Source organism: Nicotiana tomentosiformis, chromosome 7 (assembly GCF_000390325.3).
Source record: "Nicotiana tomentosiformis chromosome 7, ASM39032v3, whole genome shotgun sequence".
In the NCBI taxonomy this organism is placed as follows: Eukaryota; Viridiplantae; Streptophyta; class Magnoliopsida; order Solanales; family Solanaceae; genus Nicotiana; species Nicotiana tomentosiformis.
The window spans coordinates 88,312,025-88,384,113 of NC_090818.1; the positions used below are offsets into that span (position 1 = coordinate 88,312,025).

At 39.4% G+C, this 72,089-nt stretch overlaps 3 protein-coding genes across 4 annotated transcripts; 1 reads left to right on the top strand and 2 right to left on the bottom strand.

The window, feature by feature from the left end:
- Positions 1-22,434: 22,434 nt before the first annotated feature.
- On the bottom strand, positions 22,435-22,848 carry LOC138895955 (uncharacterized). Its single transcript, XM_070180722.1, has one exon. It carries the CDS (start codon positions 22,846-22,848, stop codon positions 22,435-22,437), a length of 414 nt encoding a protein of 137 aa, XP_070036823.1.
- A 5,623-nt stretch (positions 22,849-28,471) lies between these two features.
- Positions 28,472-31,790, bottom strand: LOC104102795 (CBL-interacting protein kinase 2). Of its 2 annotated transcripts, none has more exons than XM_009610629.4 (2): positions 31,553-31,790; positions 28,472-30,500 (listed from the first exon to the last, which is right to left on the bottom strand). In XM_009610629.4, the coding sequence occupies exon 2, from the start codon at positions 30,078-30,080 to the stop codon at positions 28,629-28,631; it is 1,452 nt and encodes a 483-aa protein (XP_009608924.1). In that variant the 5' UTR covers positions 30,081-30,500; positions 31,553-31,790; the 3' UTR covers positions 28,472-28,628. The 2 variants fall into 2 exon arrangements, with proteins under 2 accessions (XP_009608924.1, XP_009608931.1); XM_009610636.4 differs by lacking the exon at positions 31,553-31,790 and adding an exon at positions 30,844-31,538.
- An 18,984-nt stretch (positions 31,791-50,774) lies between these two features.
- Positions 50,775-51,835, top strand: LOC138895956 (uncharacterized). The gene is made up of 2 exons (XM_070180723.1): positions 50,775-51,199; positions 51,256-51,835. Exons 1-2 carry the CDS (start codon positions 50,775-50,777, stop codon positions 51,833-51,835), a joined length of 1,005 nt encoding a protein of 334 aa, XP_070036824.1.
- Positions 51,836-72,089: the final 20,254 nt, after the last annotated feature.

Consider the following 72,089-nt stretch of genomic DNA (forward strand, 5'->3'; position numbering starts at 1 on the left):
GTATAACAATATTCATAAGTTCAACAAAGCACCGAGCAAAGAACTTCAGTATACATATAGATGCCCTGAGGGACATCTTGTCAAGCTCTGTATATATTTACAAAGTGAGGCCTAGAGATTGGCCAAATGTTGGGGGAAAAAGGGGAGAAGAGTCGCATAGGAGCACTTACAAGGTCAAAGTCATACAGGCTGCATGATAGAAGGTAACAACAGTTACAAGATTGGAAGGATTCCGACCATAAGTCATGGTGTGAGAAAGAAGCCTAAAGGGGGGAATGCCCTGACTTTTGGAATTATTCACAGAACAGTTGCCTAGATGACAAAGAGAGTACTAAATTATTCGGAAGTCATAAGTCATAAAAATGATAAATGCATCAGTCAACATTCGAGGACGAATGTTCAAAGGGGGGAATTATGTTACATCCCGCATTTTTGTACGTTAAAGTTTCGTCGTAAGTTAATCGACGTAAGCTCGGGAATGAGATTATTTTGAAATTATAAGTATTATGTTATTTCAAACAAGAAACAAGTAAATTCATGAAGGTAAGGGGGCAAGCAAATCGAAGAAAATGAGTTTCGTCGAGTTTGTCAATTTAGGATAAAATACGGCCCGAGCTATAATACCCCGTATTCATGGACTAGTGCCATACAAGGTACCACATGACCATGATAGTAAGATGTATGAAGTGTATTAAAAGTAAGTAGTATTTTAAGTAATTTGAGATCATTCTTAAGTATGTAGATAATTGGATAATTATAAATTTTTAGTGGGACATTAACTAAATAACCAAGCTAATTAAGTAATTAAGATTTGGATAAGTCTAAAGAACCTAAATGTAGCAGCCATGAAAGCCAACAAATTTTGACTCATTAGTCACAAAGCAAAGTGGCATAAATTGGGCATTCTTTAGCCAAGTCACCACACAAGTGGGGCCCACCACCAAAGACATAAAGACCTCTCATAATTCAAACTTCATCTCTATAAGATAATAGATAAAATTCAGCAAGTATCCAATAAAGATTTACACCATTCTTTAGCTTTCTTAATATGATTTACATAGTAATATTCACTTCCATCAGAAGATGCAAGCTAATGTTTGCTACAAGACAAGTTTCAAAGATGTTTATTTGGTTTATGAGTTAATGGATACAGATTTAGATCAGATCATCAAATTCCCTCAAGCACTCACAAACGACCATTGTCAGTATTTCCTATTCCAGCACCATACTTCCCGTTCTTTTGCTAACGGATGGAGCTCCGAAACTCATTTGAAACTTCACAACATAATATAGCGTGAGTTTTTGCAAATTTTAAGGAGTACGGTGTAATCTTTCTCAAGAGAATCGGTTCAGGTATGTTAAGGCTGTCCCTTCTTTCTTTTTGGCATAACCCAAATGATACTGAAAGACACGAGCAAACGCACAATTTTCATAAATGACTCTATTCATAGAAATATTAGGGGTGTCTATATTCTTGATTTTCCATGTGAATTATTATTATATCTTCTGTTTATGGGTCTCAGAAAAATGCGTATTTGATAAAATTTATCTAACAGGCATATTATTTTTATGACATTCCGAGAAAATCTTATTAACGTATTTCTTAAGGCATATTATTTTTATGACATTCCGAGAAAATATTATTAACATATTTCTTATGCATTTCATTCATTTATACATGTACATTGACCCATGACCAGATGGCGTTATATACACGTATATTATATGTATATGGGATATGAAAAAAGGTTATGGCGTTATATACGCACCACCACCTAATCAGCTGGTATACGTTGATGATTTGCCCACAGTGGCTAAAATGATATGATGGGATGCCCTCAGAGGCTTGATGATGCTATGAATGCATATACCTGTGCATGGTATGATATTTATACGCATATGCATGACATTATAAAAATGAAATGACTCACAGAGCAATGCACACGTACATGTCGAGTCTTTTACTCTATGTTTCTCTCATGTCTATTATTTACTGATTTTCATTCCTTACATACTCGGTAAATTATTTGTACTGATGTCCCTTTTGCCTGGGGACGTTGCGTTTCATGCCCGCAGGTCTTGATAGACAGGTCGAGAGTCCTCCAAGTAGGCGATCAGCTCAGCGGAAGATGTTGGTGCACTCCATTTGTTCCGGAGTTGCTTATGTGGTCAGTATGATTAGAACATGTACTGATTAGTATGGTGGGGCCCTGTCCCGACCTTTATGATATTTATGTACTCTTAGAGGCTTGTAGATATATGTCATGTACGTAAAAGATTGTACGGCCTTGTCGGCCTATGTTTTGAGTTTATAAATGATCATGTTGGCCTATTAGGCCCGTATGTCACGTGTATATGATGAAGTAATAAGAAAGATACGTTACGTGGGTACTCGATTGAGTAAGGTACTGTGTGCCCGTCACGGCCTATCGGTTTGGGTCCTGATATGATCCTTTTTTAACTATTATTTAAAAAAATAGCATCATTTATTGTTTATTGCATAAATGACACTTTTTTATTATTAGCATATTATAAAAATTAAGCTCAATATTTAATAAGTTAACTGACTCATTAATCACATGAAATACCTTTTTTGTCCATCTCCATTCTCTCTTTCCAACATTCATCTTCTTCACTCTATTTTTGAAAATCTGATGCATATGTGATTGCTACCTAAATTCAAGATGTATTGATTTATATGTCTTTTATACTTTGTATATCAAGTATCACTTTAATTCAAAATGTATTTTTATATATATATAATTTTTGTATATTTATTTGTGAAGCACCATCTTATTTTAAGATGTATTTTTAATGTATATTTCAAATATATTTTATATGTCAAGTGCCATTTTAATTCGGGATTTATTTTTTATGTATATTTATATGCCATCTTAATTAAATTTAAGATATATATTTTTATGTATATTTCACATGTCTAATTGTCATCTTAATTGAAGATGTATTTTTTATGTATATGTTTTGTATATTTTATATGTGTTAATTCAATGTATATTTTTTTATATATACGTTTTGTATATATTAACATATATTATTATCGAAGTAAGATCTTTATATTAAGAAAGGAAGAAAGAAGGAAGAGAAAAACTTAAGAAAGATAATTAAAAAGAAAACGAATGGAATAAATTTAGAAAATATATTGGATTCGGCAGATAACAAAATTAAGAAGATGAAGAAAAAGAAGGCAAGCTAATAGATAAAGAGAAAAAAAGGCATGATTTTTTTACAAAGAATTATTGACTTTCCATTCAAATTGCTTATGTTTACGGATTAATAATTAATATTCCTATTTTAATGAAACTGTGTGCTACAAATATAAATATTTTCCTGTCACAACTGTAATATTGGGTTTCATGTTAAGAATTTGTTATATTTCTTTTAAATTGTGACAGTTATGTAAAGTTCCCTAAATTTTAAAGCTAGTAAATCAAAGGGTGTTGTGGTAGAAGCTCGAACTAGACCCATAAAGCTTAAATTTCAAATCTGCATTGGCCTTATTACTCTTGGCCTATGTATAGCGCCTCCTGATTTTGCAGCAGGTGGAATCAACCCTCCGCACTCTCATCGTACTGCTAATCTTGGAAGGTACTGTTGATGTGGGGTTCGTCACTTCGAGTCCAGAACATCGTTTATTTCAAAGTCCCTTCAAAAGGGAGATACTTTTCATTTCCATATGGTTTTGTCCATTTTGAGAAGAATGTAGGAGATGGAAATGCAGCTGCACTTGTATTTCGTTGTTACTATTGCAAGTTCTGTTTTTCAATCAAATCCTGATATTCCTGCTCATCTTCTTGCCAAGGCTTTCCAAGTTGACCACAACACAATAAATCACATGATTCAGTAGCTGTTCTAGACCTTCTTTTTAACGCCACTAAGGATGATGTGTCTGATTTGTATAAGCGATCTTCTGTTTTTAGTGGGTTTTGGTGGAAAAAGTTGCAATATCCCCTCATTCTGTGAAATATTTTACTAATTTCTTATTATTGTTTACATGTTAAATTGAGTGAGACGCGAAAGTAACGCATATTCTTTTTCCTTCTCAATTTCTACTTTGAATATTATTGTTTGCATATTTTTTTTCCCTTGTCCTTTAATATAAAGTATAAACATGGAAATATTTAGTCTAAGCTTAGTTAAAGCAAAGTTGTTCTTTTTTAATAGAATCCTTCACAAACAAGAACTTCCCTCGGGTATTATTTACATGAAGAGACCTACCAATACGGAGTGAGATCAAGAATTTCCATACTAGCTTCCCAACCGAAGTTCCAACCATTTACTCTGTAGCTTTTTATTTTTTGTTATTTTAACAATTTTGGTGTTCCTCTTTCCCCCGTTAGTTAAAGCAAGCAAGAAACTTCCTAGTCTCTATACAAAGCAAAAGTTGCTTGACCTGTAATTTACTAGATACGTGTATGTACAGAAAAAAACCCTGTACAACAAAAGGACATTCCGGAGATCTTTTATTGTTACTTAAGGCAGTCACTTGTCCACGTGGCCTGGAGATTTCGTTTTTGGCAATAATTTGCTGCCGACTTTCAAGACAAACACGGAAAGAGGAAGGTTCAATGGGGCAATCATACACAACTCGAACATTTATATTCCCACCAAAAGCGAATAGGGGCAAGAGCAACAAAAAAGTTGGAAAACGTTTGTACAACATTGATTATTTTCACGTTCTTGTGATCAGAGGGTTACTCGTGTTCTTTCTCACTTTATGAACAGTCACAGGGCTCGAAGTCACGAGTATTTATCCGTAAAACAGTACACTTGAATTTATACATGATTTCTAGATAAGTGAACTAATTTGATCCTGAAATAATGCAATAATTGAGGAAATGTACAATACTTAGCCTCAAAATGTAGATGAAACAGCAGAAATAACAGTTCTGAAAACAAGTATTTCGGGCACAGCAATGATGAGATCAAAAAACGAAAAAGTAAGATTGTATTAAGTTTTGTATAGAATGTAGTGTAAGTTTTGCCAGAAAATTTGTGTCCTCTACAATGATAACTGGGCTTCCTATTTATAGCTATGTCTAGGGAAAGAGGTCCTAGGATCGTGCCCTCTTTTAATGTCAATTATGAGGGTCATTGATGAAGATATAACGGTGAATATAAATATCAAAATCTCTGTAACGGGTCGCCGCTCTTAATGCTGCAGAATATTCCTTATTAAATACGACCGGGCGCAAAGCATTTAATACACCTTTATGAACGTTATCCCTTCCGGTGACAAGCGGAATGACTGCGTTCGGTCTTCGGCCATCCCCGTCTAGGGTTCCACGTGTCTTTCCTTTAGATGACCACGTGTCATATCATATTTCACCCTATAAAAATAGTCCCCCTACTTTTTGGTGACATAACTTTGTGTTACCGGAAAATTGGCAGAAACACTCTTTTGGCGGGAATTACTATAACTCCCTCTGAAGGCTTCTGACGGTTGATTAGACGCACGCCTCTCCGCATTTAATGTCCTGAACATGCGTCATCTCACGATTCAGCACAACTTTTGCCGATTATCGAGGTAATCATGGCCATGAATTAGCTGCCAAAATTTTACTTATACGCATCATTCTTTTCCTTTGCACTTCATAATTTTTCGAACTTCTGATTTGTATCTTTATTCTCCATCCTTTCTCTAATTCTCTTCAAACAAAAATATTTTCCTTCTTCTTATTCAATGGCTTCTTCCTCCAACCGTGCCGGTTCTTCAAAGAACAAGAACAAAGTCGAGGACTCTGCTCCTCCAATGGTGGGTTCCATCATCCCAAGGAGACTCAGTTGCACAAAGAACTTAGAAGAGAAATTCCCTACTACTAACTCTCGTACATGGGCTGTTAGTAGGTACCCTTCTTCCATTCGTCCTTCCAGTATTTCTTCTATGAAGGAAGACTGCCGCTGCCATAAGTTGGATATCATTGCTCCTGATCTATCGGAGCGAGTGACCCTTCCCAAGGAAGGTTTTACATACTTTTACACGTATCCCTTTACTTTGGGTGCGTTTTCTTTGAGTGGAGAGCTTGATTCCGTGATTGCGTAGTTTTGCCTTCGCTACCCAGTGTGTTTGGCACAAGTAAGTCCTTCAGCGTAGAGGACGGTTGCCTGCCTTTGACGCTTGTGCCAGGAGACTAGAGAGGAGCTAACCTTAGCTCATATGATGAATCTCTATTCTCCCAAAATCTTCCGCGGGGGAATGATAAACCTATGCAAGCGTGGCTACCATGCTTTGTTGTCTAGCATGGGTGATGACAATGACCATGGGTGGATGGAACGGTTTATTACAATCGCCACCAATGACATCATTCCGGCAACGACTTCATCCTTTTCGGCCACTTGGAACCGCACTCGTAAGCTCTTTGTTTAGTATTTCCTTTTACTAAATATTTTGCTATAGATGTATTGATCCTCCATCCTTCGTTTGTTTCAGCAACTCGATGGATCTCACCGGTGATGGAAGGCTTGGACCGGTAGGTTCAAAAGATCTTGGGCGTCATGACGCCCGAAACTCATTTGTGGAAAGAAATGGCCCTTAAATACGGGTGGAAGGCCAAAAATCGTGGTGATTTTAACTTACCTTGCTTCCATCATTTTTTGTATATGGAGAACTTGGTTGAACCCTTCTGACTTGTTCACAAAAATAGGTCTACCTACGAGCTCTGTTGCTATCCCCGAGGAGGACGTCTTGGCTGATACTGCTGATGCAGCGAGGCTGCTTCAGGAGGTACTTACTCGAACAGGTATCTCCGGGCCTATTTCGGGCGCAAACACTTTTTTACGGAGTCCCTGGCCAAAGGATAAACAACCTAAGAGAAGACGTTCCTCCGCAGCCGGGGAAAAGAATAAGAGGGCAAAGACTTTTGCTTCTGCGGGCCTTCAGAGGTTGATTCGTGAGAAGGAGGAACTTACTTTTGAACAGAATTAACTTTTGGTGGAACGAGATCGAGCTGTTCTCCGCCTCTCGGAACTAGAAACCAAAGCTACTGAGATTGTTGTTTTGGAGGATCGTTTGCAGCAAAGCGAGCAAGAAGTGGTAACCCTTAGCTAAGAAATTGGCCCATTGAGGGTTAGATTTGATGAAGCCAAGGCCAAATGGGCTGAAGTCTAGGACGTCGTTCTTGCTACAACCGAGCGCGAGGTTGCCTCCGCTGAAAGAGTGATTAACTTAGAGGCAGCCTTGAACTCTAAAATTGAAGAGCTTGCTGCTGTGGGGCGAAAGACACTCAGCTAGAAGAGAAGTACAGGAAAACTATCGAGCATAATAGGCTCTTTAGTTCAACTGTCCACGATCTTGATGTCAGCCTCAAATCTGCTAGGTCTGCCCGAGAAAACCTTTCTGTCGAGGTAACCCAACTCAAAGAAGAACTCAAGCACCGACAGGCTTCCCTCGTTGTTAAAAAAACTTACGCTATATACAACATGAGGAGAAAAACTTTGGAAGAGGCCAAAGCTGGTGTCACTGACTTTGATGCCAAAATTGCTAAGGTACGCAAGCTTGAGTTAGCTGCTAAAAGTGGACTCCCATCGAGGTCTGATGTACCTGGTCCTTCTGGTTCAGATTTTGAGTTTTCGAGAACTGAAGAAGAATCAGAAGATGATGATGCCGAAGGCCGAACTGATGAAAATATTGAGCCACCGATGGACCCACCTACTTCTCCCGGGGATGCTGACACTTCTCTTCCTCCTGGTTCTGGAGGCACTGCAGTTTAGATTTTCTTTTCTTTTTCCCATTTTGTACTTTTACTGTTTTGGCACGTTCTTGTAAATAAAGACATATTTTTGCTCAAGTATTGTTTGAGTCTTACTTTCGTTTGAATATCCATGCAAGTCTTTGACCTTTACATTTGCTTAAGAATTCTGTGCACGTTTTTCTGTTCACACTTTACTATGTGTAGTCTCGGATGTATTTTCCTCGAAGCACTTTGGTTCCGAGCATTATCCCTATTACATGAGGGTTTCTATAAGTATTTGCCCAAGTTTACTTTTTGCGTTTGTTCGTGTATGTCTTCGGGTGCATTTTTCCTCGAAGACATTTTGATTTCGGTCATAAATTCTTCCGAAACCAACCCTTTAACGTCAGAGTTTTCATAAAAGAGGACCCTCTTATATTTACAGTGCTCTTTAAAAGGATGTCTCCTGTTCATTACGGCACTAACATTTGAAATACTTGTTTAACTTTCAAATGACGAAGTTAGTTCATCGTTCAGACAAGAAACAAGATAAAAATAAAAGGATTTATTTTCATATAATTCCTTCTATTTTTAAAAGTACACAAGCATTTATTATGCTAAGAAATTGTCATTACTTGTGGCTAGCATGTACAACTTGTTTCTACGGGGCTGGTTGCGCAGTCCCCAGTCTCGATGATGCATTTGGTTTCTAGATTTTTGTTTCCCGGTTGACATGGCAGTCAATGTTGTCGTATCCTCATATCATCCCCCCAGTGTTCGAATGCGAATTGGAACACTGGAAGTCTTGTGTCTTCAAAGATCCTACTAATGAATTTCTAGATAATCCTTAACTTGGCAACATACCTTACTTCCCCTTAGGAATCCATGCTTTCGAGCGAAAGAATATCTAACAATCCTCTAGAAGTTTGTGCTCGTGAACAGTCGAGTAACCTCTGTTCGGTAGCAAACTTAACTTGGCAGTGGGAATTTGCTATCGAATCAAAGATTATCTGAACGTCCCCGAGTGGAAGCTTGTTTGTTTGCCTTGCTATCAAAGGTCTTATTGCTGCTGTCTTCGTAGTATGCTTTTTATCGCTGCCTCATTAAAAACCTTGCCAGAAAAACCCAATTGGGACAAAAACTGAACGAAGGGAAAAAGAGTGCAGCACATACTTTCTGCTTGAGTAATGTTCATCAGCAATAATATCTTTTGAGGTGTGCCACGTTCCAGTTGCTAGGCAACTTGTCTCCATTCTGGTTCTCCAACTCGTATGAACCTTTCCCAGTGATAGCTGAAATCCGGTAGGGACCTTCCCACGTTGGACCTAGCTTCCCCGCGTTGAGCTTTCGGGTATTTTGGGTTACTTTTCTCATAACCAAATCTCCTACTTTGAAATAATGGAAGTTGGCTCTTTACTTGTAATATCTCTCCATTCTCTGCTTTTGAGATGCCATTCTTACACGTGCCAAGTCCCTGCGTTCCTCGAGCAGTTCCAAGTTGATTAACATTGCTTCGTTGTTCGATGCTTCATCTACCCGAAAATATCTCAAAGTGGGTTCGCCCACTTCCACCGGGATTAGGGCTTCAGCACCGTCACAAGGGAAAAAGGAGTTTCTCATGTGCTCGATTTGGCCGTTGTTCTGTAGGCCCATAGAACTCCGGGAAATTCTTCGGGCCATTTTTCTTTTGCTGCTTCCAACTTTTTCTTGAGGTTTTGAATAATCACTTTGTTTGTTGACTTCGCTTGACTGTTTGCGCTTGGATGATAAGGAGAAGAAGTGATCCTCTTTATCTTCAAATCTTCGAGGAACTTTGTAACTTTTGCACCGATAAACTGTGGCCCATTGTCGCATGCTATCTCTTTTGGTATTCCGAACCTGCAAATTATATTTTCCCATAGTAAATCCACCACTTCACATTCTCCGATATTCTGATAAAGACCTGCTTCCACCCATTTAGAAAAATAGTCATTCAAAATTAAAAGAAACCTTACCTTTCCGGGAGCCGGTGGCAGCCGTCCGACGATGTCCATCCCCCATTTCATGAATGGCCATGGGGACAGAACTGAATGTAAGGGTTCTACCGGTTGGTGTACTAGTGGTGCATAGCGTTGGCACTTATCACATTTTCGTATGAAGTCTTTGGCGTCTTGTTCCATGCGAGGCCAGTAATATCCTGCCCGTACCAACTTCAGCACCAAAGAATCTGCACCCGAGTGATTGTTGTATATCCCTTCGTTGACTTCTCTCATGACATAATTAGCTTCTGACGCTCCTAATCACCGGGCCAACAGGCCTTGGAAGGATTTTACTATACAATTGGCCTCTCTTGAAGCTATAACGTGCAGCTTTGGCGCGTAATGCCCGTGATGCTTTGAGGTGTTCGGGCAACTTCCCGTGCTTGAGATAGTCGATTATTTCATTTCTCCAGTCCCAGACCAGACTAGTCAAATTTACCTCATAGTAAGCATCTGTATCCAGGAAAGAGTTCATCAGTTGCACTACCGTTCCGGACTCCGATCTCTTTATTTTTGTCGACGATCCTAAATTTGCTAATGCATCCACTTTTGCGTTATCCTCCCTCAGGACATGAGTAATTGACCATTCCCGAAATCCTGCCAAAAGAGCCTAGACCTTCACCACGTATTGCTGCATACGTTCTTCTTTGGTATCAAAGATCTTGTAGACCTGATTTACCACCAACTGCGAGTCATATTTGATTTCGATGACCTCGGAATCAAGTCCCCGAGCTAATTCGATCTCTGCAATCAAAGCTTCATACTCTGTTTCATTACTAGTTAAAGAGATTGTATGGATGGCTTGCCTTAAGGTTTCCCCCGAAGGCATGATTAAGACTATTCCGAGTCTGAACCCTTTTATGTTGGAAGCTCTATCCGTAAATAAGGTCCAAACCCCCGATGTTGATTCTGATCTCATTACTGCCTCCTTGGTTGCCAGAGGCAGTAGTGTCGGACTGAAATCGGCCACGAAGTCAGCCAGGACTTGTGACTTAATTGCAGTCCTTGGTTTATATTCTATATCGAACTCACTCATTTCGACGGCCCATTTGGCCAATCTGTCTGAGAGATCGGGTTTATAGAGGATGTTCCGCAAAGGGAAAGTAGTCACCACAACTATCGGGTGGCATTGGAAGTAGGGCCTCAGCTTCTGAGCGGCGACTACGAGAGCTAAGGCCAGTTTTTCCAAATGTGGGTAGCGAGTTTCTGCTCCCGTTAAAATTTTGCTAATGTAATAAATGAGAAACTGCGTACCTTCATCCTCCCGGACTAAAACTGCACTTACCGCAACTTCTGAAACTGCGAGGTAGACTAGCAACGTTTCACCTTCTTTTGGTTTTGAGAGCAATGGAGGGCTTGATAAGTACTTCTTCAGGTCCCTTAGAGCCTGCTGGCACTCCGGTGTCCATTCGAAATTATTTTTCTTTTTGAGCAGCGTGAAAAAGTGATGACATTTTTCCGATGACTGGGAAATGAACCTGCTCAAAGCTGCTAATCTTCCTGTGAGCCTTTGGACTTATTTTACGTTCGACAATTGATCCGGGATATCCTTTACGGCCTTAATTTTGTCGAGGTTTACCTCAATTCCACTTTGTCAGACCAGAAATCCCAGAAACTTACCAGAACTGACCCCAAACGCGCACTTCTCGGGATTAAGTTTCATGTTATGCTTCCTCAAGATGTCGAATGTTTCTTGCAAATGCTTAAGGTGGTCACCTACATTCAAACACCTAACGAGCATATCGTCTATATAAACTTTCATAGTCTTTTTTTTTCAAACATCTTATTTACGAGCTGTTGATAAGTGGCTCTGACGTTTTTCAACCCGAAGGGCATCACATCGTAACAATATGTACCGAAATTCGTAATAAACGAAATCTTTTCCTGATCTTCCAGGTTCATCTTGATTTGGTTGTACCCGGAATAAGTACCGAGGAAACTCATAAACTCGTGACCGGTCATGGCATCAATTATTTGATCGATATTTGGCAGTGGGAACGAGTCTTTCGGGCACACCTTATTAAGGTCTTTATAGTCTACACACATAAGAAATTTATTGTTCTTCTTAGGAACTACTACTACATTGGCTAGCCAGTCCAGATATCTTACCTCTCGGATCGAAGCTATATTAAGCAAGTGGGTTACCTCTTCTTTGATGAATTTATTCCTGGCCTTGACAATAAGGTATTTCTTTTGTCTTAGAGGTACGTTGGGATCCAAACTCAGCTTGTGCACGGCTACTTCCGTCGGGATATTGTCATATCCTCATGCGACCATGCAAAATAATCGGCATTAAATTTAAGGAATTCAATAAAACCATACCTGAGCTCCAGGTGCAGTCCTGTCCCCAAATGGAATTTCCTTTCTAGGAATTCTTCGAACAAGGCAACTTGCTCCAATTCATTTGCCGTGGACTTCGTTGCGTCCGTCTCTTCTGGAACATAGAAATATCTCGGCACCTGATAATGTTCTGACGATTCTGCTCCTGCGCTAACTTCTTCTAGCTTGGGAATAGGTGTCAGTTCATGTAATTGCTATGCCGTGTGCTCCTTCCCTTTGCTATTGGAAACCGAAATTGCATTCATCCCTTTTGTTACCGGTTGATCACCTCTTATATGCTTGATTCCTTCGGGCATTGGAAACTTCAGCAATTGGTGATATGTTGAGGGTACAACTTTCATCTCGTGTAACCATGGCCTTCCCAGGATAATATTGTATCCCATGTCACCATCTACTACTTCGAAGAGAGTTGTTTTCATTACTCTTTCAGCATTTGTGAGCAGCAAAATCTCTCCTCGGGTCATCACGCTCGCAAGGTTGAATCCAGCGAGGAGCTTTGTTGCCAGAATAGTGCTTTTGGTGAGTTTAGCCTTCTCCAATACTCTCCATTGTATGATATTAGCCGAACTTTCTGGATCCATTAAACACACTTAATCTTAAAATCCAACACATTTAAAGAAATTACCAGTGCATCGTTATGTGGTAACAACAATCCGTCTGCGTCCTCCTCCGTGAAAGTGATATCGTCTTCCCGGAGTCTTTTACTATGATTTATTGATACTTTCGTCTTCTTCGCTGCCGAAAAGGTGACCCCGTTAATCTCATTCCCTCCGAAGATCATATTGATCGTTTGGCATGGGGGTTCTTCTCCTGCTTTTAAAGGTTCCGCGTTGTCTCTGTTACGACCATAATTGTTCTTAGTTTGGTCACTCAAGAATTCCCTGAGGTGACCATTCTTCAATAGTGTTGCCACCTCTTCCCAGAGGTGTCAGTAGTCCCATGTTCGGTGGTCGTTCATCCCATGGTATTCACACCATAATTTGGGATCCCTCTGGTTGGAATCGGATCTCGTAGGTCTCGGGAATCGTGCTTCTTTAATGTTTCTCATGGCTAACACTAACTCCACTATACTGACGTTGAAGTTATATTCCGATAACTTGGGGTAAGAAGGATTCCGAGACCCCGACGTCTCTTTATCCTGAAGTGATCTATTATTTCGACCACGATCGCTCCCTCTGTCAAAGGTGAACTTGTTTGCTTTTCGGGAGTTTCTGCCATGGCCTTCGGTCCGCTCGTAAGGTAAAAACTGGCCCCTCGAAGTCTGTATGTCCGCGTCGTAGTCATCCGTTGATTTTTCTCTGCTCTTCTCCCATCCCTTGGCCGATGATGTAGAATCGGCCTGGTCATCTTCGATCCTTATCTTTGACTCGTACCGGTTGTGGACATCTGCCCAAGTTATTGCTTGAAACTCAAGCAAACTCTCATTCAGCTTCTGGGAAGCGTCTGAGCTTCTCGGATTCAATCCTTTGGTGAATGCTTCAGCTGCCCATTCATCCAGGATAGCGAGGAGCAACATTCTTTCTTTCTGGAATCGGGTAACGAACGCTCGTAATAATTTGGATTATCCCTGTGTGATCCTGAATATGTCGGCCTTCCGGGCTTGTACTTTTATGGCCCCGGCATAAGCCTTAATGAAAGAATCCGCGAGCATCTCAAAGGAATCTATGGAATACTAGGGTAATAATGAATGCCATATTAGAGCTCCCCTCGTGAGAGTTTCTCAAAATTTCTTTAACAACACAGATTCAATTTCCTGAGGAGCTAAATCATTTTCTTTTACAGCCGTTGTGTAGGTGGTAATATGCTCCTATGGGTCTGAAGTCCCATCATACTTTGGCATTTCAGGCATTTTGAACCGCTTTGGGATTAGTTCTGGTGCCGCACTTGGCTTGTACGGCAATTGAGTATACTTCTTCGAGTCTGGGCCTTTCAATACTGGTTGCGCGCCCGGGATCTGGTCCATGCGGGCGTTTACTTCCCTCATAAACCGTAAAAGTTCATTCTTGAATGGGTCCATTCCCCACAGCCCCATCGGAGCCAACTTCACCCCTGGGAGTGTTGTTGTCGACTCTCTGCGTTGTTTGGTTTGTGGGAACACCAGGAGGAATTGAATCTCGTCTTTTTGCATTTTTCGAAGCCCCCGATAGCGCCTGCTTCAGCTCCATCATAACCTTATCCTACCATGTGAGATGGCCTAGAATGATCGCTTGTTTCTCTTGTAGGACCCTCACCGCATCCACGACATGCTCCTCATCAGCATCATCGGAGTTGTCTCTCAAATCTGTCGAGGGTTCTGCCTGTCATGCACTGGCGTGGCATCATTTCCCTCATTGCGGGTGTCACTTATTGAATCCTCGAAATGAGGCCGATCCCCTCGAATTCCAAGGTTGTACGTGTTGTTAGCACTGTTATCTGCCATTTTTTGTGATTTTTTCTAAGACAAAATAATAAAATCACATTAGTAAAAAAGGCAATTATCAATTTAATTGCACGGCTGTCTAGGCCCCACGGTGGGCGCCAAACTGTTTACCCGTAAAACGGTACAGTTGAATTTATACGTGGTTTATAGACAAGTGAACTAATTTTATCTTAAAATAATGCAATAATTAAGAAAATGTACAATACTTAGCCTTATAATTTAGATTAAACAACAGAAATAACAGTTCCGGGAACAAGGTTTCCGGGCACAGCAATGATGAGATCAAAAAGCGGAAAAGTAAGATTGTATTAAGCTTTGTATAGAATGTACTGTAAGTTTTTCCAGAAAATTCGTGTCCTCCACAATGATAACTAGGCTCACTATTTATATTTGTGTCTAGGGAAGGAGGTCCTAGGATCGTGCCCTCGTTTAATGTCAATTATGAGGGTCATTGATGAAGATGTAACGGTGAATATAACTGCCAAATTCTCTATAATGGGTCATCGCTCTTAATGCTGCAGAATATTCCTTATTAAATGCTACCGGGCGTAGTACATTTAATACACCTTTATGAACGTTATCCCTTCTGGTGACAAGCAGAATGGCTGCGTTCAGTCTTCGGCCATCCCCGTCTAGGGTTCCACGTGTCTTTTCTTTAGATGACCACGTGTCATATCATATTTCATCCTATACAACAAGCTAGACTATCAGAATCAATGATGGATTTCAACTTAATGTTACAGTCTTAGAGCCTGTTTGGCCAAGTGTCACAACCCAAAATTCCTAACCTGTCGTAATGGCGCCTACCTCAATGCTAGGCAAGCCGAAAACCTCAATAAACCACAATTTCTTTTAAGTTTGAAACATTAATATTTGAATTTCAAAGAAAATCTCACAAATCACTGACATAAAATATATTCCCAAAACTCGGTGTCACTGAGTACATGAGCATCTAAATGATAACCAGTCTGACTGATAAAAATACTGTCTGAAAAATATAGAACAGTACAACAACTGAAAGAAGGGATTTAAGGTCTGCGGATGCCAAGCAGCTACATCGATAGACTCCACAGATAAAGCTCTGAATAACTAGCAATCGCCGTGTCCGGAGGTACCTGGATCTGCACACGAGGTGCAGGGTGTAGTGTGAGTACAACCAACTCAGCAAGTAACAATACTAAATAAAGAGATGAAGATAGTGACGAGCTTCACAGCTGAGTCAAGTTACAGTAATTTCCAACATAAGAAGATAGGCATGCTTTCATGTTCAACATTTAAAACTCAACAGAAATTTCATATCAAGTTTGACTGAAAAAGAAGATAATATCTTTCAGGAATTTCCAACACAGTGATATATGACAACTATAGTGCAATAAGAATGAAATCAAATGCATCCTCTCAGGACCACAGTCACTCAGCCGTTTCATTCACTCAGCACTCAGCACTCAGCACTCAGCACTCGCACTCAGTAGGTACCTGCGCTCACTGGGGTGTGTATAGACTCCGGAAGGGCTCCTACATCCCAAGCGCTATAATCCACACGGACAACTCACGTGCGGCACAGACAACTCACGTGCTATAGTATCAATATCTATATCCGCACGTACAGCTCACGTGCTACACGGACAACTCACGTGCCATAGTATAATAACTGGATCCGCACGGATAACTCACATGCTGCACGGACAACTCACGTGCTATAGTATAATATCTGGATCCGCACGGACAACTCACGTTTTGCACGGACAAATCACGTGCTATAGTATACTATCTCACAATCAGGCCCTCGGCCTCACTCAGTCATAAATCTCTCCAGTCTCTCGGGCTCTCAATAATCATGAAAATCAGCCCAAACAACAATGATATGATGCATCAATAATTGACAATAGAGACAGAGATAAAATAAACTAATAAATTGTGACTGAGTACAAAATAACAGTTTAGCAGATAGTTTAACATGTACACGACCTCTGTGGGTCCCTATAGTGCCAACACATAATCTAAACATGATGTGTGGTTCAATTTCTCTACTACATAGAAAATGTACTGATAACAACATATTATTCAACTACACAGTTCCATGGAATTTTACCAAGTCACAATTCCTACGGTACACGCCCACACGCCCGTCACCTAGCATGTGCGTCACCTCAAAACCAATCATATAACACATAATCCGGGGTTCCATACCCTCAGGACCAAATTTAGAACTGTTACTTACCTCAAACCTTGTAATTCTTTACTCCGCTATGCCTTTGCCTCGTGAATTGTCCTCCAAACGCCTCGAATCTAGCCACAAATAATTTGTTTCAGTCAATACAAATTATAGGAATTAATTCCATATGAAAATACTAATTTTCCAATAAAAATCCGAAATTACACCCAAAAGTTGCCTCTCGGAATCCGATGAAGCTCACAAAATCCGACAATCCATTCAATTACGAGTCCAACCATACTAGTTTCACTCAAATCCGACTTCGAATCGATGTTCAAATCCAAAAAATTCATTTTTGTAAAATTTCTACAATTTTTCCCAAGTTTCTGTCTCAAACTACTAATTGAATGATAAAAACAGTGATATATTCATTTATATTAACCAAATCTGAGTTAGAATCACTTACCCCGATGAATTTCTTGAAAAACCCACGAAAACTCGTCACAAACTGAGCTCCCAACGTCCAAATGTGAAATAATACATTAACCCTCGGTTATATAGTACCACGTCTGATCTCCCAATGTGCGGTCCGCACATTTTCAAGTGTTGGCCGCACATTTCGAAGCTCTGTGGCCGCAGTCCAAATTGTGCGGCCGCACTTCACAGTGACTGCTTACCAGGCGTCAGTAAAATGCCCATAACTTTCTGTACAAATGTCCAAATGATTAATGCTATACCTTTCTGAAAACTAGATGCAAAGGGCTACAACTTTCGTTTTGAATCATCTCCAAATCCCTTGTAGATTAAAAGATATAAGCATACAAAGTCGAACCAGCGAACCAGCGAAATCACCTTTCTGCGGTTGCGAGAAGAATTCTACGGACCGCACAATTTTAACTACGGTCCGCACATCTTCAAGTGCGGTCCGCACAATTCCTACTGCTACAGCACTTTGGGAGTTTGCGGCCGACTTCTGCACTCTAAAATGTGCCCTCCGTACTTCAACTGTTCCATAACATCGTCAGAGTGCCAAAAAGCCTGGACTCGCTCAAAACTTACCCCGGAACTCATTCGAGCCACTCGGGACCCCGTCCGAATGTACCAACAAGTCCTAAAACATGATATGAACTTAGTCGAGCCCTCAAATCACATCAAACAACATCAAAAATACAAATTGCACTCCAATTCAAGCCTAATGAAAAACTAACAATTTCCAACTTCTACCTTCAATGCCGAAACCTATCAAATCAAGTCTGATTGACCTCAAATTTTGCACACAAGTCATAAATGACATAATGGAGGTATTCCAATTTTTAGAATTGGATTCCGGCCCCGATATCAAAAAGTCAACTCTCCGGTCAAACTTCCAAACTTAAATTTCTATTTTAGCCATTTCAAGCCTAATTTAGCTACGGGCTTCCAAATAATTTTTAGGGCACGCTCCTAAGTCCAAAATCACCATACAGGGCTATTGGAATCATCAAAACTCTATTCCGGGGTCATTTACACATAAGTCGACATCCGATTACTATTTTAACCTAAGCTTTAAACCTTAATACTAAGTGTTTCAATTCATTCCAAAACCTCACCGGACCCAAACCAATCACCTCGGCGAATCACATAACAACTCTAAAGCATAAATTAAGCAATAAATGGGGAAACGGGATTGTAATACCCAAAATGACCGGCCGGGTCGTTACACTCTCCCCCTCTTAAACAAACGTTCGTCCTCGAACAGGTTTAGAATTATACTTGGAGCCTCAAATAAGTGTGGATATTTGCTCCGCATCTCCCGCTCAGTATCCCAAGTAGCTTCTCTGACTGGCTGGCCTCTCCACTGCACTTTCACTGAAGCTATGTCCTTTGATCTCAGCTTTCGAACCCGCCGGTCTAAAATGGCCACCAGCTCCACATCATAAGTCAAATTACCATCTAACAGCATCGTGCTGAAATCCAAAACATGCGACGGATCCCGGACATACTTTCGGAGCATAGATACATGAAACAGTGGATGGACACTAGATAGACTAGGCGGAAATGCAAGTTCATAAGCCACATCTCCAATCTTCTTAAGCACCTCAAACGACCCAATATATCGAGGGCTCAACTTGCCCTTCTTCTCGAACCTCAACACACCTTTCATGGGTGAAATCTTGAGCAGAACCTTCTCCCTAACCATGTAAGCAATGTCACGAACCTTCTTGTCGGCATAACTCTTCTATCTAGATGGCACTGTGCGAAGCCGCTCTTGAATCAATTTAACCTTCTCCAAAGCATCCTGAACTAAGTCAGTACCCAATAGCTTAGCCTCACCCGACTTAAACCAGCCCACCGGAGACCGACACCGTCTCCCATATAAAGCCTCATACGGAGCTATCTGAATGCTCGATTGGTAGCTGTTATTGTAAGCAAACTCTGCTAGTGGCATAAATTGATCCTAAGAACCCCCAAAATCAATGACACAAGCGCGTAGCATATCCTCCAATATCTGAATAGTGCGCTCGGATTGTCCGTCCGTCTGAGGGTGAAATGTTGTACTCAACTGAACCTGTGTGCCCAATTCTCGCTGCACTACTCTCCAAAACTATGATGTAAATTGCGTGCCCCGATCCGAAATGATGGACACGGTCACCCCGTGTAGGCAAACAATCTCACGGATATAAATCTCAACCAACAGCTCCGAAGAATTAGTACCAACTGGAATGAAATGCGTGGACTTGGTCAACCGATCTACAATCACCCAAACAGCATCAAACTTTCTCAAAGTCCATGGGAGCCCAACTACGAAGTCCATGGTAATATGCTCCCACTTTCACTCTGGAATTTCAAGTCTCTGAAGCAATCCTCCCAGTCCCTGATGCTCGTACTTTACCTGTTATCAATTTAAACACTGAGCTACAACCCAACTATATATTTCTTCATTCGCCTCCACCAATAGTGCTGCCTCAAATCTTGATACATCTTCGCGGCACCTGGATGAATGGAGTACCGCTAACTGTGAGCTTCCTGGAGAATTAACTCACGCAACCCATATACATTAGGCACACATAGCCTGCCTTGCATTCGTAATACACCGTCATCCCCAATAGTGACTTCCTTGGCATCACCGTGTTGAACCGTGTCCTTAAGGACAAGCAGATGGGGGTCACCATACTGACGTTCTCTGATACGATCATAAAGAGAAGACCGAGAAACCACACAAGCTAGAACCCGACTGAGCTCCAAAATATCTAATCTCACGAACTGATTGGCCAAGGCCTGAGCATCCAAGGCTAAAGGCCTCTCTACTACCAGTAAGTATGCTAAGCTGCCCAAACTCTCCATCTTACGACTCAAGGCATCGGCCACCACATTGGCCTTTCTAGGATGATAGAGAATGGTGATATCATAATACTTAAGCAACTCCAACCACCTCCGCTGCCGCAAATTAAGATCCTTCTATTTAAATAGATGTTGCAGACTCTGGTGATTGGTATAAACCTCACAATGGACACCGTATAAATAATGCCGCCAAATCTTCAAGGCATGAACAATAGCTACTAACTCAAGGTCATGGAACGGATAATTATTCTCATGTACCTTTAACTGTCTAGACGCATAGGCAATCACCCTACCGTCTTGCATCAGTATTACGCCGAGACCAATACGTGACACGTCACAATACACAGTATAAGACCCTGAACCTGTAGGCAACACTAATACTAGGGCTGTAGTCAAAGCTGTCTTGAGCTTCTCAAAGCTCTCTTCACACTTATCCAACCACCTGAACGGAGCACCTTTCTGGGTCAATTTAGTCATAGGCGCCGCAATAGACGAGAAACTCTCTACGAAGCGACGATAATAACCAACCAAGCCGAGAAAACTCTGAATCTCAGTAACTGGAGATGGCCTGGGCCAACTCTGAACGCCTCTATTTTCTTCTAATCCACCTTAATCCCTTCACTGGACACTATGTGTCCCAAGAATGCCACCGAACTAAGCCAGAATTCACATTTAGAGAATTTGGCATATAGTTTCTCCTCTCTCAGCCTCTGCAATACAATACCCAAGTGTTCTGCATGCTCCTCCTGGCAACGTGAGTACACCAGGATATCATCAATAAATACCACGACAAATGAGTCAAGATACGGCTGGAATACGCTATTCATCAGGTGCATAAATACTGCTGGGGCATTAGTTAGCCCAAATAACATCACAAGAAATTCATAGTGACCATAACAACTCCTGAATGCTGTCTTTAGAATATTCAAATCCCGAATTTTCAACTGGTGATACCCGGATCTCAAATCAATTTGGGAGAATACCCTCGCTCCTTGAAGCTGGTCAAATAAGTCATCAATACGCGGCAAAGGATATTTATTCTTAATTGTAACTTTGTTCAATTGTCTGTAATCAATGCACATCCGCATAGTACCATATTTCTTTTTCACAAATAGAACCGGTGCACCCCAAAGCGATACACTAGGCCTAATAAATCCCTCATCAAAAAGTTCCTGAAGTTGCTCCTTCAATTCTTTTAACTCAGCTGGTGCCATACGATATGGAGGAATAGAAATGGGCTGAGTTCCCAACACCAAGTCAATACCAAAATCAATATCCCTGTCGGGTGGCATACCCGGCAGGTCTGCAGGAAATACATCCGGAAAGTCTCGCACTACCGGTACTGAATCAATAGTAGGGGTATCTGCATCAACATCTCTCACAAAGGCCAAATATGATAAACACCCCTTCCTCACCATACGCTGGGCCTTCAAATAAGAAATTATCCTACTGGGAACATAATCTAGAGAACCCCTCCATTCGACATCTGGCAACCCCGGCATTGCCAACGTCACAGTTTTTGCATGACAGTCCAGAATAGCATGACATGGGGACAACCAATCCATACTAGGGTTACATCGAAATCAACCATACTAAGCAATAAGAGATCAACTCTAGTCTCCAGTCCCCCAATAGTTAGCACACATGACCGATACACACGGTCCACAATAATAGTATCGCCCACTAGTGTAGATACTCGAACAGGTGAAACTAAGGACTCACGGGGCATATCCAGAAAATGAGTAAAGTACGATGATACATACGAATAAGTAGAACCACGGTCAAATAATATAGAAGCTTCCTGTATCTGGCACACTAGACAATACTTGTGATCACTGCATCTGAAGCAACAATATCTGGCCTGGCAGGAAAAGTATAGAATCGGGCCTTACCGCCACCTGATCGGCCTCCCCCTCTTGGGCGACCCCTAACTGACTGAGCCCCACCCCGAGCTGGCTAGGCGGGTGGTGTAACTATTGGTGTTGGTGCTGTCGGACGAGAACTGTGCTGTGGAGCCCCACTCAATAGCCTAGGACAATCTCTCTTGAAATGACCAAATTCTCCACACTCGAAACAACCCCTCCTTTGATGGAACTACTGCTCCTAATAACCCGAGGAATTGCATGTCGAAGCCTGAGCGGATGAGGCATGATGAGAACTCTGCACTGGTAGTGCACTGAATGAATACTGGCCTGAGTGAGCACTGTAAGAACCGTGGCTAGCTGATGCACCACGATGATATGGATGAGTCGTCTGAGCGGGCCTATAAGGGCGAATCCTACTGTGGTAAGACTGTCGCCCAGAAGGTATCCCACCAAAACCGCCCGGACCTCGAGGCCTCTTGGCCTCCGTGTCACCACGTTCCTAACTACGGACCACCTCTATCTACCGAGCAATGTCAACCACCTCATCAAACGTAGCACCAGATACCCTCTATTTAGTCATAAGCAACCGTAGCTGATACGTGAGGCCATCAATGAATCTCCTAATCCTCTACCTATCAGCGGGAACCAACCAAACTGCGTGATGAGCCAACTCAGAATACCTCATTTCGTACTGGGTCACAGATATGCCATCCTGCCGAAGCTGCTCAAACTGTCTGCACAGCTCCTCCCTACGAGACTGCAGCACGAACTTCTCCAAAAAGAGAATAGAGAATTCCTGCCATGTAAGTGGTACTGCACCGACCGGCTTGCGCCTCTCACAGGCCTCCCACCATCTGAAGGCAGCCCTAGAAAACTGAAAAGTAGTGAAAGAGACCCCACTGGTCTCCAAAATACCCGTTGTCCGAAGCATCCGCTGGCAGTTATCCAGAAAAACCTGAGCATCCTCTGACTCTGCACCGCTAAATGATGGAGGTCGAAGCCTCCCAAATCTCTCAAGTCTCCTCTGCTCATCATCTGCCATAACGGGGACTACCAGGGCCTGAGCAGTTGCAACCAGCTGGACTAGTAGTGCCCCCGGTATCTGAAGTCCCTGCACTACCTGCTCTAGAGTACGGGCGACAGGGGTATGAGTACCTCACCCGGCCTAAGAAGTGGCTGGTGCGGCCTGAGCCGAAACCACCTGAGCAAGGCCAGTACATACAGTCAATATCTGTGTTAAAGCCTCCTGAAGGCCTGGAATAAAAATGGGCATAGCTGGTGCCTCAACTTGTCCTGCCGGCTCAACTATATCCGGAATCTGCTCCTGAGCTGGAGCAATTGGTAGTGCCACGGGTGCTGCTCCAACTGTTGTACGAGCTGCACCTCGACCTCTACCTCGGCCCCGGCCTCTACCACGACCTCGGCCTCTCGCGGCCCTAACTGGTGGCAATGGTGGTTGATCGTCCGATCCGGTAGTACATGTCCTCACTATCTATAAGAGAATAGAATAATAAAAATTTAGTTTCTGGAATCAATAAATTCGCACGACAGAATACAAGAAAGTGAAATTTTCCTAAGGTTTCAGTAGCCTCTTGAAGATAAGTACAGATATCTCCATACCGATCCGCAAGACTCTACTAAACCTGCTCATGACTCGTGAGACATATGTAACCTAGGCTCTGATACCAACTTGTCACGACCCAAAATTCCTAACCTGTCGTGATGGCGCCTATCTCAATACTAGACAAGCCGACAACCTCAATGAACCACAATTTCTTTTAAGTTTGAAAACATAATATTTGAATTTCATAGAAAACCTCACAAATCACTGACATAAAATACATTCCCAAAATCGGTGTCACTAAGTACATGAGCATCTAAATGATAATCAGTCTGACTGATAAAAACACTGTCTGAAAAATATAAAACAGTACAATAACTGAAAGAAGAGAGTCAAGGTCTGCGGTCGCCAAGCATCTACCTCGATAGTCTCCACAGATAAAGCTCCGAATAACTAGCAACCGCCATGTCCGGAGGTACCTGGATCTACACACGAGGTGCAGGGTGTAGTATGAGTACAACCAACTCAGCAAGTAACAATACTAAATAAAGAGCTGAAGATAGTGACGAGCTTCACAGCTAAGTCAAGTTATAGTAATTTCCAACATGAGAAGATAGGCATGCTTTTATGTTCAACATTTAAAACTCAACAGAAATTTCATATCAAGTTCGACTGAAAAAGAAGATAATATCTTTCAGAAATTTCCAACACAGTGATATATGACAACTGTAGTGCAATAAGAATGAAATCAAATGCATCCTCTCAGGACCATAGTCACTCAGCCATTTCATTACACTCAGTACTCAGCACTCGCACTCAGTATGTACCTGCACTCATTGGGGGGGTGTACAGACTCCGGAGGGGCTTCTACAGCCCAAGCGCTATAATCAGCACAGACAACTCACGTGCTGCACGGACAACTCACGTGCTGCACGAACAATTCACGTGATATAGTATTAATATCTGGATCTGTACGGACAAATCACGTGCTATAGTATAATATCTGGATCCGGACGGATAACTCACGTGCTGCACGAACAACTCACATGCTATAGTATAATATCTAGATCCACACGGACAACTCATGTGCTATAGTATAATATCTGGATCCGCACGGACAACTCACGTGCTATAGTATAATATCTCACAATCAGGCCCTCGGCCTCACTCAGTCATAAATCTCTTCAGTCTCTCGGGCTTTCAATAATTATGAAAATTAGTCCAAACAACAATGATATGATGCATCAATAATGGACAATAGAGACTGAGATAAAATAAACTAGTAACTGAGTACAAAACAACAGTTTAGCAGATAATTCAACATGTACACGACCTCTATGTGTCCCTACAGTGCCAACACATAATCTAAATATGATTTGTGGTTCAATTTCTCTACTACATAGAAAATGTACTGATAACAACATATTATTCAACTACACAGTTCCATGGAATTTTACCAAGTCACAATTCCTACGGTACATGCCCACACGCCCGTCACCTAGCATGTGCGTCACCTCAAAACCAATCATATAACACATAATCTGGGGTTCCATACCCTCAGGACCAAATTTAGAATTGTTACTTACCTCAAACCTTGTAATTCTTTACTCCGCTATGCCTTTGCCTCGTGAATTGTCCTCCAAACGCCTCGAATCTAGCCACAAATAATTCGTTTCAGTCAATACAAATTACAGGAATTAATTCCATATGAAAATACTAATTTTCCAATAAAAATCCGAAATTGCACCCAAAAGTTGCCCGTGGGGCCCACCTCTCGGAATCCGACGAAGCTCACAAAATCCGACAATCAATTCAATTACGAGTCCAACTATACTAGTTTCACTCAAATCCGACTTCGAATCGACGTTCAAATCCAAAAAATTCATTTTTATAAAATTTCTACAATTGTTCCCAAATTTCTATCTCAAACTACTAATTGAATGATGAAAACAATGATATATTCATGTATATTAACCAAATCTGAGTTAGAATCACTTATCCCGATGAATATCTTGAAAAACCACGAAAAATCGTCACAAACCGAGCTCCCAACGTCCAAATGTGAAATAATATATTAACCCTTGGTTATATAGTACCACGTCTGATCTCCCAATGTGCGGTCCGCACATTTTCAAGTGTTGTCCGCACATTTTCAAGTTCTGCGGCCGCAGTCCAAATTGTGCGGCCGCACTTCACAGTGACTGCTTACTAGGCTTCAGTAAAATGCCCATAACTTTCTGTACAAATGTCCAAATGATTAATGCTATACCTTTCTGAAAACTAGATTCAAAGGGCAACAATATTCGTTTTGAATCATCTCCAAATTACTTGTAGGTTAAAAGATATAAGCCTACAAAGGTGGACCAGCGAACCAGCGAAATCACCTTTTAGCGGCCGCGAGAAGAATTCTACGGACCGTACAATTTCAACTGCGGTCTGCACAATTCCTATTGCTACAACACTTTGGGAGTTTGCGGCCGCACTTCTGCTCTCTAAAATATGCCCTCCGTACTTCAACTGTTTCATAACATCGTCAGAGTACCGAAATACCCGGACTCGCTTAAAACTCACCCCGGAACTCATTCGAGCCACTCGGAACCCCGTCCGAATGTACCAACACGTCCTTAAACATGATACGAATTTAGTCGAGCCCTCAAATCACATCAAACAACATAAAAAAAATACAAATCGCACTCCAATTCAAGCATAATGAAAAACTAACAATTTTTAACTTCTACCTTCAATGCCGAAACCTATCAAATCAAGTCCGATTGACCTCAAATTTTGCATACAAGTCATAAATGATATAATGGAGGTATTCTAATTTTCAGAATCGGATTTCGGCCCCAATATCAAAAAGTCAACTCCCTAGTCAAACTTCCAAACTTAAATTTCTATTTTAGCCATTTCAAGCCTAATTTAGCTACGGGCTTCTAAATAATTTTCCGGACACGCTCCTAAGTCCAAAATCACCATATGGAACTATTGGAATCATCAAAACTCTATTCCGGGGTCGTTTACATATAAGTCGACATCCAGTCACTATTTTAACCTAAGCTTTAAACCTTGGAACTAAGTTTTTCAATTCATTCCAAAACCTCACCGGACCTGAACCAATCACCCCGGCGAGTCACATAACAATTCTAAAGCATAAATTGAGCAGTAAATTGGAAAATAGGGTTGTAATACTCAAAACGACCGGCCGCATCGTTACACCAAGCTTCTGAGAGGTTAAAAGTACTCCCCCCCCCCCCCCAAAAAAGTACTTTTAAAAAAATTTAGGTTGTTTGGCCAAGTCGGAGAAGTACTTTTGGCCAGCAGTAGAAGCAGTTTTTCTGCTTTTGGGAAGAAGCAGAAAATTCTAGCTTCTTCCAAGAAGGAGAAGCAGAAAATTAATTTATTCAAACAAAACTATCCTCACCATAAATTTAAATTTTCCAAATTATCCTTTACTAATTTAAGGTTTTTCTTTTCTTTTTTTTTTTGTTTCTAGTTTCTACCATTCTTTTAAAATTAGAGATATCATATATATGAATATATTGTAACTTTCCAAATTCTTTTTTGACTTTTCTTGTTTTTGATTTTTTCTTTGTGTAATGTCTTGTAACTTTCCAAATTATCTTCTTCTTTTTTCATACTAAAGCAAATTATCTCATCCTTCTTTGGATTATCAATTCTCTTCCTACAAATAATCATTTATAATTTCTTCTATTATAAACTATTAATTCTCGAATCTTTAAAACAGTTATCAAATCTAATTTTGTGAAAATTGCCTATAAATAGGTAATAAATCTACAATTGCATCGCATAATCTATATATTAGTAAAAAGAAGAAAAGGCTTCCACATTAAGCCAAGTGATAGACTCACAATAGGTCACTTGGCAATTTAGGTGAAAGTTAGTTAGGTTAGGTGATAATTAGTTTTTTTTTAAATTTAAATTTTAAAAAAATTAAATTATCCATTATGTGTTGTTAATAATTAGTTACTCTTTTTAAATTTGAATTTAAACATACTTAACTATTTTTTTTACGAAAAAAATATTTTTTTTATACATTTAAAATTATTTTTATTTTACGGTCAATGTCATTTTTCAAGTTTGACACTCAGAATCATCTTGTTACAACTACCATTGCTATAAAATAATTTCCTCCGAAGATATTCTTCTACCGATAAGGAATTCAACTATTATGCTAATGGAGACATCACTGCAGAGATTGAGGAAGGAGATGGGTCTTCTAGTATTCCTTTAGAAATACAAGGCAAATCTTCTACTAATATGGAGGCGTTGTGTGATAGAATTAGAGATGAAATTATTGAGAAATATTATCATGTGTGAGTGACTTTGCTTATTATTTCATAGTGGATTATCAATATATAGTAATTAGTGGAATAGACTTCTTATTCATATTGAATGATGACAATAAGTAATTATACTAGATAATATTATATGTTTTAGTATAACTATATATCTTATATTGATTTAAATCTTTCATATATATGTTTACTTTATATTTTATATTTTAATTAAATAAAATAAAAAAACAATAAAAGTCTCCCATGATAAATATTTAAGTTTATTTTTTTCTTTAAAATAATTATAAGATCTTGATACTATCCTTTTTAATAATTTGACACTCAAAAGCACTTTTTAAAAAGATTGGCCAAACACAATTTGTTTATCAAATGTTGTAAAAAGTACTTCTTAAATAAATTGGCTAAACACAAACTATTTTTTTTCAAAAGTACTTTTGGAAAAAGCACTTCTAAAAAAAGTACTTTTTAAAATAAACAATTTTTGGCATCTTGGCCAAACAGGCTCTTAAGTGACCGCATGCATATTTTTCCAATGTGAACAACAACTTTCAGTGACAACAACCCTCAATCCCGAATAAGTGGGGGGTCGACTATATGAATCGTCACGGACCAAGTTTCTCTACTTAAACTCCTCTCATGAGCATGCAAATGTAGTCCCAAAAGCACCAGTAGGTCAAAAGGATTTTAGCCTGAAAACAGATGCAGCAATTTCATTTCAAAATTCAAAGCTTGAAATCAGATTGGGAATTCATCAGATTTGCAAGATGCATTGAAGAAAAGAGGAAAGCTAAGAAAAACAACACTTGTACCTTCTTTTTTATAAAATGAAAAACACTTATACTTGAGAGACATTTACACAGACGAAACGTATAAACGAGTCAGGAGACTGGAAGAACCAAATATACATCTACTAGATAATGCCGACATTGAAAGTGTATTATATAATCAAGGTAACTGCTCTTGCTGAAGTAGTTGCGGTGGAAATAGCAGTTGCTGCTGCTCCTGCTCCGAGAGTTGTTGCTGGTTATCTGAACGTTGTTGCTGCTGAAGCTGACTATTTGATTGCTCATCCAGCTGCTGTTCGGACTGTTGAGGTGGTTGTTCTAATTGCCACGCCCAAACAATATCCTGTAAACCAGGCCTCAGGCCTTCATTTAAAATTTTCTGATATTCCAATGTATCTCCGTTGGACTTCTTGACCTCCACCAAATAAAAAGTTGGAGTTACCTCAAAGATCTCCGTGTCAATTGATAAAATCCCCTTTCTTCCTTCTTTTGAACCTTCAAACCTTAACAATCCTGCATCCCTTTTGCTGACTTTTAGCTTCAGGCGCTTTGCGACATCTTCCAGCTTGGATATGATCACTGATGCAGGTTTGCAGGATGTGAATCTAGCTTCTTTCTTTAAAGGAGTATCCTCAAATAATCTCGATAAATCAAAGCCAGTAGAAAGGGAAATGATATCAAATGCATTCAAGTTTGACAGCCTGGCCATGTCTTGCTTGTTTTCAGAGGAACCAGCAGCCAACTCTGTACATGCTGAAGCCAGATCCTTCCTTTCGGTGTCTGCTTTGATAGATTTAGAGGCTATTCCCCTCTTGAACCAGGAACTTTCTTTAATTTTGGCAATTGAAATTCTAGTATGTGGATTGGGATCCAACATTCTCACAAGTAGCCGCCGCACTTCAGGGGGGAACCAACTGGGACATTTGAACTCAGATTTGCCAATTTTCCTGTACATCTCCATCAAATTCGAGTCATGAAATGGAAGATAACCAGCCAGCAACACATATAGGATCACCCCACATGACCAGATATCAGCTTTTGCCCCATCATACCCTTTTCTATTGATCACCTCAGGAGCAACATAGGCTGGAGTCCCACAGGTAGTGTGGAGGAGTCCATCTTGGCGCTTTGACTCGGCAAGAGCACTTAAACCAAAATCAGAAATTTTCAAGTTTTCATCCTCGTCTAGTAGTAAGTTTTCTGGTTTCAAATCCCGGTGATAGACACCCCTGCTATGGCAGAAATCTACAGCATTTATCAACTGTTGAAAATATTTTCGTGCAACATCCTCTTTAAGCCTTCCTCTGGCCACCTTGTTAAAGAGCTCACCTCCTTTAACATATTCCATCACAAAATAAATCTTGCTCTTTGTGGCCATGACTTCATAAAGGTGCACAATATTAGGATGTCGAACTAGTCTCATAACTGATATTTCCCGTTTGACCTGATTCACGAGCCCAACCCTCAAAACTTTTTCCTTATCAATGACTTTGATGGCAACACTCTGCCCAGTCCTGATACTCCTACCATAGTAAACCTTAGCAAATGTACCTTGTCCTAGTAATCTCCCCAATTCATATCGCTCCAAAAGAATAGTTCCCGTATTGGCCATTCAAAATCTACGAAACCCAGTACTATTATAGTAAGCTATCCTCTCTTGGCTATTACAATCTGTTCAACAGATATGTGCTGCTCAACCATCCTCGCATAAATCATCCATCAGTGTGACAGGCAATATACAAATATTCCACCTAGGTTGTATCTTGGCACAAAAAGGTGAAGCTGTGGTCGCTGCGCCGAAGCTGAATCTTTTTGGGAATGAAAAAAGACAACTCTGCTAAGCTCAAAACCTTACGAAGAATAATTTCGGACTCCCAAACACTCAAACACATCTTTCAGCATATCCTAAAATCCTCTCTTTTGAAGAACCACAAAAATTGCTTAGAAGATGTGCAGGGAACCAAGTAGGTGAACTTCCACAACCCACTTAGAGGGTGAGCGACAAAAATTTGCTAAACTCACCAGCAAGTACCTGTGTCAGGTTGGAAGACAGAAGAAATGATTTTTAGTAGCTAAATGATGTTCTACACTTCCAATAGAATAGTATTCCTTAGCAAATGCGCAGCCAAACAAATGATGATTAACCATACATTCACAGCATTTTTCTTAAATCGAATATCATATTTCAGTTTTTCCAAGTCGATGAATTAAACTATCTATAGCTGTTAACAGCTGCTGCAAGGTAGAACTAAAGCAAGGAACAATGAAACAAGCATGTGTTAGCTCTAAATCTATGTTAGATATATGCAAAAGGTATGACGAATACTCAAATATCTAAATGAAGCTTAGCAAGGAATTTTGTAAAAGTATTGAACCTTCTGAGGGGAGCCTTAGAGCAACGGTCAAGTTGTCTCCATGTGACCTATAGGTCACGGGTTCGAGCCGTAAAATCAGCCAGATGATTGCATCATGGTAGACTATCTACATTACAACCTGTTGGGGTGCGACCCTTCCCGGGACCTTCGTGAATACTTTATGCACCGGGCTGACTTTTTTTATTTGTATCGAACCTTCTAGAAATTCAACTGAACAGGGTGCACTAAGGAAGGAAAACTATGCCATAGAACATTGATGTCTCCTATCACTAAACCAATTTTCTATAATTTTCGGAATTAGCAATTCAAGTTATTTAACCAAAAAAAAAAACCACAGGTACTAAATTAATAGCGGAATGGAAATAACAAAAACAAAACAAAGAACAAAAGAAACCCAACAATTTGCTATAGATTTAAATTGAAAGATTAACCCGTTTCAAGAAAAGCGAACTCATCGATCAAACAATTAAACAGATTTGGTTTTTCTACACACATATGAAACCAAACTCATCTCTCTGACAAAAAGGGTCAATTTCAGACATACTAACTCCGAAAAACTAAGATGAAAAATAGCAAAGGGGGTGTTCATTTATCTTGTCCAAACTAATTGGCGAAACAAGAAACTTAAAAATAATTTTTATGTAAGCAAACCCCACTAAGAAAGAAAAAAAGAAAAGAATAGTAGTTGTAGAAGGTGAAGTAAAACTACCTTAAAAGAAGAGAAGCCCTAGAGTGCTTTTAGTTGTAGCGACCGTCTATAGAAATGAGGATGTTCAAGAGTTTTCACCAAAAGAAGCAAGGGATGAAATGGGGACAAATACGAGTGACGACGTTGTATATGATTTGCGTAGGCAACTGTTATAAAGCCACGGCAGGAGGAATCTTCCACTACGATAACGTCTAGGTGAATATCCTGGTCGAATTTGTCAATTTTGACCGAAAACTAACGACAAAATTGAGATACTTCTGTGATCCCAAGTTGCGAGGTACCACATGTTAACGTGCCCGGTTTGGTTATTGACGCATGACCCCCTAGTGGCGAAGCAAGAAATGATTTTAAGGGTGACTTGAAAGGAGTAAAAAATAAATTTCGACAAAAAGTGTTTAATATATATTTTATATATTTAAAATTAATATTTTATTTATATATATAATATAATTTTTTGTAATATTTCGGCGAATGGTGTAAGTACTATTTTCTCTAGCCTGTGGTATTTTTTGCTTCCCATAAACTATGTGAATTTTGATCAATATGTCACGATTCAAATTTTACCAAGATCGTGATGGTGCGTAACCCAACCTGCTAGGCAAATCAACAACAAAAACACAGTTCAACTGAAGATTCATCAATAACTAATGAAATAAAAACGGGTATTACAAGTCATGAGCAACTAAGATTTAAAGTCATAACATTAGTATGAATAAAAATATATCATCTGTTTGAATATATATAATCAGAAATATAAGTCCTAAACTACAATGAACAAAATGGTAGCTTGCAAGAGGAACTTGGGTACATCCTCCATGCTAGCGTTCGACTCCCGCAATAGCTCAACTCTAAAATCTACATGTGAGGCGCAAGAGTGTTATATGAGTACAACCGACCCCATGTACTCAGTAAGTATCAAGCCTAATAACGAAGTAATGGCGAGGTATTAGTCAAAGATACGTACTTATATAATCTGTGCAGCTCATAAGCATATAAGATAATAGAGAAACAACCAAAAAATAACCAAGAAAACATCAGATATCAAATAATAAGATGCAGTGTCAAGCGAAAGATAATAAGCATGTTTTTTTTATCATAACAAGGCCAAAAGCATACACAAATACACCAAATTCGTATATAACAGAGATATGCATCAAACAACATTAACTCGAATACTCCTACATGAATGTAGAGTGTCCATGCATGATAAACATATGATTTTTCATTAATTTCCAAATAGCATTTATGCGAATGCTCCTTCATGAGCATAAAATGTCTATGTATGGTGAAGACTCAATATTTACATTAATCTGGCACCCTTCAAGTGTCCAACAATTCATTAAGAAGTCTCATGCATATGTATACTGCGTAAATGTGCATATATAGATGATATGCATGAATATTTCTACATGAGTCTAGAATGTTGATGCATGCTCAAAACTCAACCATAGCCAATATCCCGCATATCTCATGTGCTCCAGTATGATCCAGCACATCCCATGTGCTCCAACACAATACGCGTATCACTTGCGCTCACAAGACCAATGTAATAAGGGTGATCACCTGACTCCGAAGGGATTGATCCATATCTAAAGCGCCGCACGGCTACTCATCATGCCATAACATATCAATATCATAATAACCGTTAGACATAAACCAGTGTGCCATAACGATATCAATTCGCTTATAATGTGCCATAATCATATTAATACGTATCAAGATTTCCATCTCTAAAAACATATGCATATACTCAAGAGATAACAATTAAACTGCGTAAGGACATAGTAGATAGAGATGCGGATGGGTGTGTGTTCATGATATAAAGAATGACTATGGCTAAATCAAATATATCAACATCTCAAGAATAGTCCATATGCCCAAATAAGATGTCATAAGCCTAAACATGATCTCTATTATGAATAAATAAGCTGATGTAGTCATACAATCAAATAAAATATAATTTGATAAGAGCACACAATCAAACAAGGCACAAAAAGCCTAACACTACTCCAAATAGGGTATAACCTCGATGATCGCATATACGCTCATCACCTCATATATACGCCACACCCAAATATGTAGACATTAGTATATAAGTCCATTTTAGGAAAATTCCCTTAAGTCGCGATCCAAAATCCCACCAATGATCGTGATGGTACCTAACCTCCAAGACTAGGTAAGCCAATCACACGATGATAGAAAATATCGAAATAAGATAGAATAAGTCAGAATTTGACATAAATAGCAGAATAAAGTTCTAATAAAGCCAATACAATGGCACATAAGCCAAACTCACAATACCAGGTAGTACATACGAGTCTAAAAAAGTACAACATTGTCTGAAAGTAATACAACATTATGAAAATAAGGGAAGGGAACTCCAAGGGTATGCAGCTTCTATGCATGTCACGACCCAAAATCCCAACCCACAGGGTCATGATGGCACCTAAAATGCTTGGTAGGCAAGCCAACACATAACAATAAATAAGTAAAAAAAGGAACTAACGGTTAAAATCAATCTGATATCATAGGATAAAGATAACTCAAAAACATACCATACGAGTCTAAAGTCCGACACTACTGGTCAACCATCCCAAGATGTGGATTCACGAGTACATGAGCTACTGGAGTTTACTACACATATTGGATTAAAAGAAATAAATATTGTGTGGTAAAAAGAAATAGTACAGAAGAAATGGAAAGACGACTCTAAGGCCTTCGAATGGTATGCAACTCTACCTTGGGCCGCATGTCTGGTATCCCCTAAGCACCTCTTCGGACTCCACTAATACTAATATCTGAATTTGCACAGAAGTACAGAAGTGTAGTATAAGTACAACCGACCCAATATACTCCGTATGTGTCACGACCCAGAATTTCCACCTTCGGAGCCGTGATGGCACCTAACATTTCACTTGTTAGGAAAGCCAACGTTAGAGGATCTTTAAGCCAATTTTTAATAAATTTAATTAAGTAAAACCAATTAATCCAAAGAGAAACTAAAACGGAATACAAATGACATAAAATCAAAAATATCTAAGTACAAACTGGATCTGGAGTCACAAGTTCACGAGCTTCTAGAATCTCTACAAAATAGGGTTTGAAATAAATATAACTGTCTCGAATGAAAAGAACAGTAAATAGGGGAAATGGAAGGGGACTTCAAGGTCTGCGGACGCCAACAGATCTACCTCGAGTCTCCGAATGCCAATCCAAGATGATACGCCTCACGGACGCCTGGGACCAGTACCAAAATCTGCACAAGAAGTGTAGAGTGTAGTATGAGTACAACCGACTCAATGTACTCCGTAAGTGTTGAGCTTAACCTCGACGAGGTAGTGACGAGGCTATGACAGGACACCCACATAAACAAACCTGTACATACGGAAATATATGTAAAACATAACAACAAATAAAAAATTAACAAGTACTATTGGGAGGGGACATGCGAAAGGGGTACAAGATACGATAACTATAACATGGAATGATAATAAGAAACAGTTAATAAACCTTCAACCAACAAAATGAACAAACAAAATGAATAAAACGGCATGACATCACCCTTCGTGCTTTTTACTCTCAACCTCACCATGAAACAGCAATAAGGGCACGTCATCACCCTTCGTGCTTTTACTCTCAATCTCACCATAACATGATAAATACGACACGACATCACCCTTTGTGCTTTTACTCTCAATTTCATCTTGAACAATAGATACATCACGACATCACCCTTCGTGCATTAACTCTCAAATATGGCACGACATAACCCTTCGTGCATTAACACTCAAATACGGCATGACATCACCCTTCGTGCATTAACACTCTCCCTTACCATGTAACAATGAACATATAACAACAGGGAGAAAGAATAAGCAAGATCAAGTCTTATGTCAACAATGGTTCTACTATACAAATATCTACTTCAGAAACAATGCTCAATTATCACAGATAGTCCATAAGTGCGGAAAGAACAATCAATTTAGTAATTAACTACTCTAAGCATGGATATTAAGATCAAAGAAAGAAATAAATTACAAGGAACAAGTCCCACCCGTATGCTTTAACCCAACAACAGTGCATAAGTACTCGTCACCTCACATATATGTTGTATCCAACATTTACACATGTAGCAAATAGGCAAACAAGTCCTAATCCCTGAGTCAAGGTTAACCACAATACTTACCTCGCTCCAAAAGTCGACTCAAAGCTCTACCGGAGCCTTTTCCCTAGAATCCGTCTCCAAACCACTCGTATCTAACCACAATTGACTCAATAATATTAAATATTGCTAAAGGAATCAATTACAATGCATAAATTTAGGATTTCCACACTTTTCCCCCAAAAGTCAAAAATCGACCTTGGGCCCGCTTGGTCAAAACCTAAGGTTCAGATCAAAATCTATTTTCCCATTCACCCCCGAGCTCGATTATGTAATTAGTTTCGGAATCCGACCTCAATTTGAGGTCTAAATCTCTAATTTGCAAAAAATCCTCAATATTTCCTAAATCCCTAGTTTTCTACCATGGAAGAACAAAGATTAGGGCTAGAAATTAATGTGTGATGTTAGAAATGGAAGAAAATGAGTTAAAGTGTACAAACGTAAGAATTGGTGTTCAGTTTTCCCTTCAAAATCGCCTCTAGGCCGAGCTCTAATGAAGAGTTTATGAAAAATGGAAGAAATCCCATTTTGGGACTGTTTTAAATCACTGGCGTCATGTGTTCATCGCGTTCACGTGAAACCTGATGCGTTCGCGAAGAGCATGGCCTAACTGGCTTATGCGATCGCGAGTAACTCCACGCGTTCCCGAAGTTCTAGCCCGCCTCACCTCCCCGTTCGCGAGATTGGGCTCGCGTCCGCGTAGAGTTACCTCAACTCCCCTGCCCAGCCTATCTAACGCTACGCGTTCGCGTAAAGCATGCCCCCCAATACTCCACGTTCGCGACTAAGGTTTCGCGTTCGCGTAGAACAAAATCTCCCCCAGCCCATTTTACCCTTCACGATCGCGTGAGTATATTCGCGACCGCGAAGAAGGAAACACCAGAAACCAACATAAGTGAAAAACCAACAAACTTTCTAAGTTCAAAAGGTCCGTAGGCTATCCGAAATTCACCCGAGCCCTCGGGTATCCAAACCAAATATGCACACAAGTCCAAAAACCTGATATGAACTCACTCGCGGGGATAAAAACACCAAAATAATGCTTAGAACTACGAACCAAAATAACGTTTAGAACTACGAATCGTCCACCAAATCAAATAAAAATTTCAAGAAAATTATAGAATTTTTATTTTAACAACCGGACGTCCGAATCACGTCAAACCAACTCAGTTTCTCCCCAAATTTGACAGACAAGTCATAAATATAATAATGGACCTATACCAAGTTCCAAAACCAAAATACGGACCCAGTATCAATAAAGTCAAACACTGGTAAATTCTTTAAAGTCATTAAGCCTTTAAACTTCAAAATTTTGACAAAAAGTGATAACTCGAGCTAGGGACCTCTGAATTCGATTTCGGGTATACGCCCAGATCCCAAATCACAATACGGACCCACCGGGACTGTCAAAACACGGATTTGGGTCCGTTTGCTCAAAATATTGATCGAAGTCAACTCAAATAAATTTTTAAGGCAAAATTTCATATTTTACTAATTTTTAACATAAAAGCCTTCCGGAAAAACACCCGGACTGTGCACGCAAATTGAGGAAGGCTTATGGAAGCTATTAGAGGCTTAGAAATACAGAATTAAGGTTTAAAACTCTAGATGACCTATCGGGTCATCACATTCTCCGCCTCTAAAACAACAGTTTGTCCTCGAACGGACATAGAAAAGTACCTGGACTGGTGAAAAAGTGTGGATATCTACTCCGCATGTCTGACTCGGACTCCCAAGTAGCTGCCTCGACCGGCTAACCTCTCCACTGCACTTGAACTGAAGGATAACTCTTAGACCTCAACTGTCGAACCTGCCGGGCTAGAATAGCCACCAGCTCCTCCTCATAAGTCAAATCCTTGTCTAATTGGATTGAGCTGAAGTCTAACACATGTGACGGATCTCCGTGATACTTCCGAAGCATAGACACATGGAACACTGGATAGACTGTTGATAAGCTAGGTAGCAATGCGAGCCTGTAAGCCACTTCACCCACTCTTTCCAGAATCTCAAAGGGTCCGATGTACCTAGGGCTCAACTTGCCCTTCTTTTCGAACCTCATCACACCCTTCATGCGTGAAACCCGAAGCAATACTCTCTCTCCGACCATGAATGCAACATCACAAACTCTACGGTCGGCATAACTCTTCTGCCTAAACTGACTGTGCGAAGTCGATCCTGAATAATCTTGACCTTATCCAAGGCATCCTGTACCACATATGTACCCAACAACCAAGCCTCTCCTGGCTCGAACCATCCAACTGGCGATCGGCACCGCCTCCCATATAATGCCTCATAGGGAGCCATCTGAATGCTCGACTAGTAGCTATTATTGTAGACAAACTCCGCAAGTGGCAAGAACTGATCCCAAGAACCCCCGAAATATATAACACAAGTATGGAGCATATCCTTGAATATCTTAATAGTGTGCTTGTACTGTCCGTCCGTCTGAGGATGAAATGTTATGCTCAGCTCAACTTGTATACCCAACTCACGTTGTACCGCTCTCCAGAAGTGCGAGGTGAACTGCATACCTCAATCCAAAATGATAGACATGGGCACACCGTGAAGACGGACGATCTCGCGGATATAAATCTCAGCCAACCGCTCTGATGAATAGGTAACCGCTATAGGAATGAAATGCGCTGACTTGGTCAGCCTGTCCATAATAACCCATACCGCATCGAACTTCCTCTGAGTCTGTGGAAGTCCAACAACAAAATCCATAGTGATACGCTCCCACTCCCATTCAGGAATCTCTAACTTCTGAAGCAACCCACTAGGTCTCTGATGCTCACACTTTACTTGCTGACAATTTAAGCATCGAGCTACATAAGAAACTATGTCCTTCTTCATTCTCCTCCACCAATAATGTTGCCGCAAATCTTGATACATTTTGGTAGCACCTGGATGAATAGAATACCAGGAAATGTGGGCCTCCTCAAGAATCAACTTACGAAGTCCATCTACATTAGGCACACAAATACGACCCTGCATCCTCAAAACTCCATCATCTCTAACCGTAACCTGCTTGGCACCATCGTGCCGCACTGTGTCCCCAAGGACAAGCAAATGAGGGTCATCATACTGCCACTCCCTGATGCGCTCAAACAAAGAAGACCGAGTGACTGTACAAACTAGAACATGCCTGGACTCTGAAACATCCAACCTCACGAACTGATTGGCCAAAGCCTAAACATCTGATGTAAGCCGTCTCTTACCGACTGGAATGTACGCAAGGCTGCCCATACTCGCTGGCTTTCTACTCAAGGCGTCGGCCACCACATTGGCCTTCCCGTGGTGATACAAGATGGTGATATCATAGTCTTTCAATAGCTCCAACCACCTCCTCTGCCTCAAATTGAGATCCTTTTGTTTGAACAAATACTGAAGACTCCGATGATCCGTGAAAACCTCGCACGACATGTCGTAAAGGTAATGCCTCCAGATCTTCAGCATATGAACAATGGCTGCCAGCTCTAGATCGTGAACATGGTAATTCTTCTCATGGACCTTCAACTGCCGCGACGCATATGCGATCACCCTGCCATCCTGTATCAATACTACTCCGATCCCAACACGAGATGCATCACAATATATATTATAAGATCCTAGACCTATGGGCAACACCAACACCGGCGCTATAGTCAAAGCAATCTTGAGCTTCTAGAAACTCACCTCACACTCGTCTGACCATCTGAACGGGGTAACCTTCTGGGTCAATCTCGCCAATGGGGCTGCTATAGACAAAAACCCCTCCACAAACCGATGGTAATAACCCGCCAAACCTAAGAAACTCCAGATCTCCGTAGTTGAAGTGGGTCTAGGCCAGTACTGAACTGCCTCAATCTTCTTAGAATCCCCCTGAATGCCCTATGCCGATACTACGTGCCCCAAGAAAGCGACCGAGCCCAACCAAAACTCGCACTTTGAAAACTTTGCATATAATTGGCTATCTCTCAAAGTCTGATGTACAATCCGAAGATGCTGCTCGTGCTCCCCTCGACTGCGGGAGTAGATCAAGATATCATCAATAAACATAATCACGAAAGAATCCAGATAGGGCTTGAACACTCGGTTCATCAAATCCATAAATGCTGCTGGGGCATTTGTCAGCCCAAATGACATCACTAGAAAATTATAATGCTGATATCGAGTCCGAAAAGCTATCTTAGGGACATCAAATGCCCTAATCCTCAACTGATGGTAGCCAGACCTCAAATCAATCTTCGAAAACACCTTGGCACTTCGAAGTTAATCAAATAAGTCATCAATCCTCGGCAATGGATACTTGTTCTTGATGGTGACCTTGTTCAACTTACGATAATCTATGCACATCCTCATCGACCCATCCTTCTTCTTCTTCACGAACAACATAGGCACACCCCAAGGCGAGACACTAGGTCTAATGAAGCCCTTATCAAGCAAATCTTGCAACTTCTCCTTCAATACTTTTAACTCTGGGGGGGCCATACGGTATGGAGGAATAGAAATGGGATGAGTGCCCGAAGCCAAATCAATACAGAAGTCAATATATCTGTCAAGTGGTATCCCCGGCAGATCTGTAGGAAACACCTCTGGAAACTGAACAACTGGTACTAAATCCATGGAAGGAACCTCCGCACTAGAATTGCGGACATAAGCCAAATAAGCTAGACACCCCTTCTCGACCAAATACCGAGCCTTCACATAAGAGATAACCCTGCTGGTAGAATGGACAAGAGTCCCCCTCCACTCTAATCGAGGCAACCCCGGCAAGGCTAAGGTCACCGTCTTAGCGTGACAATCCAATATAGCATGATAAGGTAACAACCAATCCATACCCCAGATGACATCAAAATATACAATATCGAGAAGTAGGAGATCTACCCTAGTCTCAAGACTCCCAATGGTAACCACACACGAACGATAGACATAATCTACAACAATAGAATCTCCCACAGGTGTGGACGCATACACAGGAGCACTAAAGAATCACGAGGCACAACCAGATATGAAGCAAAGTAGGATGACACGTAGGAATAAGTAGAGCTCGGATCAAATAGAAATAAAGCATCACTATGGCAAACTGAAACAATATATGTGATAACAGCGTCAGATGACTCAGCTTCAGGCCTAGCTGGGAAAGCATAACATCGGGCTAGGCCCCACCACTCTGAACCACGTCACTAGGATGACCTCTAACTAGCTGGCCTCCACCTCTGACGGCCTAACCACTGCCTCTAATAGCCTGACCTCCACCTCTGGCTGCCTGACCCCTGCCTCTAGCTGGCTGAGCAGGCGGTGAAGCAACCGGTGCCGGAACCATGGCACGAGGACCCTGTTGTTGTGAGCTGCCCGGTGCATGAGGGAAAAATTTAGAAATGTGCCTTGGGTCACCACTAGTGTACAGGACCTCGGCTGCTATGACTGCTGACCCTAAAACTGACCCTGCCAACCTGAGTAACCACCCTGAAAACTCTAGAGCAGAGGTGCACTAATAGGAGCTTGTGGTGCACTGTAGGCTAGATGATCGGGATGAGACATATGAGGGCCGCGACCACTCGAAGCACTGTGAGATGCCTGGAGCACTGAATGATACGGTCTGGGAGGATGACCTCTACCAAAAGTACCCCTGCCTCTAGACGAGGCACCACTGAACCCACCAGAATGACAAGGCCTTTTATCAGACCCCTCCCCTCTCTCCTGAGCAAGAACCACCTCGATCCGCCTGGAGACATTGGCAGCCATCTGAAAAGATATATCACCCCCAGTCTCCTTGGCCATCTGTAGCTTGATAGGGTGAGCAAGTCAATCAATAAACCTCCTCACCCTCTCTCCCTCAGTAGGAAGCAGAAGGAGAGAATGACGGGCTAGATCCACAAAATGAGTCTCGTACTGAGTAACAGTCATACTACCCTAATAGAGACGCTCGAACTTTCTGCGGTAATCCTCTCTCAAAGTGATAGGGAGAAACTTCTCTAGAAATAACTGTGAGAACTTCTCCCAAGTAAGTATATGCGACCCAGCTGGTGTGGTCAACATGTAATCTCTCCATCACCTCTTGGCGGAACCCGTCATCTGAAATACAGCAAAATCGACCTATTGATCTCAACTATACCCATGTTCCACAACACCTCATAGCAGCGGTCAAGATAATCCTGTGGGTCCTCAGAAGTTGTACCACTGAAGTGAACTGGGAAGAGCTTTGTGAATTTGTCCAATCTCAATAAGCCCTCAGAAAACATGGCGAACCTATCACCGGCCTGTACCGCAACAACTGGCTGAACTACCCCAACTGGCGGGGCTGCTGGAGACTAATACTGGGGAGCTATTTGCTCCGGAGTGTGAGTAGTGGGAGTCTGTGCTCCTCCCTCAGCCTGAGAGACGGCTGGTGCCACTGGAAATGCACCGGCCTGGGCCACACTCTCCATAAGGCCCACCAAACAGACTAGAGCGTCCTGAAGCACTGGGGTGGCGATGAACCCCTCCGGGACCTGAACTGGTCCAACAGGTACAGTCTGAGCTGGAACTTCTTCATCAAAATCTACCTGAGGCTCCACTGCTAGTGCTACTGCTCGAGCTCTAGGCTGAGCTCTACCTCTGCCTCGGCCTCTGGCGCGACCTCGTCCTCGTACTCTGCCGCTAGTAGGAGCTGCCACTGGGGGCTCCGACTGTTGTCCAACTGAAGATGTTTCACGTGTTCTCCCCATCCGCGGGAGGACAAGAATAGAAGAGTTTAATAAAACCGCACGACAGAGAAGAATAGAAGTGAAATTTGTTCCTAAACTTCATAGCCTCCGGAAGCTAAGTACAGAAGTCTCCGTACCGATCCTTCATACTCTACTAAGCTTGCTCGTGACTCATGAGACCTAAGTAACCTAGTGCTCTAATACCAACTTGTCACGATCCAGAATTTTCACCTTCGGGGCCATGATGGCGTCTAACATTTCACTTGCTAGGCAAGCCAACGTTAGAGGATCTTTAAGCCAATTTTTAATCAATTCAATTAAGTAAAACCAATTAAGCCGAAGAGAAACTAAAACAGAACACAAAAGACATAAAACCAATAATATCTAAGTACAACCCGGATCTGGAGTCACAAGTTCACGAGCTTCTAGAATCTCTACAAAATAGGGTTTGAAATAAATGGAAGGGGAAATGGAAGGGGACTTTAAGGTTTGCGGACACCAGCAGATCTACCTCGAGTCTCCGAATGCCAATATGAGATGATAGGCTTCACGAGCAGCTGGGACCAGTACCAAAATCTGCACAAGAAGTGTAGAGTGTAGTATGAGTACAACCGACCCAATATACTCCGTAAGTGTCGAGCCTAACCTCGGCGAAGTAGTGACGAGGCTATGACAGGACACCCACGTAAATAAATCTATGCAGATGAAAATATATGTACAACATAACAACAAATAAAGAATTAACATGTACTATTGGGAGGGGACATGCGAAATGGGTACAAGATACGATAACTACAACATGGAATGATAAGAAGAAACAGTTAATAAACCTTCAACCAACAAAATGAACAAACATAATGAATAAAACTGTACGGCATCACCCTTTCGTACTTTTTACTCTCAGCCTCACCATGAAATAGTAATAAGGGCACGTCACCATAACATGATAAATACGGCACGACATCACCCTTCATGCTTTTACTCTCAATTTCAACATGAACAATAGATACGACACAACATCACCCTTCGTTCATTAAATCTCAAATAGTGCATTAACACTCAAATACGGCACGACATCACCCTTCGTGCATTAACACTCTCCTTATCATGTAACAATGAACATATAACAACAGGAAGATAGAATAAGCAAGATCAAGTCTTATGTCAACAATGGTTCCACTATACAAATCTCTACTTCAGAAACAATGCTCAATTACCATAGATAGTCTATAAGTGCGGAAAGAACAATCAATTTAGTAATTAACTAGTCTAAGCATGGATATTAAGATCAAAGAAAGAAATACATTACAAGGAACAAGTCCCACCCGCATGCTTTAACCCAACAACAGCGCATAAGTACTCGTCACCTCACATATGCGTTGTATCCAACATTTTCACAAGTAGCAAATAGGAAAACAAGTCTTAATCCATCGAGTCAAGGTTAATCACGACACTTACCTTGCTCCACAAGTCGACTCAAAGCTCTACCGGAGCCTTTCCCCTAGAATCCGTCTCCAAACCACTCGTATCTAACCACAATTGACTCAATAATATTAAATATTGCTAAAGGAATCAATTACAATGCATAAATTTAGGATTTCCACACTTTTCCCCCAAAAGTCAAAAATCGACCTTGGGCCCGCTTGGTCAAAACCTGAGGTTCGGACCAAAATCCATTTTTCCATTCACCCCTGAGCCCGATTATGTAATTAGTTTCAGAATTCGAGCTCAATTTGAGGTCTAAATCCCTAATTTGTAAAAATCCTCAATATTTCCTAAATTGCTAGTTTTCTACCATGGAGAAACAAAGACTAGGGCTAGAAATTAATGGGTGATGTTAGAAATGGAAGAAAATGAGTTAAGGTGTACAAACCTATGAATTGGTGTTGAGTTTTCCCTTCAAAATCGCCTCTAGGCCGAGCTCTAATGAAGAGTTTATGAAAAATGGAAGAAATCCCGTTTTGGGATTGTTTTAAATCATTGACGTCAGGTGTTCATCGCATTCGCGTGAAACCTGACGCGTTCGCGAAGAGCATGGACTAACTGGCTTATGCGATTACGAGTAAATCCACGGGTTCGTGAAGGTCCAGCCCACCTCACCTCCGCATTCGCGAGACTGGGCTCGCGTTCGCGTAGAGTTACCTCAACTCTCCTGCCCAGCCTATCTAACGCTACGCGTTCATGTGTGACTGGTCGCATTCGCGTAGAGCAGGCCCCCCAATGCTCCGTGTTCATGATGAAGGTTTCGCATTCGCGTAGAACAAAATCTTCCCCAGCCCATTTTACCCTTCGCGATCGCGGGAGTATATTCACGACCGCGAAGAAGGAAACTCTAGAAACCAGCAGAAGTGAAAAACCATCAAACTTTCTAAGTTCAAAAGTTCCGTAGGATATCTGAAACTCACCCGATCCTCGGGGATCCAAACCAAATATGCACACAAGTCCAAAAACCTGATACGAACTCGCTCGCGCGATCAAAACACCAAAATAACGCCTAGAACTACGAATTGGACACCAAATCAACTGAACTTTTCAAGAAAACTTTAGAATTTCTATTTTAATAATCGGACGCCTGAATCACGTCAAACCAACTCCGTTTCTCACCAAATTTGATAGACAAGTGATAAATATAGTAATGGACCTATACCGCATTCCATAACTAAAATACAGACCCGATATCAACAAAGTAAAATACTGGTAAATTCTTTAAAGCCATTAAGCCTTTAAACTTCAACATTTCGACAAAAAGCGATAACTCGAGCTAGGGACCTCCGAATTTGATTCCGGGCATACGCCCAGATCCCAAATCACGATACGAACCCACCGGGACCGACAAAACACAGATTCAGGTGTGTTTGCTCAAAATATTGACCGAAGTTAACTCAAATTGATTTTTAAGGCAAAATTTCATATATTATCAATTTTAACATAAAAGCCTTCTGAAAAAATACCCGGACTGCGCACGCAAATCGAGGAAGGCTTAAGAAAGCTATTGGAGGCTTCAAAATACAGAATTAAGGTTTAAAATTCTAGATGACCTATCGGGTCATCACAGTATGTATCGAGCCTAACCCCCCAGGAGGTAGTGATAAAACTAAGACAAGGCACCTACATGTAAACATGTGTAGTTAAGTGACCAAAAATAATGAAATAACAAGTAAAATAGCAAGTAAGATAATAGGACGACAACATGTGAGAGAATTAACAAGTACATAAATAAATAGATATATAATGAGAAAATAAAGGAATGTACAACTAGAGCAAACCACAACTTATGCTCACACAACCAACTCCAAACAACCATTCAAAATAACCGGGAAATAACATAGCCAAGTCCTCCTCTCATATAATAAGAACACAAAACATAAGGTAACATAACAATAGCACGAAAATACCCGTTGTACATATTCACTCCTACTCAATAGCACAGAAGCACCCACCACGCAATATCTCTCATCTCACAGCACAAAAATACCCGTCATGAAATATCTCATAACCTCACAGCACGGAAACACCCGTCGTCCAATATCTCTCAGCCTCACAGCAGAAAAACACCGGTCGTACAATACCTCTCAACCTCACCACAATATGTAAAATCATTACCTAATAAGATGAGGAACAACAATAACATCGATAAGAATGTTTACGTAGTACGTATCATAGGAAAATAACCTCCAAGTTTGCGATATTAGCCAAACTAACATTTCAGGAATTTCTAACATAGTTTCCATCATAAAAAACAAAGAGGATTTCATGATCAATTAAAACCAAGTAACACATGATGCATAAAAATGACATGGCATAGATAATGCTAATCTTCCTACATGCTCAACCTATGGCAACAAACATACACTCGTCACCTTGCACATGCGCCGCCCCAACATATAAAACATTTAGCATAATTACATCCTAATTCTCTCAAATCAAGGTTAACTACGACACTTATCTCTTTTCGGCATAATTCAACTCTCTAAAATAGCCTTTCCTTTAGAAACCACCTTCGATCAGCTCAAATCTAGCCAAAAACAACTAATTATCACCAAACAATGCTATAGGAGATAATTCCTAGCAATAAAGTCCCAATCTTTACCCAATTCTTAAAAAGACAACAAACGTTAACCTTGGGCCCACACGGTCAAAATCCGAATCAAGAAGTAGATCCCGACTACCCATAACTTTACGAGTCCAAATATGTAATTAGATTCCAAAAACGAGTCCAAATCGACTCTCAAATCTCATATTTTAATTTTTCAAAATATAGTCAAAACCTCCCCAAAACTTTTCTTTCAAATTTCATGATTTAGGTGTAAATATACATGGAAAATCAAATTTAATATCATAATCAAGTAAAAATCACTTACTCTCTTGCCTTTTTGTGAAAATTCTCTTCAACAATTACCCCTCTCCAAGTCTAGGGTTCAAATTATGAAAAAAAATGGATCTAAATTCCGAATATCTTCTAAATAATAAGCTCCGGAAATCGCAATTGCGACAAAGGTTTTGCAATTGCGAGCCTCACAAATGCGAACTGGATCCCACCACTTCTAATATCGCAATTGCGACCAGGAAGCTCGAAAATGTGACTAACTGTCATAAATGCAGACTTCCCTTTGAAATTGGGGATGTCGCATTTGCGACACCATGTGAAGCTGGCCTTCACTGCATAACATTACGAATGCGATCCTCACTCTACAAAATGCGATGATCACAAATGCGAGCAGACCCTCGCAATTGCAAGGTCTGCAGCATCAACACAATTTGAACTTCTCCAAACTAATCCATAACCAATCCAAAGCTCACTCGAGATCCAAACCAAACATCCATACAAGTATATAAACCCCATATGAACTTTCTCGCAAGCTAAAAATATCAAAATAATATTCGTAACCATAAATCAAACACCAAAACGCATCATGAAATCCTTAAAATTCAAGAACATCAATATTCATAACCAAGTGTCCGATTCCTACCAAACCAACTCGGAATGAGACAAACATTTGCACAAAAGTTTCAAATGAAAAAAAAAGGCCTATTCCAAGTCCGGAAACATTAATCTGAACCTGATAGCCTCAAAGTTAACCCGTGGTCAAACTTATGTAATTTTTAAGCCTTCAAATTGCCAACTTCCAGCAAAAAGAGCCATATCATCCTAGGAACCTCCAAATATAAATCCGGGAATATGCTTGAGTCCAAAATTACCATACAAACCTATTGGAACCATCAAAATACGAATCCGAGGTCGTTAACACAAAAGTTAAACCTTAGTCAACTCTTGTAACTTCTTTCAACCATGGAACTAAGTGTTTCAGTTCATTCCAATACTTTTTCGAAACTAAACCAACTACCTCCGCAAGTAAAAAAATGAAAATCAAGTACACAGGAAATATCAAATAGGGAAACGAGGCTCAAATACACCAAACGACTAACCGGTTGTTATATTCTCCCTCTCTTAAACAAACATTCGTCCTTGAACGAGTTTAGAGATGTTACACCCTGTACTTTCGTGTTAGAATGTGTATTAAGTGAATAAATATGAGTCAGAGAGTTTAAATACATTTACAAAGATAATGATGGGTTAAAAGAAGTGTTAAGGAAATATCATGAGGGTTGGAGGGTAAACGAATCAAAGATGTTATAACGCGTACTTTGGGGTAAAACTAGGAGTATTTAATATTCTATGGACGTCGTGTTTTAAGGTATTTGAATCATATAATATTTGTATGTTTAGTTTTGAAGTTAAGCAAGTTGTAAAACAAAAGTCGGCAAACGTTATTGTAAGTTACGTTCATATTTTTATTGAAATTTGGGTTTAATGTGGCTAAGCTTTCCTCCCAATATACTTGGAATTATGGAGTGGTCCACCCACAAAATTGAATATATACCAGTGTAGTTTATAACGTATTAAATCGTTATTCGATACGATATCAGAGTAGAGAGATATTCGTATTTTCGCGAGACTATGCAAGTAGCACCTTTTCGGGACCCACTTGGGCGATGGCCGACCTAAGGGTCTTTTAATTACGTTTTGGGGCTGATATTTGGTAATTGTTCGACCATACTTCACCCCCACACTTTCTCAAGGTTCCCTAATAGTTCCACAATGGTTTGAAGGTGAATCCGAGTGGTTACATCTAATTTTGGCAATCAAAAGTTAGTTCTAGTGAAGAACAACACCTCTTTGAGGTTGTGTTTTCATTGAGGATTGTTGTAAGCTATGTTTGGCTGAAATTTCAAGTGTTTGCTACTGGTTTAGGTACGTATAATACTCTACTACCTATGTTTGAAGTTGTTTGCATGTTGGTTGCATTATTTGAAAAAGATACTACATGAGGATACTTGAAATAATTTGAGATGTTATTGTTCATAATGGAATGTTTTGGAAGGGTTGTTGCCATTAACTTTAAATGGTTGGAAACTGATGGTAGGCTATAATTGCATATTTTAGTTGCTTATCGCACTCTAATTTACTGTACTTTAATTGAGTTTGAGCATTAATCACTAGTGTTATGCACTAATTGTGCGTTGTACGCCTTATAAAAGTGATCCCGAGCTATATAGATGTTATGGGAAGGATGCACGCCATTTTAGAGCTTTGAAGTCTGAGTAAAATCCCAAGGATTAAGTTGGGATCGAGTTCGGGGATCAACGGACACTAGTGCATTCAAAGAGAGAATCGAAGAATCGAGCCGGGTGTCACCCAGGTGTGCGAGCTCGCACTGGGTGCACATGTGAGACAGTGGACCATGCAAAATACGCGAGCAGGTCCCCAGGTGCGCGGCCGCGCACGTCCTATCCGGGAAAAGTCCTATTTTGCATAGGAGAAGGTGTGTTCATTTTGGCCCGAACCTACTTTTACATATATATATATATATATATATATATATATATATATATATATATATATGGGAAAACAGTATTTTGAGGACTTTTGACATATTTTAGACCTAAGGAGGCTAAGGAGAAGGGGGATAAGCAAGAGCACAAGGATTTCATGATTCAATCCTCACTCAAGACTATGGTTTGGATTGTTTATGTTTCACTTTAACTTTAACTTATTTGTGATGAATTACTCCATCTCTATGGAGTAATTCTTCTTTAGGGATTGATGGATTTGGTGCTTTGAGAATTGTTTGTGGATATTAACTCTAGTTTTTATGTATTGAATCGTTTTGGGTATTTTAATTGTTGCATCTATTTTCACATGTTCATGTAATCAAAAGAGGCATAACTTGTGATGTGTTTGCATTATCTTGTTTGTTAAATTCGTTGATTCTTCTTAGTAATCGAAAGAGGCTAATTGAATTATTGTTCAGACCTAGTTAGGAGGATAATCAAGAGAGGTTCTCCTAAAGACTAATCCACTACGAATTCTTGCATATCTTCACCGATCATAAATTGGTTCATATTGTGAGGTTGAGACTCAGTTGAAAGAGGAGTTTCTACTGAACATTTGAACTAATAATTGAGTAAATTCGAGAGACTCACTTGAACCTTAGAAGTGAATTAACTAGAGTTAAATCCCAGAAAAGTATCTTGCACCTTTCCAATCAACCCCTATTTTCTCCCATTGATATCTTCTTTGCTTACTCTTGTTGCAATTGTCATTAGCCAATAGTTTTGACTCTTAGTAAATATTAGTTTTAAATCACATAAATCTCAATTATTGATCATCTTGGATAGCAACCAAGCTTTAAACTACGAAAATACTGTTTAACTCAAATCATTGTGGATACGATATTTTATTATACTATATTCGACTAGCGAGCATATTTAAGTGAAACTGTGTTTGAAGCTTGGGAGAGGTTTAAGGATATAGTGCGAAAGTGGAAACATAGCGTGATTGAACTTTAGATGCAACTCCAAGATTTTTGGGATGGATTGACACCAGCCTCACGAAGAACGTTGAATAATGCAGCTGGAGGCCCATTGATGAAAACGATTCCAGAGGAGATAGTCATAATTCTGAATGAGTTATATGACGATGAAAATCAGTGGCCCTCTGAAATTGCTGAAAGAAGAAGATCATCTGGTGTTCACCAGGTTGATGCTAACACATTTGAGTAGGTACAACTTGATGCCATGGCGAAAGAGATAAGGAAGCTGACCTTAGCTTCAATATAGAATGAGAATCACGCAGCTTGTGATATATGTGGAAGAGGCCACCCTACTCATGAGTGTCAAGCCTCAATTGAAGAAGTTAATGCTGTTGGGAATTATAACTTCAATGCAATGAGAAAGAAGCACCCCAGTTTTTGATGGAGTTCACTTCGGGGTACAGCAAATGCATGGCAACAAAATAATCCCATATTTTAAGGAGCTCCTGGTTTTGTGAATTAGTCAAGGCTGCAGTTCCAGCCTCAACATTCCGCTCAGCCTGGGACTAGAAGATCTAATGAAGTCCTTCATTGTCAAGACAGATGAGAGATTAGATGCTCATGGTTTAGCTATCAAAGAACTTGGCTCTGGTTTGCGAAATTTGGAGAAGCAAGTGGGACAAATTGCAAGTGTACTGTCAGAGAGAATTCTAGGTACTCTACCAGCTGACACTGAAAGAAACCCCAAAGAAACGGTAAATGTTGTGACCTTGAGAAGCGGGAAAATAGTGAAATATCCCATTCCGGCACAAAAAAAGAATGTACCTGAAAAAGAAAATGGGGAGCAGCTGAAAAGTGAATTTGATAAGAAGAAGAAAGGCAAGAAGGGAGCTGAGAAAAAGAAGAAGGAGGAAACTTCAAGAAGGGAGAAATCTAATGATAGTGAGCATATGTCTGCTCTACCTTTTCCCCAAAAGCTATATAGAGAAAAGCTGGACAAGCAGTTTGAGAGATTTCTAGATATGCTGATACAAGTTATTGTAAATTTTCCATTCACAGAATTCTCTCACAAATGCCAGCTTATGTCAAATTCTTGAAGGAGATCCTTGCAAAGAAAAGGAAGATTGAGGAGACATCATTAGTCAAGCTCACAGAGCATTGCAGCACAATCTTGCAAAACAAACTCCCACAAAAGTGTGAAGATCCAGGGAGTTTCACTATACCTTGCTCGTTAGGCACTCTTGATTTTGACAAATCTTTATGTGATTCTGGTGCGTCAATTAATTTAATGCCTTTGTCTATTTACAGAAAATTGGAGAATGAGCTTGGGGAGATAAGTTCTGTGCCAATATCTTTGCAGTGGGCAGACAAAACAACTATCATACCCGAAGGGATAGTGGAAGATATATTAGTTCGGGTAGATAAGTTCGTCTTTCCTGTAGATTTGATTATGGTGAAGACGGAGGAGAACAAAGAGGTCCCCCTTATCTTAGGAAGACCATTCTTAGCGACGGGCAGGGCAATATTAGACATACATGATAGAAAGATCATGCTTAGAGTAGGTAAGGAGACGATGACTTTCAAGATGAATGTGGAGATGGGGGTGAAAAAGGAGAAGCCAGCTGCAAGTGTAGAGTGAAGAGTGAAAAGCTCGAAAGAGAAGGTCCCAGTGATTGAGAAAGACAAGTGTGGGGTGTACCCCAAGAAGGCTGAGAAGAAGCTGTCCGTGTGGATGTGTGCACTAGTTCGGGCACGAAGAATGGAGCTCGACTTTGACTCAGACCCCGACTAGATATTCAGGGAAGTTCCTCTACCTTATGCCTTTTAATTGTATGTCATGGGGACATGCCACAACTTAAAGTGTGGGATATATTTGTATGTATGTTGTATGTATATTAATTTGGTTAGTTTTAGTTTGTTTTTGCTTTTTAATAGTTAGAAGAAAAAATAAATTGGAAAACCATAAAACTTTTACAATTTTTGATTTTTCGTGACGATGAATATCATTCGACGGGTTTCTTGAGGGATTAAAGTCGAAAGAAAAAGACAAAAAGATTTTCTCTTGTTAGGTAGTGTATTAAATTCTCCTTAGTTTTTCTTTGTGCCGCAGCTCTTTTCCAAGGGTTTTGATTGAACCGGGTATAGTTAGTTTTATTGTTTTTGTTAGGAATAGGAAGCCTTGTGTTGAGAGTTGAATTGAAGGCAATATCTCTTAAATTTATTATACCTTGAGAATAGTGAATGCTTTAGTTGGGACACTTAGGCTCAGTTTTTGATGCTTGTAGAAGTACCTTAAAGTGTATGATCTTAACTTTGCTTAACTGCTTTGACTAGAGTGTCTTGATAGTCTAATCCAGAGTGAGTTATGTGCCTTGTATGTGTGAGGTTTGTGTTATTCTGTGCATTGCATTTGATGTTTAGAACTTGCCTCGTGTGTTTGCAAAGCGAAATAATAGTTTTATTCAGTCTTGGAAAGGATATAGGCATTTCTTTGTTGAGCCAATGATATGCGTTTACCCACCATATTGTTATGTATCGTAGTTAACCCCGTTGAGCCTGTAATCATGTTTCTTTGGTAACCACATTAAAAGCCTTACCCATTTGTTTAAATTGACCATTTATTTGAACCTTTTACCTATCGTGAGCACTTGAAATTGTATGAACTATGTAAAAGTAAAAGTGTGGGGTGGTTGGTTTGGCTTTTGAGTGGAACTATTGAAATAAGGAATAAGGTGCACTGTTTTGAAAATAAAAAGTAAGTTCCACTTAAATTGAAAAAGAAGAAATATAGTTGTATTGTTGTGAAGATTATTCATTAATAAGTGGTAACTCTTGATGTATTTGTGCTTAAAGAAGTTGAGAGTTAATGTATATTGATGTGAAGGTGAGATTATGGTTTGACATAAGTGTGGGATTTTGAATGAAATATATTTATTAAAGTGCTTAGTGGAGTCACTCTTATATCTAAATATATCCTACCCGTCTCGCAACTTACATTACAACCAATTAAAGTCCTACTTGACTGAATGAACTCAATTAGTGGAGTAGTACACTACGGGCAAGCTTATGGTTCATCGTTTGTGGAATATGAATGTTATTTCTAAGAGTGAGCGAATTCTTTCTATCTTGAGTTCCTAATTATTCTTAATTTCTATGGTGTGTGGAACTACTCTCTATTGTTGTGTGAGGGCACTTGATTCATGAAGGAAAGGTAATATCGTTGACTTCTAGGTTAGAGTAAGTGATTGAGTTGTAAATACTGCGTGGTGCTTTTGAGTCAAATCTTAAGGCTAGGATGTTACACTATTGTGCTTAGTCTATTTTAAATATTCTTGGTATGATGGGTTACGAGAATTGTTTAAAAAGGTCATGTCTTTATAAATCGTAGTTTGATTGCTCAAAGGACGAGCAATGATATAAGTGTGGGGTGTTGATGGTAGGCTATAATTGCGTGTTTTAGTTGCTTATCGCACTCTAATTTACTGTACTTTAATTGAGTTTGAGCGTTAATCACTAGTGTTATGCACTAATTGTGTATTGTATGCCTTATTGGAGTGATCCCGAGCTATGTAGATGTTATGTGATGGATTCACGTCATTTTATAGCTTTGAAGTTTGAGTAAAAGTCCAAGGATTAAGTTGGGATCGAGTTTGGGGATCAACGGACACTATTGTATTCAAAGAGAGAAACGAAGAATCAAGCTGAGTGTCACCCAGGTGCGCGATCGCGTACTGGGCGGGCATGTGAGACAGTGTACCACGCAAAATGCGCGAGCAGGTCCCCAAGTGCGCGGCCGCGCACGTCCTGTCCGGGTAAAGTCCTATTTCGCGTAGGAGAAAGTGTGTTCGTTTGGGCCTGAACCTACTTGGTATATATATATATATATATATATATATGGAAAAATGGTAGTTTGAGTACTTTTGACATACTTTAGACCTAAGGAGGCTAAGAAGAATGCGATAAGCAAGAGCACAAGGATTTCATGATTCCATCCTCACTCAAGACTAGGGTTTGGATTGTTTATGTTTTCCTTTAACTTTAACTTATTTGTGATGAATTACTCCATCTCTATGGAGTAATTCTTCTTTAGGGATTGATGGATTTGGTGCTTTGAGAATTACTTGTGGATATTAACTCTAGTTTTTATGTATTGAATCGTTTTGGGTGTTTTAATTGTGGCATCTATTTTCACATGTTCATGTAATCGAAAGAGTCATAACTTGTGATGTGTTTGCATTATCTTGTTGGTTAAATTCATTGATTCTTCTTAATAATCGAAAGAGGCTAGTTGAATTATTGTTTAGACCTAGTTAGGAGGATAATCAAGAGAGGTTCTCCTAAAGACTAATCCATTACGAATTTTTGCATATCTTTACCAAGCATAAATTGGTTCATATTGTGAGGTTGAGACTCAATCGAAAGAGGAGTTTTTACTGAACGTTTGAACTAATAGTTGAGTGAATTCGAGAGACTCACTTGAACCTTAGAAGTGAATTAACTAGAGTTAAATCCCAGGCAAGTATCTTGCACCATCCAATCAACCCCTATTTTCTTCCATTGATATCTTCTTTGCTTACTCTTGTTGCAATTGTCATTAGCCAATAGTTTAGTTACTCTTAGTAAATTTTAGTTTTAAATCACATAAATCTCAATTGTTGATCATCTTAGATAGCAACCAAGCTATAAACTACGAAAATACTGTTTAACTCTAATCCCCGTGGATACAATATTTTATTATACTATATTTGACTAGCGAGCATATTTAAGTGTCTGTGTGTTGTACTCGTCAGAAATCTTGGAAAATTAATTGTTTATGATGTTGTTATTATGAATATATTTTCTACATGTCGAACTTGCTTTTGGTATTGTGAATATGAAGAGAAAGGACAATATAATAATCAAAAGTTGTAGTAGTAGTTGTTGTTGGATTATTGGGCTATCTAAGGGTGAATTAGGAGATGAATATGAGGTTAGAAGTCCTCCAATTGTACTTAATATCATTTTGGAGATGTTAATTTAATGAATGAATGACTTTGGGATTAAAGGGTTCAAAAGGGATTCAATCCGAGCTTGCCGCTCATCGTGTTAATTAGTAGTTTCGTTAGTGATGTATTGTGACCTTGTTATTGTGGAGATTGAAGTATATCTTGAGCTTCTTTGGGTTTTACTTTGGGTGAAAGGAAACAAAGGTATTTTAAGGATTACGCTTTCTGTCATGGCATGATCTATATGAACGAAACGCAAATAAAATGCTATGCCGTAACGACTCCACTCTTAGTAGCTTGAAGCCTCCATATTGATTCATGATCAAATAGTATTGTCTCCAAAAAGTCTATTCTTATGATTTGTAAGTTCTATAGAGTCATGTAATAATAACAATTCCAATATCATAATGTTGTTCGGAGTTGTAACAACCTTACGTCGCTATGACAAATACAAAATGTACTTTTATCATACTTATGAATTTATGCATATATAATACTATGATGATAATTACACACAGAGGCTGATGGTGTTATACACACACTATATATATGTATGATGGCGTTATATATGCACCACTGATTAGTTGGCTAGGATGATGATGCCTACATATCCCTGATGGCGTTATATACGCATATACATATGTATGAACGGTGTTATATATGCATATATACAGTACTTATGCATATCATGGCCCTTAGAGGCATTCCAGATATACAGGTTGATACCTTTTATCTCATGTTATTCTTATATCTCCTTTATGTTATTTCCATGCCTTTTATACTCATTACTTTATTTGTACTGACAGCCTTTTTGCCTAGGGATATTGTGTTTCATGCCCGCAGGTTTGGATATGTAGGGTGAAAATCGACATCAGTAAGTTGCTTATTTAGCCAATATTGTAGCACTCCACTTGTCTCGGAGTTGCTATCGGATCCTGGTATGATATTTTTGATGTACAAATGGGTATGGCGAGGGCCCTGTCCCAACCTTATAATGTCGTGTACTCTAGTAGAGGCTTGTAGACAGTGATGATATAGTCAGATGTTATATGGCCTCGTCGACCTGTAATATGTTGTACAAAAGTTCATGACGGCCTTATCGGCTCGTACTATTATGTCCATCATGTTTTTATATGTATGTCCCTATGGATTTGTCCTTTTCAGTCTATTTCTCTCATGAGTTAGCAGGTTGTCATATGATGGCCCTCGTGGTCCACCCTTATTTATGTTTATGTTATGAAATAATGTCATAATGGTGCTTGGCAAGTAAGGCCTGGGTGCCCGTCACAACCCTCCATTTTGGGTTGTGACAAACTTGGTATCGGAGCATGTCTGCCCTAGGGAGTCTACAAGTCATGTCTAGTAGAGTCTTATTTATGGGTGTGTTGTGTACCACACTTATAAGCATGCGTCTATGGGGCATTTATGACTATCACTCTTTCTTCTGACTCTAGATCGTGCAGTAGAGCTCAGTCGTAAGAATTCAAACTTCTAAATTCTATTTATTTCGTAATATAGCGATGCCTACATCTAGAAAGAAGACAGTTGGTAAGAGATTGAATGTGGTTGTGGAAGAGTTGAGTCAGAGGAACTTGATTTTGCATCATGCTTATGAGGAGTAAATGTGAGGTCTTCAGCAGATCATGTGCGTACTAAGATGTGTAAGCTTCTTGATAAGGAGCTCTAAGACATAAATATCTATCCACCCATATAGTAAAAATCTATGAGAGCATTATAAGGTAGATACGAGTTCCAAAAAGTAAAAGATGTTAGGTAAATGAGGTATGAGGTACCCAAGTAGAGAACATTATCAGTAGTTGGAGTTCAGACAGAGGGAAACAAGCGTTACGATTCTGTTTTCAGCAATGATAAAGGTATAGTTACTAGCACCCACTAGGCTTATGACTTATAGGCATCAACAGATGTAGCCTTGGAAAGGAGTGGACATTTCAGTCTCCAGTGAGGGTAGAGTAATCCTTGGTAATGGACATATTTTTTTAGAATTAAACTATATTATTGAATGGTGTTCTAAACATGTTGATAGTTGCTTTTTATGAGGCACATGGGTGGTGTACTCCTGAATTGTATAGTCAGGTATTACTTCTCGAGTGATTAGAAGTTTCAGAGATTAGGTAATTGAATTCTTTTATATGGGATAAGTATTCACTTCAGTGTAATTCCCGCTTCCAGTGAAGAAGGGATATTAAGCGATCGAAGAATAACGCCGAATTAAGCGGGGGAAGCTATAAGCGAAAGAATATCTTGCTTCGGTCCTCCAGAGGATGATAAATTAGTAAGGAATAGATAGAAGGATAAGTGAAATGTTATGAGTAGATAGGAGAAATGGTTAACGATTATAAGCTGAAGTATGGTAGTACGACAAGGTTCGTATCAAGAAGAAGAGAAAGCAAGAGAAGGGAAGCTTTAGTTATAAAGAGGTATAAGTCGTAATCACAAGAAGTGAGTTGTCGACTTCAATAAGTGTTATCAAAGACCAATCTAGTCCCTGGATTAGGAAATACCAATATTGGGTAGTAACCTAAGATAATGAGATGCAGGTTAGAAACTCGAAGGATTTTCTATAATAGTTTGCATTGCGACATTTACAAAGTGAATGATTAGGTGGTAAGAGGGTGAATGACATTGAAACAACCTTTGAGGGTTAGTAGAAAAAGCTCTCTCTGAGACAAGCGTCATGAGAAAAGTTAAACTCATCAAGGTCGAGCATGCCAGTTATGAGTATACAACACTACATGCACATAAGTGATCCAGTTACTTTAATAGGGAAAGATTGCCGCAAGGCGAGTTATAAGCCACCCAAAGTGCAAAGAATTGCAAAAGGTGAAAAGGTAACGATTTGACCTCTACAAGAGCACAATTCAAGAGCATAAGGATTTAATTAGTCTCACAAGGGGGAAGATGGTACGATAAAGTATCGAAGTAGAATCATGTGGTTCACTTAGTGATAGAGTTGTAAGAAGGATTACAACAAGAGGTTTGAAACGAATGAGATTGTATTTACTAAGAGTCTATAGATGTATAACGATACTAGAATAATGTGTAAGTACAAATTAATAGCGGAGAAGAGACACTACTGACTTCCTAACTAGAGGTGCCAATTGATGGGAAACATAACCGGACATTTGATATTCAGAAAGCTAGGGTGAGGTAAATTAAGGCAAAGACATAGCCTCAAGAAGAGTTACTTAGAATTGAGATATGAATATAAATTGATTGATCAATCAGTAATTAGCTTATGGAGGGCCTAGTTATGGCTAGGTGAGATAAATTCGACGATTAGTTAGATCATACAAAATTACACATTGGGTCTAAACATACAAAGTTCCAGTCCTGCAAGTGCACGATCCCGACTCTCAAGGAGTATTTCAGACAGAAGCAATGGTAGGTGAAATTGAATATAAGCTTTGAAAAATTCTAAAGGAGAGCATTGAGCCTAGAATACGAGGGAGGTATTTAAAAGTTGTGTTAAGAAGTAATATTATTATAGTAAAGGTGAGGTGAAAAGCAATTATTATAGAGAGTTCAAAATCGCCTAAAGTTCTACGGAGTATTTGATGTAATTAGCTCACAGTTTGATATGAACAAGAGAATCTTTTCTAAGTGCAATTGACATAAGACTTTAGCCAAGAGATAAGGGGGAAGAATTTGGTCTAAGCATAGAGATCTAAATTCGATATTATATAAAGATTGTCCTGTAACATCAAGATCTATAGAATTTGGTACATGTTCAGTAAGGGAGTAAGTTAGTAACTCATCACCTATCATGTCCATTGAACGGAGAATAATAATCAAGAGTAATATTTAAATTATGTATATAGGAAGCTCCAAGATGTATGTGAACTAACATATGTTAGTGTATCCATGTTGTGAGTGCCACGATGAGCAAGGGAAGGCAATTTCTTATGATTAATTGCAGTGAGAAAGTATGAGGGGAAACTATCTGACACATGACTTATAGTTAACCCGCACTTTGGTAGTATTAATTATACATTATTCACGTTGACATCTTTACGGATCATAAGAGCCCCAGTATATGTTCAAGCAGAAGGGGTAGAACTCGAGACAGAGGCGATGGCTGGAGTTACTAAAGGATTGTGACATTGATATCTTATATCACTTAGAAAAGGCTAATGTTGAAGCCGACGACCACAATCATGGATCCATAGACAATTTGGCTTACTTGGGGGTCGAGAGAAGATGGTTGGTTGGATGTTATATCAATTAACTAGTTTGTAGGGTTTTATTTTTAGACTTAGACGATGACAATATCTTGATTCAAAATATAGTAGTATCATCTATAACAGCAGAGGTGGAAGAACGATAGTATAAAGGTCCTATGATTTGCAGTTCAAGGAGAAGGTCCAGTGGAATAAAATTATAGACTTTGAGGTAACAAAAGATAGAGTCCTGAGGTATCGAGGCCAATTATGTGTTCCAGATATTGTGTGATTTCGATACCATATTAGGGTAGGGGTACATTGTTTATTTATTCATCCACGGTCGACTAAGATGTATCATAAACTTAAAGAAATCTATTGGCGGAATGATATAAAAAGGATATTGTCGAGTTCATATCAGTATGTGAAGATAGAGCACCAGAAGCCCGATAGGTTAGTTCAGAACATATGGATTCCGAAGTGGTAGTAGGAGATGACTTATGTGGATTTCACTATAGGTTCACCTCGTTCATATCGTAAGTTCGACTCTATATGGGTGATTGTTGATAGACTCATGAAGTCTGCCCACTTCTTGCTAGTTAGAACTACTTATACAGACGAGAATTAGGCAAGTTATGCATTAATGAAATAGTATAACTACATGGTTTTCCAAAGGCTATTATACCTGATAGAGGGGCCCAGTTTACTGCTAAATTCTGGAGGTCCTTGCTGAAGGGTTTGGGGATGCAAGTAAATCTTAGTACAACTTTTCGTCTAGAAACAGATAGCTAGGCGGAGCGCACGATTAAGGCACTCGTGGATGCATTATGAGTGTGCATGCTAGACTTTAGAAGAGCTATCATTGTAGCATTATCATGGCTCTTTATGAGGCCAAATTCACATCCCCTAGAGATAGGCAAATCAGAGTTACCTAGACCCAATTAGTTTGAATAAGCTTTAGATAAAATAAATCTCATTCAAGTTCGATTATTAATAGCCCAGAGTTGTCAAACTCCTTTTCAGATGTGTGACAACAAGACTTAGCATTCCACGTTCATGATTGGGAATTCGTGAATGTTTTGCCTACGAAAGGCATTATGAGATTCGACAAGAAAGGCAAGCTTATCCATAGCTTATTAGGCCATAGAGAATAAGTAGCCCATGAACTAAAGTTACCGTCAAAGTTAGAGTTCGTCTACATTGTTGTTTAGGAATCTATGCTGGAGAAGCATATGCTGTTCAGATTGCAGAGAACCTATTGTACAAAGAGGTTCTAGTTGCTATTCTTGATCGGTAGGTCCTCAAGCTGGGAACCAAGAAAGTGACCTCCGTAAGTGTCATGAAGTAATAAGAACGTCTTAGGAAAGATGTGGGAAGCTGAGGAAGAAATGAATTCTAAGTACCCTTAGTTGTTTCTGACAGAAGATTCTTAGCGTCTGAAGCTCTATCATATGTTTTCTTATCCCATGTTATGTGATTTTGATTAACACTCATTCTATGATTAAATTTTATTTAGAATTGAAGCGTCACATCATTTTCAGAAGCATATTGTTTGGACACAAGGTAAGTTATAGTTTATGGTATTTTCTTTGAAACTGATGTCTATGTGAGGCCAAAGAGATATTGTTTAATGTTTATGGACTGTGTGGCATATGGTATGTTTCTAGCTGCTTGACAGGTATGGGCTAGTCCTGTTTACAGAGGAGACTCTGGCGAATTTTCACAAGCCTCTAAGAGTTAACATTCGAGGACGAATATTCCTAAGGAGGGAAGGATTTTACACTCCGTACTTTCATGTTAGAACACGTCTTAATCGAATCAACATGAGATGGAGAGTTTAAGGACCTTTACGAAGATAATGATGGATTAAAATAGGTGTTAAGGAAGTATCGTGAGGGTTGGAGGCTAAATGAATCAAATATGTTATAACCCGTACTTTTAGGGTAAAACTAGGAGTACTTAATATTCTAAGGAGGTCGTGTTTAAGGTATTTAAATCATATATTATTCGTGTGTTATGTTTTGAAGTCAAGCAAGTTGTAAAATAAAAGTCGGCAAATATTATGCAAGTTACGTTCATATTTTTACAGAAATATGGGTTTAATGTGATTGAGCTTTTCTCCCAATGTATTTTTAATTATGGGGTGATCCACCCATAAAATTAAAGATCTACGAGTCTAGTATCTAACTCATTAAGCTGTTTATTAATAATATATCAGAGTAGAGATATATTTGCATTTTTACGAGATTGCGTAGGTAACACCTTTTGGGGACCCACTTGGGCTGTGGTCAAGTTAAGAGTCTTTTAATTATGTTTTGGGGATGATATTTGGTAATATTTCGACCATACTTTACCCCCACTCTCTCACAAGGTTCCCTAACAGTTCCACTAGGGTTTGAAGGTGAATCCAAGTGGTTACATCTAATTTTTTCCATCAAAGGTTAGTTCTAGTGAAGAACAACACCTCTTTGAGGTTGTGTTGATTGATGATTGTTGTGAGTTGTGTTTGGCTGAAATTTCAAGTGGTTGCTACTGGGTTAGGTATGTAAAATACTCTACTACTAGTTCTTGAAGTTATTTGTATATTGGTTGCATTATTTGAGCAATATACTACAAAGGGATACTTGAAATAGTTTGAGATGTTATTGTTCTTAATGGACTGCTTTGGAAGAGTTGTTCCCATGAACTTTAAATGGTTGGAAATCTTGAAAAATGAATTGTCTATGATGTTGTTATTATGAATATATTGTCTACATGTCGAACTTGTTGTTGGTGTTGCACACTATTTTGCACGAGTCAAAATAATATTCAACTAATGGTTTCCCTGTTGTTGATGAAAGAGATTCACCACCTAATATTTAAAGATATATTAGGGTACCTATTTAGTTATTAGATTATTATCCTATTAGTCTGCTAACTGGTGAGATTCGGGTAAGGGTTCTTGTTTTTCTAAGGGGAAGGTGTTACGCACCCCCTAAAATCTACCTGAGGTAGCTCCATAGGACTTAGACTAGGTTTAGGGAATTAAATGTCTATATTCTACTTAGTTGGTGCCTGAAAGGTTTGTGGCTTACTCTATTTAAAGTCAATTATTCGAAATAAAATAATATATGTACTTTTTTGAAAAGAGGGTATACATTTAATTTGTTAAAGCCCTTGAAAATGTTTGCATCTGCATGATTGAAAAGATTGTGGAAATATATCTATAGTGTTTGTATTTGCAAGCTTTGTAAAATGTGGCTATATTTTGAATACTTTATCTTTGAAATAATATTTGTACAACTCTAGTAGAGTAAATGTTATTAAAAATGGGGTCTAATGTATACCTCAAAGATTGGTTTCAAAATTTCGTACCCATGTTTAGAAGAAAGCTCGTCGAAGTAGTCCTTGATTGCGACCATGTTTTATTTTTGTTAATAGAAAATCTGGCTTTGAAATCTCTCTTTTAATTCTGGCTCTTAGAGGAAGAGTCGCTTGCTTTTTGAATATTTTCTGAGCTTCAAAGAAATGGTTAGCATGAAATAAAAATGAAATCTTATAGAGTGAAAAGAAATTATCAAAGGTTGAAATTTTATAACTAAGATAATGCGACAATTATTCTTTTATTACCTATGGATCTTTGGTTTGCCTAGGTTCCTAAAAAGATTAAGGAAGGCATTTAAACAATATGTTAGTGTCATACATATGTATAAACAAACAACAGATTTATTTAAAGTGATAAAGAGGAAGGAGGCTGGACTCAGAGTTTTGGGCCTAAAAGAAATGCCAGACCCAGCAGATATCGAACAACACCAGCAGGCTTTAGCGGCTCAGGCTCTATGCTGGAACTTGGGTCTGAGTTCTTGAGAACTCAGCAGGCCCAGTTCAACCACATATGCAAAAGAAAAGGGAGACATTAGTGATGAGGCCCAATAAAATATAACATTCAAATATGACTAAGAGTATAACAGAGCCAACATGAGGCCCAATAATACTGCAATAAATACTGTAATTAACGATGCAATGAAGACAAGGTAAGGTCCAATAGAGTAGACAAAATGATGATCACAGTGAAGTCTTTTATTTCATTTAGCATAAATCCTAAAGGGATTAATAAATGTCAATGATTAAGAGCTTAGGACAAAATCCCATTCATGGACAAGACACCCTTTGGAACCCTGGCACTTCAGAGTTCACAAGGGTCTCGGGGTCCCCGAGCAGTGCTTGTGTCAGGGAAGGCATCTCAACCACAAATAATATCCTACTCCTAAATATCCTTAACCACTCACACCCACTCTTACCTATAGGTTTAGTTGCTAATGAGGCATTCATTATGGCAACTAACAGTAAACACACAGATTCAACTATCCATAATTTTCATAGAAGTTATATAGAACACCATTATATCAAATTTTATTATTGAGGTCACAATCCAAACGAACAGTGTAGATCACTATCAACACTTTCAATATGCATAAGAATGTCCAAAAGAACCAATCACATATATAAATAAAGAGAGGCAAACACCAGTAAACTAGTTTAGAAGTCCAAATACTAAATTAGGTGATTCAAAGGGTAGAGAAGATATATACACCAACGTTATTGATCCTACTGACAAGTTCAAGTTCACAGGAGTTCTTAGTTGAATTCATAATACTTTAATAGCTATCAGACTATATTCAAATTTATCATAGGTTCACACATAAGCTTATTAAGAGTCAAGACATTCATGTAAACACAGTATAGTATTCAAATAAGGCAGACAAACACAAGTGAGTTTCTTTTAAGTTCTTTGGGGATCACAGTTAATTCATGTTCCAAATCCTATGTTGTTAACAAGGTTCACATTCTTCTTTATGAGATAATACAGTTCTAAAAGAGAAGTATGAGAGCCCACGCATAAGTATCCTTCACATAAAAGACAAGAAGGCAATTTGTTAAAATAAATTGAGTGCAAAAACTTAAGAGAGGATACCCAGACACATACAAGAGATGTTCTTAAAGGGTTGCAAGACTATAGAGCATAATAGAGGATCATGTGACATAGAATTAGATTAGCAGGTTCATTATAAAAGTTTTGGAACAATGACTGTTTCAATATGTTAAGTAGGCATGGTTCTAGTAACAGGATAATCGGTCCAGGTAAACAGATTGAGTGTGATAGTCTAGACATGATGAAGTTCAGTTCAGCATAGCCAATACAAGAGATAATGCACAAATACAACAGATACAACTTCTAGCCAAATTCTTAAGGACAATCAAGGGCATAGCTTAATCTAGGTTAATAATAGTTGACAGAATACATATAAAATTAACTACAGAAAATCATTAGAACGTAGGTCAATCACTTCAGGACATATTTATACGATGGAACTCACAAGTGTAGCCACACAAACATGAAGGTAAATAGAAGAGCTCCACAATGATGTTTTAAGGAGTTACAAAATCATAGAACACATTTGAAGAGAGCAGGCAACTCTAAGCTGATGCATTTAACTACAATGGCAGGACTATATTGGACCTTTAAGTGTTAACAATTACCATAGTCCTAGCTTTATCAAAATAAATAATTCTAGTTCATGACATAGATCAACAGGTAGTAGTTTTAATCAATGTGAGACTGGTGAAACATGTATGAAGAGCTTAGCAAGACATAAGAAAGGTTAAGTTCAGAACATGCACATAGAATCATTAAGGTCTATTAATTAACTACAGAAAATCAACAACACATAGATCATTCAACTTGGAGAAACATTCATTAAGTTCACAAAGATAGTCGATTAGCATTGATGTAACTTCAAATTATTAAAGAGATAGTTGATTCTCACAGTGAAGGTAACATATAATATCAAGGCATAATCATCAATTACAAACCAATAGCATATATCATAGACAAAGGTAATCAATGGAGAATAACATAGCAGACATGATCTCAACTTAAACAATTAAAGAGAGGGAGGGTCGATATACATTAATCTTCCTTTGAGCAGCAAATCAAACAAAGATTATGTTTAGCCATTTGGGAACCAAAGCTCAAACTTCAACCAGTGAATAAAACTTAGAACCAAAAAAGAGAGGAAGAGAATGAGAAATCAATTAAAACCTAAGTTTCGATTGTGAGGTGATTCTGGATGCTACTATGTATTTGTGTTAAATTGTGTATTGATATCTTTTTAGGTGATAGAATTTAAGGCCGTATTTATAGTGGCTTTCAAGTATTAGGGTTCCGACAAATTCACATAGTAGTAGTAGAGACTGGAGAGTGACGACTATCAGATGATGAAAACAAAGCGAGTGAAAATCAAAGAAGGCAGAGGGGAAAATCATTGAAATATTTTACCAGAGTGAGGAGTGGCTGTTAAAGGCGAGAACCCATCGGACAAAACCCCAATGTGCAAAGGTCACTGCATTTGACCTTTGGACACGAATAATGATGATTGTGATGAAGAAAAACAACCATGCATGCCATGGATTTGAAAACACGAAGGAAGAAACACGATAATTTAGTAACACATTTTGGGTCTAGGGTTTGATTTAGGCTTTTTGAATTCCATCGACAGAAATGGAAAATAAATAATAGGATTCGCAGATTATAGGTACATATAGGCATTTCAAATTTTGATTGAGATGACCTTTCACAAATTTGTGCACGTTTTTAGATTGATAGGATTATGGCAGAAGAGAGAGTAGAGAGAAAAAGGGGAAAAGGGGCAGCTAGTAATGGGGGAAATGAATTAGGGTTAGTGGGTATTGGGGTCGGTCTCTAGGGTTAAGGGTGAGAGATGGAATGGGAGTTGTTGGATCTTTTGATCAACAACTTTGATTATTTGGAGAATTAAAATTAGGGAAAAGGTTTAATGAAGAAAAATGGTAGTTGTTGGATACTTGTAATCCAACGGTTGAGATAAAATCTGATAGGGGTTTAAAAATAATGAGAAAATCAAGAATAAACGTGGCATGTTGATGGTATGGATCGACAGTTAGGACTGAGTATGTTTGTTTTGTGAGTGAGTGAGACGGGTGATGTGGCACGATTTGGTTGGCTTAGACTCGGTATGGGCACTTTGAATTTCTAGTGATGTCTTTGGGCTGACAAATGCCCAGCAGCTTTCGTGGACCTTCTGAATCAAGTATTCAAGTATTTTCTCGACTCTTCTGTGATAAAGTTTATTGAAGACATTCTTGTGTATTCAAAAAGTCGAGAGGACCACACCGATCATCTCAGGGCAGTTTTGCTAACTTTGTATCAACACAAGTTGTATGCAAAGTTTTCAAAATATGAATTTTGGCTCTAGTTTGTCACTTTCTTGGGACATGTTGTCTCTAGTGAGGGAATCAAGGTTGATCCTCAGAATGTTGCAGGTGTGAAGAATTGGCCTAGACCTACAACTCTGACAGAGATTCAAAGTTTCTTGGGCTTAGCTGGGTATTAAAGAAGGTTTGTGGAAGGGTTTTCTTCTCTTGCCTCTACGTTGACCAAATTGACATAAAAGGCAGCCAAATTCCAGTGGCAAGATGCTTGTGAAAGAAGTTTTCAAGAGTTGAAGTCAAGGTTGACCACGACATCAGTGTTGAACTTACCGAAGGATACAAATGGGTTTGTTATGTATTATGATGCTTCAAGGGTTGGGCTTGGGTGTGTATTAATGCAACATCGCAAGGTCATCGCATATGCTTCCAAGCAACTCAAGAACCATGAGAAGAATTATCCAACACATGACTTACAACTTGTGGCAGTGGTGTTTGCATTGTATATTTGGCATCACTATTTGTATGGGGTCCATGTGGACATATTTACGGACCATAAGAGTCTTCAGTATATCTTCAAGCAGAAGGTGTTGAATCTAAGGCAAAGGATATGGCTTGAATTACTCAAGGACTATGACCTCAACATTGTCTATTATCAGGGAAAAGCCAATGTTGTGCCGGATGCTCTTAGACGAAAATCCATGGGTAGTTAGGCTCACTTGGAGGCATACCAAAGGTCGTTGGCCAAGAAATTTCAACGGTTGCCTATTTTGGGAGTTCGGCTTGCGAACTCTAGCGAAGGTGGGGTAATTGTGCAAAATAGGGCCCAGTCATCATTCGTAGTGGCTTATTGAAGGAGGGAATTCATAAAAATAAAACCATGCCTTTTTTCTTTTGGCACTAATTATGGTACGCTAAGGTACCAAGGGCGATTGTGTTCTCAAAATGTAGATGGTCTCCGAGAAAGAATCATGATCGAGGCTCACAGTTCCAAGTATTATGTGCACCCAGCTCCACGAAAATGTACCAGGATCTTAGAGAAGTCTAATAGTGGAATGACATGAAGAAGGATGTAGCGGACTTTGTGGCTAGATCCCCAAACTGTCAGCAAGTGAAGGCTGAATACTAGAAGCCTAGTGGTTTGGCACAAAATATAGAAATTCCAATGTGGAAGTGGGAGATGATCAATATGGACTTTGTAGTAGGTCTACCTTGCATGCCTCGTAAGTTTGATTCGATTTGGGTGATTGTGGATCAACTCATGAAATTAGCACATTTCTTGCCTGTTAAGACCACCGACACAACAGAACAATATGCTCAGTTGTATATCAAGGAAATAGTCAGATTAAATGGAACTCCAGTTTCCATCATCTCAAATCAAGGGGCGTAGTTCACCGCTAAATTTTGGCAAAAATTACAACAAGGTTTGGGTACTCAGGTGAATCTTAGTATAGCTTTCCATCCACAGAACGACGGGCAAGTAGAGCAGACTATACATACACTAGAAGATATGTTGCGTGCTTGTGTTCTTGACTTCAAGGGTAGCTGGGATTATCAATTTCCACTCATAGAATTTGCCGACAACAACAGTTATCATGCTAGCATTCAGATGGCACCGTTCAAAGATATATATGGTAGGAGTTGTAGGTTAAGATCATTAAGGAATGGTCGAAAACTACTTAGAGTCACCAGAAGTCCTATTCTGATGTGCGTCGCAGAGATTTGGAGTTCAAAGAGGATGATTGGGTATTCTTAAAAAATTTTCCCCATGAAGGGCATAGTGCGATTTGAGAAGAAAGGGAAGTTGAGTCCAAGGTATATCAGACTGTACAAAATATTGTAGAGGGTTGGTCAAGTGGCTTATAGGCTTGAGTTACCTCCAGAGATGTCCTTAGTGCACCCGGTATTTCATGTATCAATGTTGAAGAAAGTGATTGGAGATCCGATGCTCATCGTCTGGGTTGAGGCTATTGAAGTTAATGAAGAATTGACTTATGAGGAGATTCTGGTTTCCATACTTGATAGACAAGTTCGAATATTGAGGAATAAAGAGATTGCCTCCGTCAAAGTGCTATGGCGAAACCAACAAGTTGAAGAGGCGACCTGGGAGGCCGAAGAAGAAATGAAGAGGAAATACCCTCATTTGTTTGTGTAACCAAATGGTTATGTTTTAAAGAATATTAGAAGTACACTTTCTATGAGTTATGTTCAACTTGTATAGTTTATGCTAAAATGCCTCTTCATGGCAATGCAATGCTTATAATGTTATAGTGGAATTATTTTTCATGTCTACGGCGCATTGTTGTGTTATGAACACGTTGTTAGGATTGGTTTTTGGGGTTCTCTGACTGGTGGATAGGACCAAATACAGAGGAAACTCTACCAAAATATTTGAAAATTTGGGGAGTTAGCCAAATTTGGAACTCTTATTGTGTGAGTAAAAAGTTAAGTCATATTTGGTGTCTATGGATGACTCTAACCCTCATTCGAGAATGAATGATCCTAAGCTGGGGACAATGTATGGCCCCGTAAAAGTATGCCAAGGATTTAAGGTTTTATGGTACCAAAGTAGGCTAATGTGTTTGGAAGGTTGTAGTACGGACTTTTTGGACTATGCAATGCATTGTGGAGTTGGTAGAAATTTGCAGAAAATTTGCGATGTTGTGGTCCATTATGCAACCACGAATCTGTTTTGCTGACCGCAGAATCATTGCAGAATGAGTCAGGAGCAACTCAATTTTTAGGGTTATTTTGCGGTCCAATGTGCGACCGCAGAATTATTTTGCGACCATGCTAACCACGGATCCATCGACGACTTGAACAGGCCCAACCTAGATTTCGAGGACCAATTCACAGTCCATTTCGTGGACTACCTATTCTGTGGTCCTATCCGCGATCGTAGACACGATTTGAATGGTTAATTTTTCAAAAACTTTACTCGAGCCTGTTTTAATAAAAAGACTGATGGGGGTCATTTTGAAGGGAGAATCTGACATTTTAGGAGAGAGGGGAGAAAGCTAGAGAGAGAAGGAGAAGTTTTAACACTTCTAACATTCAAGTTCTTTATCAAGTCTTGGGAATTCAATAGGGAAAACTCACTAGGTCTTCTACTAAAGAGGTAAGACTTTATCCCTAGCTCACATACAATGTTCTACAATGAATTTTATGAGCGTGAATTTTTATGATGTTAATTATGGGATGGTGATTGGAAGCCATAAGCCCTTACATTTCGAAATTGGGGGTGTATGAGAAGAATGTGAGGTGTGGTTCTTGAGTTGGGGGTGAATCGTTGGGCATGCATGTGCCGATGAAGGTGATATGGAGGTTATTGAACTATCATGGGTAAATTGTTTATTGAAATTGGTTGTGGAGTGAATGAATTCTATTACAGAACCTTTTAGTTAAATTTGCACACTTAGCGTTTGATAAAATACCAAAGAAGGATAAATCTATGAACACCTTCCTAATTATGGTTAAATTTATTTATGTTTCTATAGATTGAAGTAGCTAAGAGTATTGGGACGTTGTAGTTATCCTAAAGAAACCTTAATCAAGGTATATTGGCTTAACTCCCTCAGTAGAATTGGATTCCTCAAATTCCTTGTAAACTCCAATCATGGTTTGTTTAAGTTCCTATTTCTATTTTTCCAAATTGCTTCTATGGTTAATTTACCCAAGTGCTTGTGTACTCAAGTCATGTTCCAATTTTCACTATTATATTACTCTCCTTTGGGAAAACTATTCCAAGAATAATTGATGTATCAAATGCTTGTGAATTTTAACTCATGTTTCCATTGCAAATCTTTATGCTCTCCTTTTGGATAAAATTCAATGTGTTTAAGGCTCTTATTAGTAATGTAATTAAATCAATGATTTCCAAATGTTCTATATGTTAATGTATTATTATGATCCTTGAAAGTAAAGGAATGAAAATGTGAAATATGAAATATGGCATCGTGCCAAGATGAAGATTTACATGTATGGCCAAGAGGGCTAATAAAATGAAAGACTTTATGAAAGGCTATGTGATAAATATATTTCTTTTATATAGAAAGTGTTTTTGGGAGTATCATTAGGTCACCGTAGAAGGATGGGTTATAAATGCCCAAGCCCGAAACTACACGTGACAGTGTAAGAGTTTATTGAGGGGTGAATCCCCTTATATTAGGTTGAGACTATTCCCCTTGATTGGGATGAGTTGATAGCTAGCAGAGACCATGTCGAACCACACAACATTGTGGTGAGACGGCCTAGCCTATCGGGTGGAGATCAGACACCATGTTGCGCACATGGTGGGATCGTGATTCTATGTCAACCCTCATAGTTTGGGGCAAGATGGCTTACCCAATTGGGCAGATATCAGACTCCATGCCATGTGCATGGTGGTGTGTTGGTTCTAAGGATCCCCCAACCTATAATAGTAATGCTTACTTGAAAGTTTAAATTATTTTAACTTGGTATTTAAGATATTATTATTTCCTTACTGGTTCCATGTTTTCTTTCTTTTATGTTGGGATTCCATTCCACGAGAGGGTATTTAGATTTACATACTAGTACTATTTCATATATACTAACGTCCCTTTTGTCAGGGGCACTACATCTTTAATGGATGTATGTGGTTCCTTAGCAAGTGACACTGATCATTGATAGCAGCATACCCTCTTCTTTGCTGATTTGGTGTGCCCTACTCCATATCAGGTCCTTGTATCATTTTGATTCTTGTACATTATATTTTGAGGTATAGTCGGGGCCTTGTCACCGACACTTCCATATTGTACTCATGTACACTTAGAGGTTCCATATGCATAATATGAGTTGTGTTTTGATTTGGGAAACAAACTAAAAATATTGTAGTTGCCGGGCATATTTCCTCTTTTAAACAATGGACTTGTAACCTTTTGGAGATTATCAATGAAGCTCCTTACATAATTAAATATGATGTTGAACTCTTTCATCCTCTCACTGTCTATCTCTTGTAATTTATTCTCAAACTTTTCATGGGCAAGGTTGGATGGTAGTCACTGAGTAGGCTTGCTTGACTGTGGTAACTCGGTTGAGCACCAGTCCCGCTTCCCAAGGACGGGCTGTGACAGGAGTACTATATTGGAGACGTCTTGGTGAGCTACTATACTTGACCCGATTCGCAGCACATGGAGTTCCCTTCCCTACTTATTTATTTTCTATTCATGTATTTTTTTGGACAAATGTATTTTATTCAGTTGACTCTATTTACTCTTATCAGATGCTTCTAATGTAGTGACCGGACATTTGTTAGATATTGTGGTCATATATGGACCTTGTTGTTGAATTGCACTTGTATTACTAAACTGCCTTTCATTTCCGCATTGCTATCTATATATCACGAAACAATTAATAGCTTAATAATTGGATCTTATAATGTTGATTGAGTGTTGGCTTGCCTAGCAAGTTGGTTAGTCTCTATCACGACCATTGGCGGGATTTTGGGGTCGTGACAAGTTGGTATCAGAGCACTAGGTTCATA

What these genes read in the sequence shown, in the direction of transcription:
- LOC138895956 (XM_070180723.1), top strand. Translation starts at nt 50,775, where the DNA reads ATGAAGTCCTTCATTGTCAAGACAGATGAGAGATTAGATGCTCATGGT. An exon ending in AGAGAAAAGCTGGACAAGCA is followed by an intron (nt 51,200 to 51,255) that starts GTTTGAGAGATT and finishes TTCCATTCACAG; the next exon opens with AATTCTCTCACAAATGCCAG.
- LOC138895955 (XM_070180722.1), bottom strand. Translation starts at nt 22,848, where the DNA reads ATGGCAGATGATGAGCAGAGGAGACTTGAGAGATTTGGGAGGCTTCGA.
- LOC104102795 (XM_009610629.4), bottom strand. Translation starts at nt 30,080, where the DNA reads ATGGCCAATACGGGAACTATTCTTTTGGAGCGATATGAATTGGGGAGA.